The sequence below is a fragment of the Mustelus asterias genome, chromosome 27 (assembly GCF_964213995.1).
Source record: "Mustelus asterias chromosome 27, sMusAst1.hap1.1, whole genome shotgun sequence".
Classification (NCBI taxonomy): domain Eukaryota; kingdom Metazoa; phylum Chordata; class Chondrichthyes; order Carcharhiniformes; family Triakidae; genus Mustelus; species Mustelus asterias.
In genome coordinates this window covers 34797681-34869769 of record NC_135827.1, presented here as the reverse complement: position 1 = coordinate 34869769, position 72089 = coordinate 34797681, and the positions used below count along the sequence as shown (strand labels likewise).

Here is a 72089-nt window from a genome sequence, read left to right as displayed (position 1 = left end):
CGGGTAAATATGTAGGGATATGGGGGTAGGGCCTGGATGGGATTGTGGTCGGTGCAGACTCGATGGGCCGAATGGCCTCCTTCTGCACTGTAGGGTTTCTATGATTAGTCTATGATAGGTGCATTGGCCATGCTAAATTGCCCCTTAGTGCCCCAGGATGCGTAGGTTAGAGGGATTAGTGAGATAAATATGTGAGGTTACGGGGATAGGGCCAAGGTGGGATTGTTGTCAGTGCAGACTTGATGGGCTGAATAGCTTCCTGCTGCACTGTAGGCATTCTATGAAGGTGCCACATGGGAGGTTAATGGAGATTAAGAAGTATAAAAGGGGCACAGATTTAAAACAGTTGCAGGATGAGAGGGGAGCTGATCATCCAGAGTGTGTGAGGGTCCAGGAGTCACTGCCTGGAAGAGTGGCGGAAGCAGAAAACCTCATCATGTTTAAAAAACTGGATTTTCCCTTGAGACGTCATAAAGTTAAAGTTTATTTATTCGTCACAAGTGGGCTTATGTTAACACTGCAATGAATTTACTGTAAAAATCCCCTAGTTGTCACACTCTGGTGTCTGTTTGGGTACACTGAGGGAGAATTTAACTTGGCCAATGCACCTAACCAGCACTTCTTTCAGACTCTGGGAGAAAACCAGAGCACCTGGAGGAAACCCACACAGACAGTCACCCAAGCCGGGAATCGAACCCGGGTCCCTGGCGCTGTGAGGCAGCAGTGCTAGCCGCAGTGCCACGCCTGCTGTTCTAAGCTAAAGGACTAAGAGCTAGGAGGTGCCATTAGCGTGGAATGCAGGGTTATGCAGAAAGGGCGGGAAAGAGGACATGAGGAATGTCATATCAGCCATAATCCTACTGAATGGCGGAGCAGGCTCGAGGGGCTGAACTGCCTACTCCTGTTCTGTTTCTTCTAGTCATATGGCTCTTCCCCAGCTGGCGTGGATATGACTGAATGAATAGCTTCCTACTGTCCCATATATCTTCCTGTTTCTAAGCTTATGGGGAATGTAGTAAATGCTGGTTAGAAAGGGGGAAACTGTCGCTGGGAGTAAAGGGCAATTTCTTTTAGGATGCCTAGAAGTGGGTGGTGGTGGTTCCTTGAAGGGTTATATTTTAGGGCCACTTCTGTTTATTCTTCCTTCTTTAGGTACCAAGCCCATAGAGAGCATTGACGACCATAGACATCCATTGGATTGCTACACAATTATGCTTGGCAAGGTGTTGCGATAGTTTGGCCTTGCGATCTGCAGCATGGCTGACCAGGAAACTCCCCCGCTCTTACTGCCTACCCGTTAGGCTTATTGGAAGGATTTTGGACAAGATGTCAATGCACTTTCCAGGAGCATCAGATCCTGAATCATAGGTATCCTACAGTGCAGATGGAGGCCGTTCAGCCCATCGAGCCTGCACCGACAACAATCTCACCCAGGCCCTATCCCACAGCCCCAAGTATTTACCTTGCTAATCCCCCTGACACTAAGGAGCAACTTACCATGGCCAATCTACCTAACCCGCACACCTTTCGACTGTGGGAGGAAATTGGAGCACCCGGAGGAAACCCACGCAGACACGGGGAGAATGTGCAAACTCCGCACAGACAGTGACCTGAGGCCGGAATTGAACCTAGGTCCCTGGAGCTGTGAAGCAGCAGTTCTATCCATTGTGCCGTCCAAAGTGGGACTCGAACCTGGAGCTTCTGGCCCAGAGGTGGGACACTACACACTGCGCCACACGACCTCCCATCGGTTCACCATGTGCCTCAAATGATTTGGATATTCAGATAGCGGAAGTGGCACGGACACAAGAATTGGAGCAGGAGGAGGCGCTTTGGCATTTTGATAAGATCATGGCTGATCGCATTGTGGCCTCAGCTTCGCTCTCCTGTCCATCCCACCCCTGCTGCTCAAATATCTATCACGGGAAATAGAAATAGAGTAACAGCCCCCTGAGAGACAAAAATTAATCCAAATTTTGAAGATACTAAAATAGAATGAAATAGACTTTACAAGACAAGAAGATACCATTCAGCCCAGGGGCAGCGCGGTGGCACAGTAGTTAGTACTGCTGCTTCACAGCTCCAAGGACCCGGGTTTGATTTGATTCCCAGCTTGGGTGACTGTCTGTGCAGAGTCTGCACATTCTCCCCGTGTCTGTGTGGGTTTCCTCCGGGCGCTCCGGTTTCCTCCCACAGCCTGAAAGATGTGCTGGTTAGGTGCATTGGCCATGCTAAATTCTCCCTCAGTGTACCCGAACAGGTGCTGGACTGTGGCGATGAAGGGATTTTAACAGTAACTTCATTGCAGTGCTAATGTAAGCCTACTTGTGACACTAATAAATAAACTTTAAACTCTCTGCCAGAAGGACGTGGAGGCGTTCGAGAGAGTGCAGAGAAGGTTTACCAGGATGTTGCCTGGTATGGAGGGTCTTAGCTATGAGGAGAGATTGGGTAGACTGGGGTTGTTCTCCTTGGAAAGACGGAGAATGAGGGGAGATCTAATAGAGGTGTACAAGATTATGAAGGGTATAGATAGGGTGAACAGTGGGAAGCTTTTTCCCAGGTCGGAGGTGACGATCACGAGGGGTCACGGGCTCAAGCTGAGAGGGGCGAAGTATAACTCAGACATCAGAGGGACGTTTTTTACACAGAGGGTGGTGGGGGCCTGGAATGCGCTGCCAAGTAGGGTGGTGGAGGCAGGCACACTGACATTGTTTAAGACTTACCTGGATAGTCACATGAGCAGCCTGGGAATGGAGGGATACAAACGATTGGTCTAGTTGGACCAAGGAGCGGCCAGGCTTGGAGGGCCGAAGGGCCTGTTTCCTGTGCTGTACTGTTCTTTGTTCTTTGTTCTTTGATGTCCCTCTGTTTTCTTAAAACTAGAGATTTCAGAAGGAAACAGTGTAGAAAGAGTTGGTTTCACTCACTGCCGTCATTAAGGATGTGAAGACAAGGCTGTAGACCTGCTGAAATAAATTCAGAAAGACATCTTGATTAATGATTGGACAAAGAACAAAGTCAGATGTCATAAAATCTCTGTCGTTACCGAGTGTCTCTGTGATGGAAAGTCAATAATTGATGACAGGACAGAAGAGGAAGAACTCCTTTCCCCTGAGTGTAACAAGTACGACAGGGCCTTTCAATGTGAAAGATGATGGCTCAAAGAGAGAATCAGTCAGTTCAACTTTACAACGAAAACAGAAAATGCTGGGAAATCTCAGCAGGTCGGACAGCATCTGTGGAGGGAGAATAGAGCTAATGTTGCGAGTCTGAACAACTCTTCGTCAGAGCAGAGCTGAGCCTTTGGGCAGGATTATCCAGCCGCGCTCGCCTCAAAACCGGAAAATCCCACCCGAGGTCAACGGACCTTTGCATGGTCCGTCCACCCCATCCCCCTCCCCGCCCCCCCCCCCCCCCCCCCCCCCCCCCACCCCACCATGCTCGCCCGCTACGATTCACATGGTGGACAGGATGGGAAAATTCCCCCCTTTGTCTGACAAAGAGTCGTCCAGACTCGAAACACTGGCCAGAATTCTCGAACTGCCCCCTTAGCTGGGATTCTCCAGCTCCGCTGCAGTGAACGGAGATTTGGCTGAGTGCCAAATTCTCCATTCTCGCTGGCAACGGTAGTGGGGTATGTGAGACTGGAGAATTCCAGCCGTTGACTCTGTTCTCTCTCCACAGATGCTGTCAGACCTGCTGAGATCTTCCAGCATTTTTTGTTTTTGTTTCAGATTCCAGCGTCCGCAGCGATTTGGTTTTACCATGTGCAACCTTGCACCTCATTATAAAGCAGCTAGTAATTGACTGGTACAACATTTAATTAATTTAGATTAGATTGATTTGATTGTGCTGTGTGATTCAAATATTCTTCCCTTGGTGTCCCTCCATCTGATTATGATTTGTTTCATTCCTGTTTGTGTTTTTCTGCTGCTGATTATGAAGTATTGAAGGAAGCATAATAATGAAGAGCTCCTATTGTCATTGGGCCACCCATACACAAAGGGTAATTGCTCATAAAACTGCCAGAAAAATCATTTTCTTGGGAGTGCAAGCCACTATCACCATGTAGCAATACAGCCAAAAACTTACAGGCTAAAGAGAATATTTGTTCATTCCGATAACCTGAAACCCCCAACGAGACTTGGAGAAGAAGGCAAAAGAGCCCAGGGTCAAACACAGATTATTAAATCTTTTGCAGGAAGCCAGGCTGAGATCGCTGATGTAATGTGCATCCACTCCAGGACCCAAGTTTCAGAAGGAACAGAAAGTAAGGTCGTGCAATTTGGATTTTCAAGTGGCTACTGCAAATATCTAAATATTTTGGACTACAGAATAAAAGATCTTTTGCATGGCTGGAGCCCTTGCCAGTCCTTCCGCCCAGGAGGCACCGGACATCCCGAGACCTTCCGATTCCCCCCTCCCCCCCCCCCCCCCCCCGCCTCACACCGGGGCATCTCAGAGCCAGCTGGATGAACAGGGTGGCACAAAAACATCAGTCTCATCCACAAGTCGGCCGGAGCCCTCCAGGTCTCCGCCCCCCAGGGGACGTCTGCCAAGGGCATCACAGGCAACGGGGCGCGGATCACAGCTGGACCCCTCCACCTCCAATGTGCATCCTGGGGGGAGCACCTAGACAAAGCTGTAGGCCTCACAAGATTCGGAAGCTGTGGACACCCCACTCAATCCCTCACTGGAACCAGTACTCCCACTTGTGGATACTGGCAAAACTACACAATCTGTGGTGCCATGCATCACCTGATTAGGTTGCGTGCCATTGACATCATTAACATGGCAGGCAGGGAGAGCATGCAGGTTGGTGTATGGGCGTGGCCATTGCACACTCTTAAGCCATTACCATGAGTGCCACTGCAGCATTCCTCTCTAAGCACATGTTGCAGGACAGGGACACGGAGCAGGGACAGGGTCCTTTCCATCACAGGATGGGTTCCCATTCGCTGCAGAGTACATGCGGTGTGAGTGTCTATGTTAACCTGAGCACCCCTGCTCGGAGCACCGGCTGCCGGAACTGATGAGCCCTCGAGCAGCATATGGTGCACTCCCCGCCCCCGCCCCCCCCGCTCCCCCTCCCCCCACACCAAACCCCAGCACTCAGTACACCCCCTCACCACACCCCACAGCCAGAACAATGCAAGAGTCCAGTGGCTGCAGACAGCAGCATCACCAGCACTCAGTAAAGGGCCCCACGCCACCATACAGAGACTACACGGATATCCCTGGGGCTGGGGACAGCACTTCCAGCTCTCCAAGGACCTCCCCACAGCAAGCAGAAATTTTCCAGGCCCTGTCTCGCCAATCTCCCTTGCACTCCGGGGGCTGCAACTCCATAGCACTTACCTCCATACTCCTGTTCAACGCTGCCACGCCAGGTCCCGACTTTTATACAACAGTTGTAATCCCCGCCAGTGTGACGTCACGCCAGAGAGGGGGAGAAGTGCTAGCCGGGGTGGAGATTCTAATTGCGGATCTGCTAATTAGATGTTAAGTTGTGTAAATACGTGCTAATATCCATTACGCTGATTTTCAGCGTGGATCCGTCGATGCAAAAAAATTTAGGCTGGGAGACACGCGAAGGCCCAGACGTCCAGCTTCGAATCCTGCGAATCAACCGCCACTCGATTCTCCCGACCCGCTGCACAGCGGGATGGGAAAATCACCCCCAATATATTGCTAAAATATATAAAATCTCTATCTAGGGGCAAAGTAAGAGCTTAATTAAAAACCTCTTCAATGTGCTGTCTGTAGACTATGTAAACATTCGTGAGTCACATTTCTTTTGATTGTAGATTTTTCCCCTTTGTTTCCTTGAATTTTAATGATGTTTGAAGTGAAGCTTTTGGGTTTTTTGAAGCAAAATTTCTCAATAACTTACCTAAGACTTTTGGGTCTAATTTTTTGTATCTTATTTGTCCAAAGATGTGCAGGTTAGGTTGATTGGCCAGGTTAAAAATTGCCCCTTAGAGTCCTGAGATGCGTAGGTTAGAGGGATTAGCAGGTAAATATGTGGGGGTAGGGCCTGGGTGGGATTGTGGTCGGTGCAGACTCGATGGGCCGAATGGCCTCCTTCTGCACTGTAGGGATTCTATGATTATTTATTTATTAGCATCACAAGTAGGCTTACATTAACACTGCAATGAAGTCACTGTGAAAATCCCCTAGTCGCCACACTCTGACCGATGCCTGAGGGAGAATTTAACATGGTCAATGCAACTAAAAATCAAGAACTGATCTTACAAGTTTATAGCTACGTAGGCACATCAGAAGGGAGTGCCTGAACAGAATGGGAAAAAAAATCTATTTTGTAACATTAATTTCTCAGTCATTCAGAGGACAATTGTTTAAGTGTTGACATGTTTTGAGTGTTTTATTAAATGCGTACAGTTCACAATTTTAATGACTGATTACAGGTGTTTAATGTCACATCAACCTTTGTGCTTTTCTCCTGAACCCCTACTTAGGACTCAGTTCCCGTCATCAAACGCGTAGTAACTAGACAAGACTAGCTGAGGCCTTGAATGGGCATTTAATAATATATTCATTGGGTGCAGAGGTAAGAGCACTTTGCAAAGTGACCCTTAATGGAATCTCTTCAAGGTTCATTTTTCTGAAGCCCTTCCAAAACACATCTTAAAAATATTCTGATATACGTCAAAAACTGCAGCAGAAAATCTCGCTCTCGGAACCATAGAAAAGTTACAACACAGAAGGAGGCCATTCTTCCTATGTTGTTCATGTCAGCCCGAGGACCCCCAGATGCCCTTTCTAATCCCACCTTCCTGCACCCGGCCCATAGCCCTGCAGCTGACAGCACTTAAGGTGCAGGTCCAGGTACTTTTTAAAAGAGTTTAGGGTCTCTGCCTCCACCAACTCGGACAGCGAATTCCAGACACACACTACCCTCTGTGTAAAAATGTTCTTCCTCATGTCCCCTCTACACCTACTGCCACTTATCTTGGGCACAGTGAGGGCGGCACAGTGGCACAGTCGTTAGCACGCTGCCTCACAGCGCCAGAGACCCGGGTTCGATTCCCGGCTCGGGTCACTGTCTGTGTGGAATTTGCACGTTCTCCCCTGTGTCTGCGTGGGTTTCCTCCGGGTGCTCCAGTTTCCTCCCACAATCTGAAAGGCGTGCTGGTTAGGTGCCTTGACCCGAGCAGGTGCCAGAGTGTGGCGACTAGGGGAATTTCACAGTAACTTCATTGCTGTGTTCATGTACGCCTTACTTGTGACTAATAAATAATTTTTTTTAAACTTTGAATCTCTGTCCCCTGGTTCTCGAATTCTTCACCAAGGGAAACAATTTTATCCTGTCCATTCTATCTTTTCCCCTCATAATTTTGTACACCTCAAACAAGTCACCCCTCAGCCTTCCTTGTTCCTTACTTCAGACGTTTAAGTTGCAGTTGTTTACTTATAGATTTCAGTCACCCCATAATTGTTCCACATTACAATAGCCTAGGTGATGACTCAATTGTAAGTCATTTTACTTCTGGTTTAAGTACTCCTCGACATACTTTTACCTCTTGGGTAAGGACGTGAGAAGAAATACTGTCGGTGGAAAGCAATTGTCCTTGTAACTTCTCTGGTCTCCAGAAAGTTCCTGAGAATGTTATAGAAAGCCTCTGCGGGAAAATAGATCCAATCATTTAATTTATTTTCCATATCCGTGCCTTGGCAGGAAGAAGAAAGGAAGATACAACAAGAGTACCATTATATAAGTTTAAAATAAAACTATGTAACTTTTTCAATGTAACTAGTAAAATTGTCACTTTGGAGTTAGTTTGTAATTAATTACCAAGGAAACATATGGCTCTTTGAAACTTTAAGGATTCTATGTCAGTTAAGAAATTTTCCAAATAGCTTTATTTTGGGTTGTTAACCTTAAGCCAATTAATTGTGTTGATATCCAAACATGTCAAGAATAATTAGTTTGTCATTAAAAATGCAATTTTCTATGTTAAATTCAAATTTTCTAGTAATTCCCCTTTTTAAAGAAAAACAAATCATATCACCAGTCAGGAATGGTTTTTTGACTTTTATGAAGACTTACCAAGTTGTCAGAAAGTCTTAGAACGTTCCATGGTGAATTAATTTTATAGAGTCAGAGGTTTACAGCATGAAACAGGCCCTTCGGCCCAACTCATCCATGCCGCCCAGTTTTTACCATTAAGCTAATCCCAGTTGTCTGCGTTACATATTCCTCTATACCAATTTTACCCATATAACTGCTTTTTAAAAGACAGAATGACAGAAAGACAGAACGTTGTCCACACGACAATGCAGAGTCGCTGAGCAGAGACTGATAGCCAAGTTCCGCACACATGAAGACGGTCTAAACTGGGATCTTGGGTTCATGTCACACTATCTGTAACCTCCACGACTTGCCTGGGCTTGCAAAATCTCACTAACTGTCCTGCCTGGAGACAATACACATCTCTTTAACCTGTGCTTAACGCTCTCTCCACTCACGTTGTCTGTACCTTTAAGACTTGATTACCTGCAAAGACTTGCATTCCAATCATTCTTTTGTAAATTGAGTTTGTGTCTTTACATGCCCTGTTTGTGAACAGAACTCCCACTAACCTGACGAAGGGGCAGCGCTCTGAAAGCTAGTGGCTTTTGCTACCAAATAAACCTGTTGGACTTTAACCTGGTGTTGTGAGACTTCTTACTGTGTTATCCCCAGTGCCAGTTGTATTTTAGGGGAGCTTAATATTAGCTGCAGCAAACTTGCAATTTGCAAGCTGAACTGTGCTGGCAATCTATTGGCGAACGCTATAGTAGAGGTGAAGAAATCAGAAAGACAAGCAAGAGCAATAATTAGAACAAAACCCCAGTTAACCAGTTCAAATACTTCCCTACAGGGCCCAGGAGAGACTTTTCAATAAAGGTAGGCATTCACTGTTCAACATCTTCCAGCTGTAATGTCAGCAGTTTTCACTCACTGACTGCCAAGAACAAGGTTTGAAGTCATCAGGACTCATTAAATGCTTAGCTCTACTGGATGAGAGGTATTCCTCAAGGAATTATTCCATCACACATAAAAATCAGGCAAACAGATACAAAAACCACTCATTTCCTCAACCCTATTCCTCTCTCTAAAGTATTAGATCAGTCATAGAGTCATAGAGGTTTACAGCATGGAAACAGGCCCTTCGGTCCAACTTGTCCATGCCGCCCTTTTCCTTAAACCCCAAAGCTAGTCCCAATTGCCCGCATTTGGCCCATATCCCTCTATACCCATCTTACCCGTGTAACTGTCTAAATGCTTTTTAAAAGACAAAATTGTACCCGCCTCTACTACTCCCTCTGGCAGTTCGTTCCAGACACTCACCACCCTCTGTGTGAAAAAATTGCCCCTCTGGACACTTTTGTGTCTCTCCCCTCTCACCTTTAACCTATGCCCTCTAGTCATTCCTACAAGATCTTGCTCCATCTTTATTTCGACATGACTTCCAGATTCTTGAATACAAAATATTTGTCGGAGGCACGGTAGCACAGTGGTTAGCACTGCTGCTTCAAAGCGCCAGGGACCCACATTCAATTCCCGGCTTGGGTCACTGTCTGTGTGAAGTCTGCACGTTCTCCCCGTATCTGCATGCATTTCCTCCGGGTGCTCTGGTTTCCTCGCACAGACCGATAGATGTGCTGGTTAGGGTGCATTGGCCATGCTAAATTCTCCCTCAGTGTACCCGAACAGGCGCCGGAGTGTGGCGACTGGGGGATTTTCACCGTAACCTCATTGCAGCGTTAATGTAAGCCTACTTGTGACAATAATAAATAAACGTTCTTTTACTTTGGGAGTCATCAACTTAATCTGAGGCTGGACTGAGTCTCCTGTGTCCTTGTGCAAATGTAGCCTAAGGTTCCCTGCATTTCTACTGCCACACTGGAAACTACCACGCATTTTGTTTCTTAAGCCAGGTAGACAAAAATACACCTCAAACAGCCACCTCTTCAATCTTCACTTCACAAACAGCAGCATAGATTCCCAGCACTGGGTCAATGCTGGTCCTTAGATCAGGTCAATCTCTCACTTGCCCAAGTCAGCCACAGGTCACGCGTGGAATCAAAATTACTAACTTAATTGTGAATCACCTAACAGCAGTTGCTATCCTGTCTCTTGCTTTACTTTGAAGTTGATATCCTAAGGCATAAAATTCATCATTTATTTTTCTTTATTCTTTCGTGGGATGTGGGCATCGTTGGCAAGGCCAGCATTTCTTGCCTATCCCTAATTGCCCTTGAACTGAATGGTTTGTGAGGCCATTTCAACCATATTGCTGTTGGTCCAGAGTCACGTGTAGGCCAGGCTACGTAAGGACAGCAGATTTCCTTCCCTAAGGGACAGTAGTGAACCAGATGGGATTTTACAAAGACCAACAATGGTTTTGTGGTCGCCATGGGCAGCACAGTAGCTAGCACTGCTGCCTCACAGCGCCTGGGTTCAATTCTGGCCTCGGGTCACCGACTGTGTGCACATTCTCCCCATGTCTGCATAGGTTTCCTCCGGGTGCTCTGGTTTCCTCCCAGTCCAAAGATGTGCAGGTTAGGTTGATTGGCCGTGCTAAATTACCCCTTAGTGTCAGGGGGATTAGCGGGGTAAATATGTGGGGTTAGAGGGCCTGAGTGGGATTGTGGTTGGTGCAGACTTGATGGGTCCAATGGCCTCCTTCTAAACCGCAGGGATTCTATGATAACTGAGACTTGCTTTCAATTCCAGATTATTGCTTAAATTTAAATTCCACCAGCTGTCATGGTTGGCTTTGAACTCTTGTCCCCAGAACCTATGCCAGGGATTCTTGATTACTAGCCCAGTGACATTGCCATTTCACCACCCTCTCCCCCGTGCGGAGACTGGGATTGGGACAACCCATTTGCCAGTGCTAAAGAGATCATGCTTTCAGGTTTACTGCCTCCTAACCTTCCTCCAGTCATGGGGCAATAGGCTAAACTAAAAGCAAGATATCTCGTTCATAGATGCCCTTTGTTCTTAGATTATTGCCACCACTTCACAAGCTTCAGGATATAACTAGCATTAAAACCTCAGTCTGGATTGATGAAACTCAAATATCCTTATTACATTTTGTCATTTGGGTTTCAAAGGCTTCCATGCTCATTAAGTGTGCTCGTCAAACATATGTCTGATTAAAACATTGCTGCTATTTGAATAGTCTTCCGGTATTTACATTCTGCTGTGGCATGAAGGCGATGAACAAAGACAGTTCTGGCATTTATCATGGTTAACTCCTGGGAAAAAAAGTCCTGTATCTAACAGGATATCCAATGCAGAAATTCACCATATCACCCAAGGCCAGAATTGAACCCAGTCCCCGGCGCTGAGGTAGCTGTCCTAACCACTGTGCCAGTGTGCTACCCTAAGTTGGGTGTAACAGTCAAATAGTAAGATCCACCAAAGCCCATGTTTAGATTGCTGGTTATTCTAAAGCAGTAAGTTTAGCCAAGCAAAAAAACATCAAGCTCAGTTGTCTTTTCGATGGAGATCATCCAGTAACAGACTCACAAATCCGAAATATAGAAACTAGCACTCGGGGTTCAGGCCTGTAAGCAGCGGATTTACAATTGCCATAACTGATCCGGATCACTGGTAAAACCAGAAAATGTTGGAAACACCGAGTAGGTCAGGAAGCAGTGGCTCGCCTGAGACTTTTCATCTCAGTACATTGACCTGATACACCGCGGGCTGCACAGTGGCACAGTGGTTAGCACTGCTGCCTCTCAGCACCAGGGACCCGGGTTCAAATCCCGGCTTGGGTCACTGTCTGGGTGGAGTTTGCACATTCTCTCCGTGTCTGAGTGGGTTTCCTCCCACACTCCAAAGATGTGCGGGTTAGGTGGATTAGCCGTGCTTAATTGCCCCTGAGTGTCAGGGGGAGTAGCTAGGGTAAATGCATGGGGTTATAGGGATAGGGCCCCGAGTGAGATTGTGGTTGGTGCAGACTTGATGGGCCCAATGGCCTACTTTTGCACTGTAGGATTCTATAAACTGTTTCTCTGAGCGTTTCAGCAGTTGTGTGTGGTTTCCAGTCTCTTAACATGTTGCCTTTGTAACAGGAATGTGACCTGCTTCAGTGGAAATAATTACCTTCTCCCTAAGACAACATAGTTTCTCCAGAGGCCACAGGTGCAGTTTCCAGGAAGGTCGTGATTTCGATTACAATTAAATCCCTTAAAAACCAATATGCAGTTAGCCCTAATCAAGCGAATAGATGAAAGACATTTCCTAATAAGCAAATTGATTCTCTCTTCAAAGACCATTATTGTTCAATATCCTACAATTTACTGTTTAGTCACATTTTTTTGTCACAAGTCACTGTATTTTTTTTACAGCCAGCACTGAGTTCGCTGAGGGAAAATGACACAAGTAAAACCAATTCCAAGGTCTTCACTTGAATAATCTATATTCAGTGGCATTGTCCCATTTTGGCTTTAGATGCCAGTCACAAGTTGTTCAGCATTCACATAGTTACTTAATAAGAAGTCTCACAACACAACAGGTTAAAGTTCAACAGGTTTACTTGTTATCACGAGCTTTCGAAGCGCTGCTCCTTCATCAGGTAAGACTCACCTGATGAAGGAGGAGCGCTCCGAAAGTTCGCGATAACAAATAAACCTGTTGAACTTTAACCCGGTGTTGTGAAACTTCTTACCACCCCAGTCCAACGCCAGCATCTGCACATCATAGTTACTTAGTGCTGTGTAAATACTGACCTTGAACAGTTATAAAAGACAGCCATAGAAATACGTAAATCAACATTTCATTATCATAACTCGGCTCACTAAACCGTACAAGCCTTTTGTGTGAATCTTCACTCAGGGATGAGTGTTGGTGGTCTTGAGGAACAAGAACATTTGGACAAAGCGGTGACAGCAGCAAGTACCCCAGCCAGGAACTCTTACCCTGCTCAAACACACCTCAGTCCCAACTCGCCGAAACCAATCCCTACTCTAAACATTTCCCACACCAGCTATCCCATATCTCAAAGTGAACACCATTTAGGGGCTGTGTTACATAGAAACCCTACAGTACAGAAAGAGGCCATTCGGCCCATCGAGTCTGCACCGACCACAAACCCACCCAGGCCCTACCCCCATATCCCTACATATTTACCCACTAATCCCTCTAACCTATGCATCTCAGGACACTAAGGGGCAATTTTAGCATGGCCAATCAACCTAACCCGCACATCTTTGGACTGTGGGAGGAAACCGGAGCACCCGGAGGAAACCCACGCAGACACGAGGAGAATGTGCAAACTCCACACAGACAGCGTCCCAAGCCGGGAATCGAACCCAGGTCCCTGGATCTGTGAAGCAGCAGTGCTAACCACTGTGCTGTGTTGTGCTAACACTGTGTTGTGCTGTGCTAACCACTGTGCTGTGTTGTGCTAACACTGTGTTGTGCTAACACTGTGTTGTGCTGTGCTAACCACTGTGCTGTGTTGTGCTAACACTGTGTTGTGCTGTGCTAACCCTGTGTTGTGTTGTGCTATCATAAAAATGAGACCAACACTGCCAAAGGCATTCTCGACACCCAGAAAATAGGAATGGTTTTCAGCCAAGGCCAGAATCAACAGTGTGAAAGGCCAGTGTCTCGTGCTTAGTGGTATCAGTGACATCCAGGTCGACTTGTTGTAAATTGCCTAAAGTGATGTCCATAATTACACAGTGCAACTTTTTATACAATTATAAAATTTATACATCTATAAAAAAAGTCAGAGGGGATTTGAAAGTTCTGAAAGAGTCATTTTCAAACAGGTCAAGCCCTGAACCAAGGTGGAGGGTTCCAGATGGAAGGCTTTTCATTTTGACATTGTGCCATAAACTCCCACAATTACCATAATTTTTCTAAGTCGTCCCGGTGGCAGTCAAAATGCTCAGTTTGGATTAGAATGGTACAGTAGCAGATCCCTTACTATAATACTTTATTTATTTCACTAGTGTTAGAAGTAGGCTTACAATAACACTGCAAATGAAGTTACTGTGAAAATCCCCTAGTCGTCACACTCCGGCGCCTGTTCGGGTGCACTGAGAGAATTTAGCATGGCCAATCCACCGAACCAGCAGCTCTTACGGATTGTGGGAGGAAACCCACGTAGACACGGGGAGAACGTGCAGACTCCGCACAGACAGTGACCCAAACCGGGTATCGAACCCGGGTCCGTGGCGCTGTGAGGTAGCAGTGCTAACCACGGTGCTATTGACCCCAATATCTGTTGTTATTTCCACATGAAGTAGAATTTGAAAAGCAACTAAAGAGCAAGTATACACATTTTTTTATTCCAGGCAACAGTCGATGGAACATGCTGGTTTCTTGAACATATTGCTACATTATTCTTACAGTTGTATATATGGCTTTTAAGGAACATTAAGAACAAGATAAAAAAGATAGTGTTTACAAGGTAAATATACATTTATTAACATTTCGTTCATTGAATACATAGAAAACCAGAACTATATTTATTTTATTTTAGACAGTGCTGCTGCTCTTCGCTCTGTGTTCTGGAACAAAGCTCGGATTAGGCTTTTTGCCTCAATTGGGGAAAACTCTGCTGCGAAAGGACCCTTTCCATCAGTCCATCTAAACAAGAGAAAGTCAAATCAAAAATAGGTCCAAAGTGCTAAACATCCTAGTAATTTATTTTATTTATTAGTGTCACAAGTAGGCTTACATTAACATTGAATGAAGTTACTGTGGAAATCCCCCAGTCACCACACTCCGGTGCCTGTTCGGGTAACACTGAGGGAGAATTTAGCATGGCCAATGCACCCTAACCAGCACGTCTTTCGGACTGTGGGAGGAAACCGGAACGTCAGGAGGAAACCCACGCAGGCACAGGGAGAACATGCAGACTACGCACAGACAACGACCCAAGCCGGGAATTGAACCTGGGTGCCTGGTGCTGTGAGGCAACTGTGCTAACCACTGTGCCGTCCAGATTTAATTTAAGAATGAGGAAATTAAAAATGCGCTCATCAATTTGTTTTTAGAGAAAGATTCAAATCAATATTTTATGCACTTGGTAGTGGAGGTCAGACGTCAGATGGGGGGACTGTTGTTGCAGTGAGTAGGGCACAGGGTTGGTTGGCTTGCAACACAGTCATCAGCCAAAGTAAGAACCTAGTATTTCATCCTTGAGCACAATAGCACAGTGGTTAGCACTGCTGCCTCACAGAAGCAGGGACCTGGGTTTTATTTCGGCCTTGGGTGACTGTTTGTGTGGACTCTGCAGATTCTTCCCGTGTGTGTGTGGGTTTCCTCCCAAAGTCCAAAGATGTGCAGATTAGGTGGATTGGCCAAGTTAAATTGCCCCTTTGTGCCCAAAGGTGTGTAGGTTAGGTGGATTAGCCATGGTAATGCGGGGTTACGGGTATAGAATCACAGAATTCCTACAGTGCAGAAAGAGGACATTTGGACCATCAAGTTTGCACCAACAATCCCACCAAGGCCTTATCTCCATAACCCCATGCTTTTACCCGAACTAGTCCCCTGACACTAAGGGGCAATTTAGCATGGCCAATCAACCTAACCTGCACATCTTTGGACTGTGGGAGAAAACCGGAGCACCCGGAAGAAACCCACGCAGACACAGCGTGTGCAAACTCCACACAGACAGTCACCCAAGGCCGGAATTGAACCCGGTCCCTGGCCATGTGAGGCAGCAGTGCTAAGCACTGAGCCACCGTGCCGGATAGAGCAGGGGGCTGGGCCCAGGTAAGATGCTCTTTGGGGAGTCAGTGCAGACTCAATGGGTTGCATGACCTCCTTCTGCACTGTGGGCATTCGATGGAACATGATGCTAAACCAGGATCCCATCTAAATTTTCAGGTGTTCACTGACACAATTTCCCTGGCTTCACAGGAACCATTTCCTATGACCAAAGATTGATTAGTCCTTTATCTCAGTGCTTGTGGGACACTGCTGTTTCAGAATGGCCGTTGTGTTTTGCACAACAATCATCACATGTTATGAGGTGCTTTGAGAAGTTTTGAGGACTTGATAAAGACAGTAAAATAAATGCTAGTATTGCCCATTATTCTCTCATTCAGCATCCGTAAATATACTTTTGAAGCTGGAAGAACTTTGTTTTACACAGAACACAATAATTATCCACTTTATCTACTGATTCTTGGCACACGAGCCAACACTGGCATCCAAGACATAGTTGATCCAAAGACATATTTGCCCATGGCACTTCAGCTGGCAGATGATGAGATCGAATGTTCAAAACTGAGATCTCCATGGGGAATGAAGAACTTGCCCAACAGATTTTTAATGAAGTTCAATTCATATCCTTTCCCCAGCCTAGTCTTCTCCATTCCAAAAAACTCCCAAACAGAAGTTGGCTCCTGTTTCCATATATCAGTTCCAGATCGCCTCAGTGGACTGAATAATTAAAACTACACAGCATGACAAGGGCGCGTACAAAGGGAGCATCAACGCCTACTCAATGCCAGAGCAAGGGAAGGCCAGTTCCTTTTCCCATTTAATTCAGTTTACCATTAGAGCTCCACCAAGCAGACAAGGAGGTCTGCAGAGGCTGCCATATTCCAGGGCCAGGGATCTGTGAAAGGGCGAAGCAGGGGCAAAGGGGAAGACAGGGAGTCAGATAGCCAGACAAAGAGCACACTGGTACAGCCTTGCAAACTGATGGGCCCAATCTCCACACCAGAAATTTGACCTTTAAAAAGAGTAATAACGTAGCAAAACCAACAAATAAATGCTTATGCACAAACTACTGCTATGGTGGACAATTCAAGAGGCTATTAGTTTGAAGAAAATCCTGACACAATCATTTAAGAACAGTATTATTGTAGAAGACAGAAATCATCTACTTATTTATGAGCCATTTATAATCCAGGAACATACCTGTCCACCAGTTCCTGCAGACTAGCTTGAAGCACGATCATTAGCTCCTTGAATTTCAGCCATTTTGGCACATACACTGGAATTTCTTCCTGATACTTTTTATTCCTGCTTTCTTCAGGCAGTGGTTGGAAGATCTGCGGTCCTTCCTCGAGTACTGTTTTACATAATGAATAGAGGCAGTCTGCACTTTCCGAGGAGATATCCTGCAACGTGCAAAAAGTTGAAATATTCTTAAAACTAATACAGTTCAACACAAAAATAGCACAGAATCTATAATCAGAGCCTACAATATGACATAGACCACTCTACTGTGCAGGCTAGTTAATAGTCTCACTAGCATAGAAGAAAGGGAATCACTGGGCTCGAGTCTGCAATGAACAAAACTGTAACAAGCCACAATTATTTATCTGACGCTCCCCCTTCCCACTTCCTAGCCTCTGGGCAGCAAGGTGGCACAGTGGTTAGCACTGCTGCCCCACTGCACCAGGGACCCAGGTTCAATTCCCGGCTCCAGTCACTGTCTGTGCAGTGTCTGCGCGTTCTCCCCGTATCTGCGTGGGTTTCCTCCAGGTGCTCCGGTTTCCTCCCACAGTCCGAATGTCATGCTGGTTAGGTGCATTGGCCATGCTGAATTCTCCCTCAGTGTACCGAACAGGCGCCGAAGTGTGGCGACTAGGGGATTTTCACAGTAACTTCATTGCAGTGTTAATGTAAGAGTACTTGTGACACTAATAAAATAAACTTTAAACTGTTGAATATAGCCTTGGGTGACTGTGTGGAGTTTGCAAGTTCTCTTCGTGTCTGTGTGGGTTTCCTCCGGGTGCTCCAGTTTCCTCCCAAAGATGTGCAGGTGAGGTGGATTAGCCTTGTTAAATTGTTCCTTAATGTCCAAAGGTGTGTAGGTTAGGGGGGGATTAGCTGAGTAAATAAGAGGGGTTAAAGGGATACTCTGTCGGAGAATCTGTGCCGAAAGGCCTCCTTCTGCACTCTCGGAATTTTATATTTCTATTTCTATATACAACGATTGAAGGAGTTTATATCAAAGGTGCACACCACGCTTCATTAAAGCTTATTTTTCCTATGCTCCGGTACAGAGAGTAATTTGATTGAAAGTTTGTGGATTTTGGTTCCACTCTAGCACTTGGGCACATACGATGACATTTCAGTACAAGAGTTTACCAAGCTTCTAGCTAAAACTCTTGCGCTGCTTAATGTGGAAGATTCCATTGTACTATTTGAAATCAAACAGGAAGGTGCCGTGGCCAACTTTCAATCAGTGCTAACATTTAAAATCTACATAGAATTAACAGCATAGCAACAGGCCGTTTGGTTTAACTGGTCGATGCCAGCCCTCTCCCACACTTCCATCTCAACAATCAGCACATTCCTTTCTCCCTCATTTGATTATCTAGCTTTTCCTTCAATGCAGCAACACTCTTTGCCTCAACTATTCCATATGGCAGCAAATTTCACATACGAACCACTTCTTGAGTAAAGAAGTTTCTCTTGAATTTTTTCTGGTATTTATTACTGACTATTAAAATTAACTTCACCCAATTCTGGACCTTGCAAGCAGAATTTTGTTCAGCTTCTCTACTCGATCACACCTGCAATGGCTCAGGAAGCTCAACAGGAAAGGAGCAAAGTTCATGACGGAATGCAAAGTAAAACCACTGCCGTGGTGTACCCACACTAGTCCCTGACATTCTTTCTGGCAAAAGAAATTATATATTAAACAAACTGAGGGACAAAGCAAGAAGGGCAGCCCCTTAAAGGGGGACCAACCAAAACAAAAATGAAGCACAAACGAAACTTAAAGCATTAACCCCCCGCCCTGCAGCAGGTGCCCATTAATCAGGAGCATGGGGCTGAAGTGCAAACAAAACATTAATAAAAGATTTTTTAGTAACTAAAAAGGGAGTGCAGCCTAAGACACCTAACATAGATATGGTCTGAAGACTCCACAAGACCGCAAAAAGGACAGGATCCTTGGGAGCCCGTGAACCGGTGCAATCGACGATTATGTGGTACTGCTGTGTGCTCAGCTAATAGGTTCTATCTGGGCAGGCCACTGCCTGTTACCAGGGGAACTCAATGAGCCCCACAGGGATTCCTCATTGGGGTTCTTACAAAACCCTTTTTGTAATTGTAAAGATCTCTATTAAGTTACCCCTCGGCTTTTTAAAGGAGAGGGTTCCAGCCCGTCCCAGTCTGTCTCAATAGTTAGAAGCTCTATGCTGGTATCGCATTTGTCAATTTATTTTTGCACCTTCTCCAGTGCAGCAGCAACTTGAGACCAGAACGATGCATAATCTTCCAACTCTCATGTCGCATGCACAAGTTAAAAATGGCAGCAGAGCAAGGATCTTAATTTCAATACGGGAGAAAAGAAGAAAGGCAAATACAGGATATCAGCTAATGAAAATAAAATGACAAATGCAGGTGTCACACTAAGCAAAATCAGGATGGTGTACACAAGCCTCATTTAAAAAGATTTCTGCACCGGTAAAATAAAACTAAATACTTCTTTTGCTGTCCAATTCATAACTCCAGAAAGGCCACACTACTCACTGAAAGGACATTCAATTTCCTCATTTGGCGCCCTCTGTATAAAACATACTTGGTCTGTTATACAAAACTTAATTGAAGATAACCCATAATGAAAATTTAAAAAATTATTTCTATCCCCACCTCCGGCATCTTCATGCCGAGTACAGAGATTCAAACACAACCGAGCTGGACAAAAACCTTTCGTCGTCCTGTGATGAAGCAACAGAACTCCACTTGGGGGAATGTAATAGCCTTTGTTAAAGTTTTACTCCGTTCTGTTCCAAATTACCTCTAGCACTGTGACTTTGTTCACAATCTCTGTGATCGCAGTGTTAAGCAAGGTACCCATGGCTTTGCAATATATGTGAACTGGAAGCACGTCTTGCCAAACTTTGCCCAGCCTCTTTAACTGATGAATCACCTGAAGAAAACAGAAACAAAGGAACCTTTTAGATAACAGTGTTGATGGCTGGAAACAAGTTTATTTATCAGTCACAAGTAAGGCTTACATTCATACTGCAGTGAAGTTACTGTGAAATTTCCCTAGTAGCCACACTCCGGCACCTGTTCGGGTACACAGAGGGAGAATTTAGCATGGCCAATTCGTCTAACCTGCACATATTTTGGAGTGTGGGAGGAAACCGGAGCACCCGGAGGAAACCCACGCAGACACGGGGAAAATGTGCAAACTTCACACAGACAGTGACCCAAGCCGGGAATTGAACCCGGGTCCCTGGCGCTGTGAGGCAGCAGTGGTAACCACTGTGCCACCGCAGTGGGACAATAGGATGACAATGTTAATACATCACTGGGTGAGATCACAGAAACATAGAAAATAGAAGCAGGAGTAGGCCATTCGGCCCTTCGCGCCTGCTCCACTATTCACTTTGAGCATGGCTGATCATCAAATTCAATATCCTGATCCCACATTCCCCCCATATCCCATGATCCATTTAGCCCCAAGAGCTATATCTAATTTCTTCTTGAAATCACACAACATTCTGGCCTCAACTAGTTTCTGTGGGAGTGAATTCCACACATTCACCGCTCTCTGGGTGAAGAAATTTCTCCTCACCCGAGTTCTAAAAGCCCCCTAGTTCTGGACTCCCTCCACCATCGGGGAGAATCTGCGCAATGCTGCGTCAGGATCGTCCATTAAACTTGCATGAAAGATTAAAGAACCAAGAGTGGAAAACAATCAGGAAACTGGGCAACTTGAATTCCACAACTCGTTCCCTCAATTATTGGACAATACCATGGCTGTTTTATCAGTGGGATCCATTTTTCAGTAAAATTTGTAACTACTGGAATGGGAGTGAGTGAGGCTACAACAGCAAAGGGCTTGCATGAAACTGAAGATAAAAGTCGTGATGAAACTGAGACAAAGACCGAAAATACCGGAAAATCTCAGCAGGTCTAACAACATCTGTGGAGAGAGAATAGAGCCAACGTTTTGGGTCAGGATGATCCTTCATCTGAGCCGAAGACAAGGAAAATAGGACGAGATTTATACTGCAAGAGGGGAGGCGGGGGGGGGGGGGGGGGGGGGGGGGTGTAATTGACACAAAGACAAAGGGAATGTAAATGGTGGTAGTGAAGGCTGAGATTGGTGCTAATAGCAGCCCATTAAGAGATTGGAATGTGTGAATGGCAGAACAAAGGTGCAAAGGACAACCTGTGGCAGATAGTCCTAGTGGGGTTGGGGGGGTGGCAAACAAGCTGGAAAGCGAGATTTTGTAAAAGTTAGTACTAATAAACTATCAAGTTGCTGAATATTAAAATACATGTATAGTACAGTTGAGGTATAAGAGCCTGGCCTTGGAAGCTCTCAATCCTTTCTACTTCATCCCTGTTGATGTAGACAAGGGCATGTTCTCCTTTTCGCTTCCTGAAGTCGATGACAATCTCCTTAGTTTTGTTGACATTGAGGGAGAGATTATTGTTGCCGCACCAGTTCACCAGATTCTCTGTTTCATTCCTGTACTCTGTCTCGTCATTGTTTGAGATCTGATCCACTGGACAACTGCCGGGTAAACCCTTATGTGGGAACTTCCAAGAGGAATTCCCCAGCGCATCATGGGAGACCCCCCCCAAATCCTACGCTTGGCAAACAGGAAGTTATGGCCCAATAGAAATTCGGTAGCAGGACAAGGACTGTGCATAAAAATTAGCAAAGTCTTCTCAAGACAGAAAAAAATTAAGCTGCTTTCAAGCACTCCATTCAGTTAAATTCTAACATTCTACGACCCGAATTATTTGAATCAATAATCACAAAATGATTTCAAGGGATATATATGAATATCCAAATAAATTGCTGCCCAATATCATACAAAGCACTGAGGTGCAATCTGAATCTCTTGTCTGGAAACATAGAGAAGGTATGAGGTGGAGATGCCAGCAGTAAGAAGCCTCACAAACACCAGGTTAAAGTCCAACAGGTTTATTTGGAATCACGAGCTTTGAGTCCTGCTTCTTGATCAGGTAAGTGCCCTGATGAAGGAGCAGCACTCCCAAAGCTCGTAATTCCAAATTAACCTGTTGGACTTTAACCTGGTGTTTGTGAGGCTTCTTACTATAGTTAAGGCAGTAACAATACAAACTGGAAAAGCTGAAACCACACAGATCAGTCTGAAAAGGCAGGCCACGTGTTCAAGTTCAGTTTAACTTTTTATTTAGATTCTGATTAATCTGCCACACGTTTCTAGCATTTCAGCATTATTTTCCCTAACTCGTGCGAATGGCTACAGACGGTCAGACGGCCTGGTTCAGTAGTACAATTCAATCAAATCCTCAAAAAAATGAGATAGAACCAATGGTAGATCGTCTATTATACATGCAGGTCAATGCGCTAAAACGCATGGTGGCACAGTGGTTAGCACTGCTGCCTCACAGTGCTAGGGATTTGGGTTCGATTCCCGACTTGGGTCATCGTCTGTGTGGAGTCTGCATGTTCTCCCCGTGTCTGCATGGGTTTCCTCTGGGTGCTCTGGTTTCCTCCCATAGTCCGAAAGGCGTGCTGGTTAGATGCATTGGTTGAGCTAAATTCTTCCTCAGTGTACCTGAACAGGCGCTGGAGTGTGGTGACTCAGGGATTTTCACAGTAACTTCATTGCAGTGCTAAAGCCTACTTGTGACACTAATAAATAAACTTTAAGTTTGAAAACAGCTAGCTTGTCTCTTCTTTCAGACACTGGCAGATCTCCAGCACGTGTAGGTAGCAATTATAGCACAGGCTATCCAGCCTGGCCCACACTATTACTCATGCTTCATTCATGTCACCTCCCATTCATTCATTCTTCATCAAACCCAATTAGTACATGCTCATAATAATTCTCCTGAAATGCACTCATGTCAACTACTTCTTGTAGCACTGAGTCCCTTATTGAATACTTTTTATAAATAAGTTTTTCCTGGATTCCCTATTGGCTTTATTGGTGACGATCATATTTATGTTGTCTAGTTTTGGTCAACCCACAACCTTCTCTCTGCCAGAAAGAAAAACTTAATCCTGTTCAGCCGCTCCTGATTATCATTAACCTCTCAAATCTGATATCATAGAATCCCAACAATGAAAGAGGTGATTCGGCCCATCGAGTCTGTACCGACTCTCTGACAGAGCATCTTACCCAGGCCCACCTCCTGTCCTATTCCTGTATCCCCACACATTTATCTCGCTAATCCCCCTCATCTACACTTCTTTGGACACTAAGGAGCAATTTAGCATGGCCAATCCACCTAACCTACACATCTTTGGACACTAAGGGGCAATTTAGCATAACCAATCAACCTAGCCTGCACATCTTTGGACTGTGGGAGGAAACCAGAGCACCCAGAGGAAAACCATGCTGACACGGGGAGAACATGCAAACTCCACACAGTGACCCAAGGCCGGAATCAAACCTGGGTTCCTGGCGTTGTTTACAACAGAGGCATGCCGCTCTCGTGTAAATCTTTATTTATACATTCAAAGTACATCCTTATTGTATTCTGGAGATCAGAACTATGCATGCTACTGTGCAAAATATTTCATTTTTATTTCAGATCTTAGGCATTCACCTTAGTAAATTCTCCCAATGTCTGCATAATTTTGAAAGAATGTCTAATTACACCAACCTGCCGGACAGCTTTGCTTGCAGCAGAGTAATTATCCACATCATCCAGGCTTGAAAGATTTCTTGCAGTCGACAACCTTTCCAGCAACTCATCCCTTTGGGCACGCAGCTGTGCCAGGAAACACTCCGTCCCTGGCAATGAGAAATGTAATGCCATTTAAAAACAGGGTTCTGTAAAAAAAAATGCCACTCTTTTGTTGGGAAAGGCAATTTGTTGCAATGAATGATTTCAAACACTAAGACATCCAATCCATCAACCCCTCCCCCAACAACAAATTGATTTGACTTCAACCGCTAAATTTACTATTTAAGGTAACACTCACTTTTAAAGAAAGAGTAAATTAAAATCTATTCATCCAGTACACAATTTGTTTTGCAATTTTTAAAAAGCAACGTTCACGTTGGATCCTTAGACAAGAATAATGAAAGTACAATACACGTCAGAAGTGATGAAATACAGCGACCTACAAGAAATAGTATTTAAAGTACAATCATTTAAAAGGACAATATTCTTTCGCTATTGATTTCTCTCCCCTTTCCTCAGGCTTCCGTTCCACCGTCACATACACAGAATGACTAACTTGTTCAAAGCCTTCAATGAAAAATGAAACTTATCCTGATTTCTGGGCTCAATGCACCTGATGGCTGATTTCTGGCTGCAGCACAGGTCAATTAAATAGAATCATAGAATCCCTACAGTGCAGAAGGAGGCCATTCGGCCCATTGAGTCTGCACCAACCACAATCCCACCCAGGCCCTATTCCCACAACAACTCAGATTTACCTTGCTAATCCCCCTGACACTAGGGTTAATTTAGAATGGCCAATCAACCTGACCCCGCACATCTCTGGATTGTAGGAGGAAACCGGAGCACCCGGAGGAAACCCACGCAGACACGGGGAGAACGTGCAAACTCCACACAGACAGTAACCCGAGGCAGGAATTGAACCTGCGCCCTGGCACTGTGAGGCAGCAGTGCTAACCACTGTGCCGCCTGTTTTTTTAAACATGTCACACCTCAATTTCCTATATTCAAGAGACTGCAAGCCCTCTTAATGCAACCAGCTCTCACTCTCTATGTGAAGAATACCTTGATGTTAATTGAATAGAATCATTGAATCCCCACAGCACAGAAGAAATATTTATCAATTGAATGTAATTTCAACAGCTGTGTTGGTGGGATTTGAACTCACGTCCCAGGGCATTAACCTGGGCCTCAGGATTACCAGCCCAATGACATTACCACCGTGCCACCATCTCCCCCACGTCAATGCTAGCTCACTTTCCAGAGACGGATTCAGATGTTCAACAACGAGAGCTGCTTTAATCCACCTGTTATTTTTTTTAATTCATTCATGGGATGTGGGTATCACTGGCCAGGCCATCATTTATTGCCCTTCAACTGAATGGCTTGCTAGGCCATTTCAGAGGGCATTTGGAGTGATCCACATTGCTGTGGGTCTGGAGTCACATGGAGGCCAGACCAGGAGAGGACAACACAATTCCTTCCCTAAAAGACATTAGTTTAAAGTTTATTAGTGCCACAAGTAGGCTTACATTAACACCACAATGAAGTTAAAGTAAAAATCCCCTAGTCGCCACACTCCGGCGCTTGTTCGGGTACACGGAGGGAGAATTTAGCACGGCCAATGCATCTAACCAGCACGTCTTTCGGACTGTGGGAGGAAACCGGAGCACCCGGAGGAAAACCCATGCAGACATGGGGAGAACATGCAGACTCCACACAGACAGTGACCCAAGGCGGGAATCGAACCCGGGTCCCTGGCACTGTGAGGCAGAAATGCTAACAACTGTGCAGCAAACCAGATGGGTTTTTAACAACAATTGGCAATGGCTTCATGGTCATCATTAGACTTTTTAATTCCAGATTTTTTTATGGACTTCAAATTTACCCATCTGCTGTGGTGGGATTCAAACCCGGGTCCCCAGAGTATTACCCGGGGTCACTGGATTACTAGTTAGTCTTCGGCATGAAAAGTGATGAAACCCTGCGAGCTTATTACAGGTTCTAAATTAAGGACTTGCATTTTTATAGCACTTTCAACACACTCAATGATGGATTCCACAAACATCGCAACTAACTTCTGCGCTAGAAAGTTCCTTAGTGGCTCTGAACATAGAAACCCTACAGTGCAGGAGGCCACCATTCGGGATCCTACAAGCTAAAATGATCAATTCCTTTGGTTTGGTGGTTTAAAGGTAGAAATGTTGGCCAGAACTCAAACAATAAGAATACTGCGAATTCCTACTCCTGACACTACTAGGTCAAGCTGACTGTCAAATGCAGATGTGGAACTTTGCAGTTTCAGGTGGTGGGTAGGAGGGGAAGGGGCGAATGAAGGAAGAACAACAGATCATCCACAACTTAAATCAGCAATGTCTGAACTTAAACGTCCTAAGGTGATGATGATTCAAGTCACACTTAACCTTGCAAATTTGTACAACAGGCAATTAAATGGTTTCACGAGTTCGCAAAAGACACATATAACTGGGAAACTGTCAAAATGTTGCTGAAAAGGCCTTCACCTCGTGTTTACTGACATACTTACAGGACTGCCAGCAATTTTCCATTCATAGCTGAACAGATTTAGCAACATCCCGTGATCACAGTAATTAAGCAGGTTAGAAAGGTTAGATTGGCGCCACAGAGTCACCCACTGCTAAGATCCAGTCAGTTCTCAGACTTCTTTGGTTTGAAATTCTTACCAATCTTTCAAAGCAGCTTGGCTAAGAACAGATCAAGCCCAAGATAGGGTGCAATGCCCAATAGGGTGCCTCATCTAGTCAGCTTAGGATTTGTCTGTCTCTCTTGTGGGGACAATGAATTGGATTCAATTGGAATCTGAATTTGGTTTTTGGAGCAAGCAAGGAATGGATTCGAGTCCACCCTGTCCACGCTGAGCATTGGCTTTGTAACTTTAAGAATGGAGAAAATTTTTTTTTAAAGAAAACTTGCCACAGAGTGGCGGAATGCACAGTGGGGTTAGCACTGTTACCTCACAGGGACCAGCGTTTGAGTCCATCCTTGGGTGACTGCGTGGAGTTTGCACATTCTCCGTGTTGGCGCGGGTTTCCTCCGGGTTCTGCAGTTTCCTTCCACAGTCCAAAGGTGGGCAGGATAGGTGGATTGGGTAAATGATCAGGGTTATGGGGATGGTGGGGGGTGTGCCTGGAAGATGTTTCTTCAGAGAAATGGCCCGACTCAATGTGCCGAATGGCCTCCTGCTGCACTGTAGGGGTTGTAAGTTCACAGCCACTAAGGAACTTTCTAAGAATTAGCGTCAGTTTTCAATTTGGAATATTCCCAGAGGCAAAGCAAGAAATTTCACTGTCAATGTCACAAAAACAGCCCACAATATTAAGTTCAGTAAAGTTCCTATTCTTTAGAGGAACAAGACAGCTCTATTTAATTTAATCAAAACATATCACAGCAACAAATCTGATTCACCAGTGTTGCAATTGAAGACTAGATGCCTGCAATCACCCCCAACTCCACATCTGACGTAATGAATAATGGATCATAACTGTTGTGTTAGAAAATACTTTGGAAATCACAGGCCATTATGGGGGCTCAATGATTAGTGAAGCAAAACTCAGTTACACACCTAAACGTCTAAAACTTGGCACAAAGTCCACAAAGGTGGCAGCTCCATTACACAAAGGACTTGGGAGACTGCATTGGAACTGGTGTCCCAGCGTGATCAGATAGTGGGCAATGTACATGCAATTGTTGTGGTGAATGGCAGCCAGCTGAGGGAACTTCTGGAGGGTATCTCTGGATGAGGAAAAGAGAACAGATTTAGAATGACCATATCAACGCATCTACCAAAAATAACTAAATGGCAACCGGAACAGTCTTCACATGCGAAAGCCAAAGTGACCATAAAGCCATCTTCATGAAGAAACAGCCCAATGGGTAAAAGCAGCTCGGGTTCGGTTAGTGTTTGTATTGACACTTCCAACTGTGCAATAAGCAGAATCTTTCCATAATAACATTAAGCAATGCTGAAATTAAACAGAATCTCTGGAGGACAATGACTTAGAAAATGGCTAATTGTCCTGGGAAAGGATTTTTACTGCTACAGTACTCAAATCTGGTCTGTTTGTTTACTCTTTCATGGAACATGAACATTTCTGGCTGGGCCAGCATTTACATTGCCCATCCTTCATAGAATCCCTACTGCGCAGAAGGAGGCCATTCGGCCCATCGAGTCTGTACTAACCACAATCCCACCCTATTCCTGTAACCCCACGCATTTACCCTGCTAATCCCCGACAGTAGGGTCAATTTACCATGGCCAATCAACCTAACGCACGCATCTTTGGACTGTGGGAGGAAACAGGAGCACCCGGAGGAAACCCACACAAACATGGGTAGAACCTGCAAACGCACACAGTGACCCGAGGCTGGAATCGAACGCGAGTCCCTGGTGCTGTGGGGCAACAGTGCTAAGCACTGTGCCACCAAGCCGCCCGTAATCCTTAACTGCCCCTGTGAAGGTAGTGATGAAGAAAATTTGCAAGGACCACTTTCCCACTTCCTCTTGGACTTAACATTTCTCATTTTGAGGCAAACAGCACAGTTCCACATCTAGGGACAAAGGAATAGAAAAATACGCTGATAAATTAATTGGATATGGGTCGAGAGGATTCTCGTGTGAAGCATAACATCAGCACGGACCTGTTAGGCTAAATGCATTGCCTCTGTGCTGCAAATTCTTCACAATATCTAACAATAGCTATTTCTATTTATACAGTATCTTTAGCAACGAACAGTCCTAAGGTGGTTCGGGTTTGCATTATAAAATAAACTATGACGCTGAGTCACATAAGGAATATTAGATCAGATGATCAAAAGCTTGGTGGAAAAAAAAGGTAGGTTTTAAGAGGTGTCTTTAAGGATGGAAGTGAGGTAGTGAGATGTAGAGAGGGAATTCCAGATCTTGGGTCCTAGAAAACTGAAGGCATAACCCCAACATGGAGCAATTATAATTGGGAATAGTAAGAGCGATCTTGGGGTTTATATCCACAGGTCTCTGAAGGTTGCCACTCAAGTGGATAGAGCCGTGAAGAAGGCCTATAGTGCGTTCGCATTTATTAACAGGGGGTTTGAGTTTAAGAGCCGTGGGGTTATGCTGCAACTGTACAGGACCTTGGTGAGACCACATTTGGAATATTGTGTGCAGTTCTGGTCACCTCACTATAAGGAGGATGTGGAAACACTGGAAAGAGTGCAAAGGAGATTTACCAGGATGCTGCCTGGTTTGGAGGGTAGGTCTTATGAGGAAAGGTTGAGGGAGCTAGGGCTTTTCTCTTTAGAGCGGAGGAGGTTGAGAGGCGACTTAATAGAGGTTTATAAGATGATGTGGGGGATAGACAGAGTGGACGTTCAGAGACTATTTCCTCGCGTGGATGTAGCTGTTACTAGGGGGCATAACTATAAGGTCCGTGGTGGAAGATATAGGAGGGATGTATGAGGTAGGTTCTTTACTCAGAGAGTGGTTGGGGTGTGGAATAGACTGCCTGCAGTGATAGTGGAGTCGGACACTTTAGGAACTTTCAAGCGATTATTGGATAGGCACATGGAGCACACTAAAATGATAGGGAGTGGGATAGCTTGATCTTGGTTTTGGAAAAGGTTCGGCACAACATCGTGGGCCGAAGGGCCTGTACTGTGCTGTACTGTTCTATGTTCTATGTAAGTCTCACAACACCAGGTTAAAGCCCAACAGGCTTATTTGGAATCACGAGCTTTCGGAGCGCTGCTCCTTCATCAGGCGAGTCCCTCACCTGCCTAGAAAGCTCGTGATTCCAAATAAACCTGTTGGACTTTAACCTGGGGTGTTGCGAGACTTCTTACTGTGCCCACCCTAGTCCAATGCCGGCATCTCCACATCGTAATTGGGAATGCACAAGAGATCAGAATTGGAGGAGTGCAGATATCGCAGTGGGTTGTGGGGTTGGAGGAGATTACAAAATTAGTGGGGGGCATGGACATGGAGGGATTTGAAAACAAGGCGGAGAATTTTAAACTCAAGACGTTGCTTGACGGGGAGCCAATTGGGTCACGTAATCACTTCCATCGTAACAGAATGGGCTGCTCATCCTTCTATCTACAGACTCAAAAATCACAAGATGATCTCAGCTATACCTCAAGTCCAACTCATAGCCAGAATTTCTAACATGCTTTGATCTGAATCCCACAACTGAAAATCTAAACTACAAAAGTCGAATTGTAACATTTTATTTATGCAGCGTACGCAATGGAATATAAAACCCCAATCTGCACTGCACTGAGAACCATGAGGCAAAACAACTAGTCCTGCGCAATCAAGTCAGGTAGTTAACTCGCTTGGGCAGAGACACTTGGGAAAATCTCTGGCAAATCTTTCAATTCAGAAAGTACTTTGTTTGATATAATAAATGCGAACATTTAAGTTTGTGTGAAATTAATGTGCAGTTTTTAAAAAAGCCAACAGGTCATTTAAAATAAAATTGTTCAAAGCTTCATCTATAAAAATGGACAAAGTGATTCATATAAATGCAGTAAGCTTTCAAATATCAGACACGGAGTTGAGTATTCTATCACTGTGCCAGACTTTTAATTCCCCTCAGGTTAAAAGTTAAATCTAAATCCCTTCAAATTATACTATTCTGTAAAGTCAACAAACACATTTCTTCACAAAGCTTTTCTATTAATTTATAATTACATACATCTCAAGTACAAAGGTGTGCATGGCGAGGAATGAAATTGCAAACACATAATTGGGCTGTTAAAATGTAATAATGTGGAACAGAGAAATCTCATTTAAGCACATGTCAATATATGCCTGTATTAGGGACTGTGCAGCTCACTTTCCTCAAGAGGCTGAATGCACCATTAATCAAAAATGTGGTCAAGTTGTTACTGTACCAGCAAATATAGTAACTTAGCTATAAACTCAATATTGCAAAGGAATTTCAAAACTAACTTTAGAAAAAAAACTACAAAATACTTACCGGTGATAAGTGGGTACCACGTCATAGAACAAGTGGAACATGTTTCTAACTGTGTAGAAAAGCTGAACAGCGCTGAAAAATAAAACAATCACCATTAAGTACAAACCAGAGATTGTGGAGAGAGAAACAGAGTCAACCGCTGGATCAATGCCCTTTCGTGGGATCGAACTGGGAAAGATTAGAGATGAAGTGAAGGACAGGCAAGTGGGGAACAGGGTGGGACAACAAGAACATCCAGGAAGGAGAGATTACCTGACAAAAGCATCCACAGTACAAGGTCAAAGGGAGATGTAACTGGGACAAGTAAAATAACAAAAGTGGCAGAATCATGCACCCGGAGCAAGAAAGAGAAAGAGAGAAAAACCTAGGCCAGGAGAAACAAAAGGAAAAAAAATGGGGCAGAGGTTACAATCTAAAATTGCTGAACTCAGTGTCCAGTCGAGAAAGTCGTAAAGTGCCCAGTCAAAAGGTGAGGTTTCAAGTTTGCATGAGCTTCACTGGAACACAGCAGATCATCAAGTTCAGACAGTGAGAGCAAGATGAATAATTAAAATGACATGACTGGGGTCACGCTTGCAGCTTGAATAGAGGTGTTTGCTCACAGCAGTTACCTCATCTGAATCCATCTCCCCCACAGAGATGGCATCATGAACAGCAAACACAGTATACTAAATTGAAAAAATGTACACTTTCTATTTCACCTGAAAGGAGTGTTTGGAGCTTTGAGCGTGAGAATGAAAGAGTTAAAAAGGACAGGTGTTGCATCGCCAGTACTTGCATGGGAAGGTGCCACAGGTATTGCGGATGACCGAGGGGTGAATTGGGTGTTGCAGGAGGAACAGTCCGTTTGGAATGCTGGAAGGGGATGAGGGAAGATACGTTCAGTGGTAACGTAACACAGGAGGTGGTGGATATAGAAATCATAGAAACCCTACAGTGCAGAAGGAGGCCATTCAGCCCATCGAGTCTGCACCGACCACAATCCCACCCAGGCCCTACCCTTTTTTCCCTACATATTTACCCAGCTAGTCCCTCTAACCTACGCATCTCAGGACACTAAGGGGCAATTTTTAGCATGGCCAATCAACCTAACCCGCACATCTTTGGACTGTGGGAGGAAACCGGAGCACCCGGAGGAAACCCACGCAGACACGAGGAGAATGTGCAAACTCCACACAGACAGTGACCCAAGCCGGGAATCGAACCCAGGTCCCTGGAGCTGTGAAGCAGCAGTGCTAACCACTGTGCTACCGTGCTGGAAGGTTGCTCAATGAACAGGTCAGCTTTAACAGTAAAGCTGCTGAATGTAAATCCAAACAAAACTGTTCCCTTTTGGAGAAATTTACAACTTTAAGAGAGGTGATCTTTCACTGTAAAAAATTGTACCCAAAGAACTGAAGCTTAGCACCACCTCATGGCCAGAATAGTCTGCACCAAGGGCATCAGCTTTCAAATCCCCTCAAATAAACCTCAATAGGTTTCTCTTAACCTATGCTTCAAAATTCTAAAAATATTCCTCCTTTGAAAAAAAAGGTGCCGTCAACAATATCATTGTTTATGATCACTTAATGTATTCCATACAGCAGGATCTGTTTATGATTTGAAACTGACATTAAACAGAATTGTATTGTCACCACTAAGACAAAAATAATTCAATATTCAAGCACAAGCAGACAGTCACCAACAGAAATCTCCAGGGAAAACCCCTCAATAAACAAATCTAGATTCATTTATGATGCATAAATATTTACAGGCTTCTTCACATTTTTAAGAGGTGCCATTCTTATTTTAAAGTCTGATAAGCATTCTAGAATGTAAAGATCACTCATCCGACCCAAGCATACAGATCCAGATTATAAAGCAAGATTACCGTGTATTTACATGATTTCTAACAGCCGCTCTTTATTAAATACTGCTCAGAAGCAGACTGCTTGAAAAGTTTTTTTTCCCTCCATAACACTTCTGCCTCATTACTTTATATCTGCCCCCTCTCGCTCTCAATCCTGGCACAAGTGAGAACAGTTTCTCCCCCATCTAATTTGTCCAGACAGATTTTGAAAATCCCTATCAAATCTCTACTTTTTTCCCCCCATGGAAAACAGTCTGAGCTTCTCCGATCTATCTTTGTAATTGAAATTCCTCATCCTCGGCACCATTCTTGTGAATCTTTTCTGCACTCTCGCAGATGCCTTCACATCGATCCAAAAGTGCAGACGCCCAGCTCTGGATGCAACACTCCAGCTGAGGTCAAACTAGTGTCTTACACACAAGTTCAACATAACCTTCTTGTTCTTATTCTCTATGCTCCTATTAATAAAGCTGAAGATACTGTGTTTCATGAACCGCGGTCTCAACCTGTTATGCCACCTTCAGTGACTCATGCACATACACACATCATGTCCTTCAACCCCTGAGCCCCCTTTCGGGTTGTACACTTTGTTTTATATTATTTCTCCGCGTCCTTGCTACAAACACTCTTGTCATTTGAGGCACCCAGCATTATCAAGTCAAATTTAGCAGCGAGACGCACAGTGAATCTCCTTCCGCTGTGTCCCAACAATGCACCGTACCCAAAACCACGTAAATCACCAGTGCAATATTCTTCTACTGGCCACAAGTCATTGGGTGCTGGGTTGCAAAACTGGCGATGCCGGCTGCCACGTTTCTGACCTTACAACAGCGACTCCGCTTGGAAAGTACTCCATTGGCTCTAACGTGCTTTAGGACACCTGGAGTTCATATAAGGTTTTATAAAATGCAAATTACTTCTTTCTATTAAAACACACAAGAATTAGGTAGAAACTGTTACCGCCTCGAATCTCATTAAAAAAAACACTACCACCTCCAACGCACTGAACATGAACATAGCCGAGATCCAGTCACATGCACTGTTATGTTTCTTATGCCATGAACTCAAGGTCAAAGAGATGAATGACTTGTAGTCTTTTACAGCATGCAAACTCATGTTTACGCAAACACTATTGCCCCCCCCCCCCCCCCCCCCCACCCCCCACCTTTACCTTTATATAGCAGGTAGCTATATAATGAAGGATTTGAAACGATGTCCAAAATAAAAATCCCATGCTGAATGTTTATCCCATAGAATCATATAATCCTTCAGTGCAGAAGGAGGTCATTTGGCCCATCGAGTCTGCACCGACCACGATCCCACCCAGGCTCTATCCCCATAACCTCATGCATTTATCCTAGCTAGTCCCCCCTGACACTGAGGGACCTTTTAGCATGGCTAATCCACCCAACCCGCACATCTTTGGACTTTGGACAGGAAACCTGGAGGAAACCCACGCAGACACGGGGAGAACATGCAAACTCCACACAGTGACCCAAGCCGGGAATCGAACCCGGGTCCCTGGCACTGTGCGGCAGCAGTGCCAACCACTGTGCCACCCAGACAGAGACACAGTTTTTCTTTTAAATTGTAGATTTTACTTTCTTGAGAACAAAACAGTTTTTTGCATGGAAGCAAGCAGATGCCCACTTCCAGTCATCATTCTCAGACATGCATCTACCATTCAGATGATTCATAATGGGGCATTACAGATGAGATGGAAGCATGCCATCCTAGCCAGGGGTGAGCATAGATCAGGGAGGGAGGGCCAACTGGATAGCTCTTTCAAAGGCCAAGCACAGGTACGACGGGCCAACTGGCATCCTTCTATGTCGTATGAGTCCTTGAATTATTTAGCGATTCCTATAAATGGTCCGCGAAGAGAGTTCCTCTGACAATTTTGTTTCCCGCAGTTAATATTCGCTAACGACTATAAAGGCAGCTTTTTACATTGCTCCACGTGGAACATTAGACATGAACAACTAGCTTTCAGATTAACGTTAAAGCTCAATACTGGGGTGGAGAAAATCAACTATATTCTACATTAAACACTGCTCAAGATAAAGATCCAAGGCTGTGCAAACAAAGAGCTCGTCTAATATTCCAGATGCTGATGAGAGCCAGTTGTGCAGTTCCAGCATTTTCTGTTTTATTTTGGATTTACCGAACTTACATTTTTATCCACACTGGTCCAGGGAATGCACAATACAGTCAGAGTATGGGAAGCAGAGAACTCTATTCATCCCGAAGAACTAACACCTCTTACTGTTAGTAACTGAATGCACAGAATTACTTGCCATTCGGGGGTGGCACTCGTGGCCTCGGAGAGTGTCTGGTAGGCTAGTTCCACCAGTTTCTGGACGGATTCGCTGATACGGCAGGTGGGTACACAGAGAGTCCGATGGCTGAGCTGCTTCCCATTCCCCAGGCTCACCATGTCACTCAGAGCAATGGTGGACATCTTTGGCGTTTTTGCTCTGCTGACCAACCCCAGACTAGGTAGCTTTGGTACGGTGACCTTCGAGTCGGGTGTAATCTCGAAAAAAAAACAGCAAGTAGACTTTTGAACTGGTGCTCACAACTCATGCTCAAGCCTTTTGCACTGAATTTAAACTAATGCTTACAAATAAAATTAAAATGCTAGCAATCAAAAATGAGATTTTTTAAACAGCATTATTCCTGCCTCCATTTCAATGCAGCTCTGCTATTTTCTTCAGGAAAAGTTTCGAATGTTAGGTTAGAGCACCCTCTAGAGTGTACCAAGGAGTTCTCTGCACAAGTGAAAATCCAAAAATCAGAGACTGCATAGCGAATTCAGACTCAGCATTGCTACCAAGGTTAGCATGTTAAATTCAGCACTGACATTTAACACTGGCCATTTAAAATAATATTTTATTATATTTTAAATAATAATTGATATTTCAGTGAAGTGTTCCACAATGTTCACTCAAATTGTCCAAAAATGGCAAACGGTGCCGATATAAAATGTGCAAAAAAAAGTATGCGAAATACTGCGGATGCTGGAATCTGAAACAAGGACAAAGGATGGCCAGAAAAACTCAGCACATCTGGCAGCATCCATAAGGAGAGAAAGCAGAGTTAACATTTCGAGTCCTTTTGGCTCTTCATCGGAATTGGAGACAGGGCTAAATATTGAAGTGTAGGTGGAAAGATTGCAACGAAGAACAAAAGGCAGAAGATCTGGTGTGAGGTGGGGGGGGGAGGAAGGAATGGGGGTTGCACTGGCGGATATACATACATGGGATGTAGGGATTTAAGACAGAGAAGAAAGGTCAGAATCTAAAGCTTCCCAGCTCAACATTGAGCTTCCAAGCGCTGCAACATGCCCAAATTGTAGAATCTCGACAGTGCAGAAGGAGGCCATTCGGCCCATCGAGCCTACGCCGATCACAATCCCACCCAGGCATCATTCCCATAATCCTACATATTTACCCTGCTAATCCCCCCTCGCACTAGGGTCAATTTAGCATGGCCAATCAACCTAACATGCACATCTTTGAACTGTGGGAGGAAACCAGAGCACCCGGAGGAAACCCACGCAGACACGGGGAGGATGTGCAAATTCCAGAGAGACAGTCACCCAAGGCCGGAATCGAACCCGGGTCCCTGGCGCTGTGAGGCAGCAGTGCTAACCACTGTGTCACCGTGCCGCCCCGTGTATTATTCAGACTTAGGCTGTGGAGAAAAGTACTTTGAATTATGAGACATTAGGCAAAGTACAGTTGTGGGAAGAATGAAATGTACTGAGTGTGTTTCACAAGTTTGACATAGAACATAGAAAGCCACAGCACAAACAGGCCCTTCGGCCCACAAGTTGCGCCGATCACATCCCCACCTCTAGGCCTATCTATAGCCCTCAATCCCATTAAATCCCATGTACTCATCCAGAAGTCTCTTAAAAGACCCCAACGAGTTTGCCTCCACCACCACCGACGTCAGCCGATTCCACTCACCCACCACCCTCTGAGTGAAAAACTTACCCCTGACATCCCCCCTGTACCTACCCCCCAGCACCTTAAACCTGTGTCCTCTCGTAGCAACCATTTCAGCCCTTGGAAATAGCCTCTGAGAGTCCACCCTATCCAGACATGTAATGGTGCTTTCTCTCCAATAGCAAACTGTTATCAAAATTAAATAAACTTAGTGACCATGTGGAAGAAAACATGTTGCTTGCTTAACAGATCTAAGCAATGTTATAAGTCATAGGCCAATATTTCTTGCGATCAAGATATTAGTTGCATCCCGTTGACAATATTCCAACACTATTATAATTACATTAAAAACAAAATTGCAGAGGACTCAAGATATGGTCAGCCCTGCCCCCAATTAACCTCCCTTCCAAATCAGTATGACTGCTTAGGGCTTAATTCACCTTGACAGTATTGTGGATCTCGGATGTCATCAGGTTTCTGGCAGTGACTATCACATCTTGACACTTCTTACTGGCAAAGTGAACATTTACATTCCTTGCATATTTTAACAAGTCTGTGGATTGGTCCCGCAAAAACTGCATCTCTTTAAGCTTCTTCTCGAACTTATCTGTTTCTTTTATCACCTGGAAGGGGAAAGGGGGCAGAAAAACGCACACATACAAATCAATGCCAGAAAAAGCAATAAACCATGATGTGTGAACTCAATAACAATATTCTGCTCTCATTTATGTCCCTCAAAACTCAATTACAGAGCCCTCTCGGGTATCTACAACTAGTGAAGCTGCAACATGTTCATACAACAAAAAACAAAGAAAAGGATGTACAGCAAAGCCCATAGGATCAGATGTTTGTACAAACTAATCCACCATGCATCAGCCCGGCTGGTTCCACAGTTAAGTTTGTCTGGAAATGAAAGCATTAGATTTGGCTTTTCCCCAAAAGCACATCTTAGCTTCCTTTAGTAGCTTTATGCAGTCACAGGAACGGGGGGGGGGGGGGGGGGGGGGGCTCCTGCTCATTGGAAAATCAACTCAATTCATTTGGGAAAGAATCAGCGCGCTCAACAGTACAGGATGTGGAGTTGCCGGCGTTGGACTGGGGTAGCCACAATAAGTAGTCTCATAACACCAGGTTAAAATCCAACAGGTTTATTTGGTAGCACGAGCTTTTGGAGCACTGCTCCTTCATCAGGTGAGTGCCTGAGGCACTCACCTGATGAAGGAGCAGCGCTCCGAAAGCTCGTGCTACCAAATAAACTTGTTGGACTTTAACCTGGTGTTGTGAGACTACTCAACAGTACAGGGCAGAGATGGAAGTCTTCTCCTGTGAGGAAAGAGGGTGAATATAAGATCACCATGCCCACTTTCCTGCCAAATCTTTTATCTACAATGTTGGGAGAGACGTATTGATTCCATCCAGAGACACAGGGAAGCACCTTTATCAATAATTCGCTTTGGTCTGACGCTTTTTAAAAATCCATTCATGGGACATGGACGCCGCTGTCTGGCCAGCATTTATTGCCCGTCCCTAGTTGCCCTTGAGAAGGTGGTGGTGAGCTGCCTTCTTGAATCGCTGCAGACCATGTTCTGTGGGTTGACCCACAATGCCGTTAGGGAGGGAATTCCAGGATTTTGACCCAGCGACTGCGAAGGGATGGCGATATATTTCCAAGTCAGGATGGTGAGTGGCTTGGAGGGAAACTTGCAGGTGATGGTGTTCTCATGTATCTGCTGCCCTTGTCTTTCTAGATGGAAGTGGTCATGGGTTTGGAAGGTTTTGTCCAAGGATCTTTGGTGAATTGCTGCAATGTATCTTGTAGACTGTCCTTCTAGATGGAAATGATTGTAGGTTTAGTGCATCTTGGAGATACTACACACTGCTGCCACTGAGTGTCAGTGGTGGAGCGAGTGGATGTTTGTGGATGTGGTGCCAATCAAGCGGGCTGCTTTGTACAGGATGGTGTCGAGCTTCTTGAGTGTTGTTGGAGCTGCACCCATCCAGGCAGTGGAGAGTATTCCATCACACCCTTGACTTGTGCCTTGTAGATGGTGGATAGGCTTTGGGGAGTCAGGAGGTGAGTTACTCGCCGCAGTATTCCTCGCCTCTGACCTGCTCTTGTAGCCACTATATTTCTGTGGCGAGTCCAGTGAGTTTCTGGTCAATGGTAACCCCAAAGATGTTGACAGTGGTGGGGATTCAGTGATGGTGATGCCATTGAATGTCAAGGTGTGGTGGTCAAATTGTCTCTTATTACATCATGAATTGTAAGAAGCATTTGCACGTTTGGTATTGGCTCAGAGCATTAGTATATGCTGGATTGATTATTTCCACTTTTAATGATTTTTATAGTTAGCAACTCAATCCATGAGCACGTATCTTAGTAAATAGCCCACTGTCAGTTTGTAAGCAAACTTTCTTCCAAATATACAAGATGATGACAAGGAAGACACAGGTGCTTGCTCTAGTAATTCACTTAGGGACCAGAGTCTGCAATTACAGTGCGAGGTTAACAAAGCAAAATCGATTGGAAATTCTTGTGTTGACATTTTTCAATAATAGCTGAGCAGTGGGCCAAACCTCGAAACAGGAGGCAGCAGCGCTGACCACTGTGCCACCCCGAGTGAACATCTTATGAAACACTATAGATAATACACGCACAAAAATATATATTTTTCAAGGGACACATTAGCTCTCCCAAAATCCATCAACTTATTATAAATCAGAAATCCTTATAACACAAGGGCTGCAAAATAGTTAAGCAACAAGTTCCACAAAGCAGGACCAAGAGTGGCTGCTGGTCAATTTCTCCCCAGCCATTGGTAAAGTTCATTTTGGGTTTTTCTTACCTCTTCGTACTGATCCAACTGGCTGCTGTTTGCTGGTATAGAATATACTAAACAGTCCTTGATAATAATTTCTGATAAATCCTCCCAGATCATATCTCCCACCATCTCCGCTAAGATTACATCCTGCTTCACATTACAAATCTCGGAATCCCATTGAGACACGTCTAATACAAATATGGAAGGAAAGACACAGTCAATATTTTACACATCCAATTGCAAGTGTTATATTTGAAATGATGCTATTGGACTAATTTCACAGGAAAACAGCTTCGGCATTGCAGTGCTGGAGGAAGAGGATGCCCCAGAGAGTTCAAGGACAGAATCTATTTGATTTAGAGCTATGGGACAAAAGGGGTGAAATTACAGGATGGAGGGGAACAAATCCATAGAATCCCTGCAGGGCAGAAGGAGGCCATTTGGCCCATCGAGTCTGCACCAACCCTCCGAAAGAGCACTCTACCTAGGCCCATAACCCTGCCCTATCGACTCTTCTACAGAACCGATGGGTAGAAATGTGGTCAATTATATAGTCCAGTGGTTCCCAAATGTTTTTCACTGGGCCGCACTTTTGGAATAAAAATTTGCTTGCGCCACACCAAATTTTTTACTTGATAAGAAATACATTCAAAAACAAAAAAAACAAATCCTAGCAGTGCTTGATTCATAACATAGAACACAACTACTTTATAATATCATGGGACATCCAGAAAGTATAAAACAATGCTTGTTTAAACCATGTTTAAATGTTTCTTTGATTGTCCTTGAATCTTCCCGCCACACTTGCCATCCTCTCTCGCCGCACCAATGTGGCACGGCGCACCCTTTGGGAACCACTGATATAGTCGAAGAGGGGGTGGAGGAAGTGGTCCTGAAAGTGTGGGACAGAGCTAAGGAGAGGTTGACAAAGATGTTGTATATATAACAAATTGGTTGTTAATGGTCGCATTAAGGACTGAAGTGTTAATAGTGACATCAAAGTCAGATAGCAGAATGTGTTAATAAGACAACAAAGCTCAGTGAAAGCAAAACTGAGAAACAGGTGACAGATGGCCCTGTGGGGGCGGGATGGGATTGTATTGGGGCAAACCAAGGAAACCGAAAAACAAAAAAGAGAGTAATTTCAAGCCCTCTTTAGTTCTGAGGAAGAGTCATACGGACTCGAGGCATTAGCTCTGTTTCTCTCCCCACAGATGCCGTCGGACCTGCTGAAATTTTCCAGCATTTTCCGTTTTTGTTTCAGATTCCAGCATCTGTAGTATTTTCCTTTTATTAGATTCAGAATAAAGCTCCATTTACCCTGCCTCACCCAAACACTCCAGGGCAGACGTGTTGCAAAGAAGGAAAGGCTTATGTTTGTGCAGCACTTTTCATAGCCTAAGGACATCCCATTGCTATGATGTTGGTGGAGACCAGTAATGGTGTTTATTTTGGAAATTGGATAACACAGGTTTTTACTAAAAGAATGAAGGAAGCTGTAAGGCACATGATCAAAATCAAAGAACATGAATAATAATAACCTCGCTCTAAAATGAATATTTCCATTAAAGGTATCTAAAGTTCAATGAACATGGTTATTTATACTCCAAACCAAACTCCTTAGCAACTTCCTTTCTACACCCACTTGACCTCCCCCCAAGAACACAGGTTAAATAATTATCAAGAACTTGGAAGATTAACCACTTGGTCTGTGCATTGTTTTGAAGATTTTCATAAGGGCTGAGATTTGTTGCACCTTCTGCTTACTCCTAGAAAGGTTGTCTCTTTAAATTTCCATCCAATGTTCCACAGTTAGAATCATAGAATCCCTACAGTGCAGAAGGAGCCCATCGAGTCTGCACTGACCACAATCCCATCCAGGCCCTATTCCTGTGACCCCACATATTTACCCTAGCTAATCCCCCGACACTAGGGTCAATTTAACATGGCCAATCCATCTAACCTGCGCATCTTTGGACAATGGGAGAAAACCAGAGCACCCAGAGGAAATTCACGCAGATACGGGGAGAATGTGCAAACTCCGCACAGTGACCCGAGGCCAAAATTGAACCTGGGTCCCTGGCGCTGTGAGGCAGCAGTGCTAACCACTGTGCCATCCGTTGTAGGCTTACAGTTCAGCACAGGTCTTGCTAGAATTTTAAACGTAGCCACCTCTGGCCAGAACGCTGCTGGTTCTAATGTCCTTCAACTGTGGAGTCTTACATCTAAGAACTGGGGCGGCACGGTAGCACAGTGGTTAGCACTGCTGCTTCACAGCTCCAGGGTCCCAGGTTCGATTCCCTGCTCGGGTCACTGTCTGTGTGGAGTTTTCACATTCTCCTCGTGTCTGCGTGGGTTTCCTCCGGGTGCTCCGGTTTCCTCCCACAGTCCAAAGATGTGCGGGTTAGGTTGATTGGCCAGGTTAAAAAATGCCCCTTAGAGTCCTGGGATGCGTAGATTAGAGGGATTAGCGGGTAAATATGTGGGGGTAGGGCCTGGGTGGGATTGTGGTCAGTGCAGACTCGATGGGCCGAATGGCCTCCTTCTGCACTGTAGGGTTTCTATGATTTCTATGAACTCTCTCTCTCCTTCTCTTCTCAGCTTGGCTATCTCAGAAGTTCAATTCACGGGCAGTTGAGTCCTGCAGTTATCAAGACTTTTAAACTCATTTGGACATCACACAAAATTTCAACTGGATTCTGCATGAAAGATATGGTTCCTGCAGTCAGTGTGTTCTTTGTTCTATCCCCGTAACCCTGCACATTTACCATGGCTAATCCCCCAACCTACACATCTTTGGACATTAAGGACAACTTACCATGGCCAATTCACCTAACCTGCACATCTTTGGGCAGTCACCCAAGATAAGAGGGTACAAATTTAAAGTGGTTGGCAAAAGAAACAAATACAATGAGAGAACAAAACATTTTAACACAGCGAGTGGCTTGGGTGTGGAACGCACGGCCTGGAAATTTGGCAGACTCAGGTTCCATTGAAGCACTCAAGGGAATTAGATGATTATTTGTGCAGGGGTACAGGGAAAAGGCAGGAGAATGATACAAGTCTTAACGCTTATTTGGAGAGTCAGTGCAGATATGATGGGCCGAATTGCTTCCTTCTGCACTGTAACAATTCTGTGATCTCCTTAATAAGGCAACAAACAAAAATTCCTTATGTTATGTAAACAAAATTCCCATTGCAGAGCGGACAAAGTAAAGAATGTATACATACAAAGAAGATGTTGGTGTAGGAACTCCAATACAGTGATCACCTTCTGGTAAACCTCTGTTGGCGAGGCATGATCAGATTGCCTTTCAGTTGCACTGAACCGTAATACTGCATCTTGCGTCTGAAGTTCAATCTCAACATCAAGGGAAGGATCAACAACCAGAGGTTTCAAAATGTATTTCATCAGGATCTGACCTACACAATTCAAAGACATGAATTCACACTAAGTTATGAAAGATCCAGGGCAAAACCATGAATGATTTTCTACCGCCATGCAACCGTAAAGTGCATCATTTGTCCCAAACGTGCACTCAAAGACATGACCTCAACCACTGCCCACAATGGAACAACTCTCTCCCTTCCCCACTGCAGGAAATGAAATTTGCCAGTTAACTGGCTGATTTTCAAAATAAATAAAAGTAATAATTAATAATAAACGTTTTTATGGACATGTTAAAACTGCATGAATTTCTCCACTTCAATCTGAAACCACGATAGAGTGAAACTTTGCAAGTGAAAAAAAACACTACCAAAGCAGTTTAGCATCACTGTCAGCTATCATGCTTTAAGGCATTGGGAGTAAGATTTTGGAAAACATTTGCTCAGGTTTGTTGGACTGTGGGATGCAATTTGCTTACACGGGAGCCACACTTTTATCAGCAGAGGTCAAATTTATTTTTAAAAAGGCAGACCTTGAAGGTCCAGAAAGCCAGATCTGTATCAGTCAGTGTCCAGAGGAACTGATAAGTGCAACTAATAACTTGCCAACAAACACACACTCAGGCTTCACATCTGGAAAGCTGCCAACTTAGTCGACCTGAAGTGAGTTCAGCCAAAGGACATCAGGGTGGTAAGGACCCACCCCCAACAGAGCACATACTCATGGAACTAAAGACAGCAGCTTTAGAATTTCAGTACTGCAAACAATGGAGATGGTGAGAGAGAACCTAGTCAATCACTGAAGTCTACAATCAATGTGGAACTGCCCATTTGTGGATTAGCTGTAGATATAAACTCCTTCTAACTCCACATTGGTGTGCATTCCATCATTTGACCAACAGTGCATTGAATGCATTGTATTGGAAAACAGTAAAAAAATTTTAATGATTAACTGAAGCTCGAGTGTTCATTATTTTTTGTAATTCTCCAGTCAGACATCTCAAACCTGCTAGCACTAAGGAAGTCCTACAGTTTTGATTCAGAAACTATGGATATAAAAGCTTCGATCTGCAGAGAGAAATTATTTTGTGATTGGGCAAGCTAATATTTGAGGTACATTTCACTGCTCTTGTAGATCTACTGTTGGAAGACTGGTTCTCAGACTTTGATGCTACGTAGAAAAGGACTGGTATAGGCTTGCCATATGGAACGTAGACAAGTTTTACTGTTAGAACTATAAAAATTTAACGGTTTTTTCCCCCCAAAACTCAAAAGGCAAATACAGAATAGAATCACAGACTCCCAAGGTGTAGAGGAGGCCATTCACCCATCGAGTCTGCACCGACTTGATGGGTGAATGGCCTCCTCTACACCTTGGGTGGCATGGTAGCACAGTGGTTAGCACTGCTGCATCACAGCTCCAGGGACCTGGATTCGAATCCCGGCTCAGGTCACTGTCTGCGTGGAGTTTGCACATTCTCCCTGTGTCTGCGTGGGTTTCCTCCGAGTGCTCCAGTTTCCTCCCATAGTCCAAAGATGTGCGGGCTAGGTTGATTGGCCATTCTAAAAATTGCCCCTTAGTGTCCCAGGATGCATAGGTTAGAGGAATTAGTGGGTAAATATGTAGGGATATGGGGATAGGGCCTGGATGGGATTGTAGTTGGTGCAGACTCGATGGGCCGAATGGCCTCTTTTTGCACTGTAGGATTCTATGACTCTCTCTGACAGTCCCAGGCCCTTTCCTACCCATCCCTGTAACCCCACACATTTACCATAGCTAATCCATCTAACCTATACATCTTAGGACACTAAGGGGCAATTTAGCATGGCCAATTCGCCGAACCTGCACATCTTTGGAGTGTGGGAGGAAACTGGAGCACCCGGAGGAAACCCACGCAGACACAGGGAGAACGTGCAAACTCCACACAGACAGTCACCCAAGGCTGGAATTGAATCCAGGTTCTTTCTGTAAGGTGCTAATCACTGTGCCACCATGCATCAAACATCAAACGCTGTTTCCTAGCAATCCATGCCACCGTATAGCCATATACCAGTAATGTGCTTTATCTTCTAGGACTTCATCCAACTCAAGGTAATGATTGCTCAACTATATTTGTGATCTACTGTGCCCAAAATTTACAACACTCAACATGTCCTGGCCACAACGGAAAATATTAACCTGGAATATTCTATTAGTTAAAATTGCTTACTGAAGAATTTCAGCTTCCTGTTCAATTCACCAAGAATAGCAAAGCCTTGAAGTATCGACATAAGCAGAAGCTCAAGATCACTCTTCTTCTTTGACGTCATGTTGCACAAGCGCAGTTCAGTCTTCAACGTCCACCCCAATAAATCTTCAGCTGGGGAGAAAACAGCAACAAGTGGTCAGCTCCACCCTTACGTCAACAGTTTTAATCATCGCATCAAAAACTTGTCTGTGCAGGAGTAGAAAAATACTGAACAATGGTGCACAAGTTTCTTTTGCATCAGGATGCTGGAGAAAAGTTAGTTAGGATCTAAAACTAACCCATAATGATGTAAGAGTTACCTATGCATGGAAAGAAAATAAAAGACAAGGTTAAAAATAAAGTTATTCAAATTCTGATAAAAACACAACAGAAAATGTTGATGTTGTCTACATGGACTTTAGCAAGGCCTTTGGCAAGGTACCGCATGGTAGGTTGCTGCATAAAGTTAAATCTCACGGGATTCAGGGTGGGGTATCTAAATGGATACAAAATTGGCTTCTTGACAGAAGCCAGAGGGTGGTTGTAGAGGGTTGTCTTTCAAACTGGAGGCCTGTGACCAGCGGTGTGCCTCAGGGATCAGTGCTGGGTCCACTGTTATTTGTCATTTATATTAATGATTTGGATGAAAATATAGGGTGCATGGTTCGTAAGTTTGCAGATGACACCAAGATTGGTGGCATAGTGGACAGTGAAGGAAGTTATCTCCAATTGCAACGGGATCTTGATCAATTGGGCCAGTGGGCTGACAAATGGCAGATGGAGTTTAATTTAGACAAATGCGAGGTAATGCATTTTGGTAGATTGAACCAGGGCAGGACTTACTCAGTTAATGGTAGGGTGTTGGGGAGAGTTACAGAACAAAGAGATCTAGGAGTACATGTTCATAGCTCCTTCAAAGTGGAGTCACAGGTGGACAGAGTGGTGAAGAAGGCATTCGGCATGCTTTGGTTTCATCGGTCAGAACATTGAATACAGGAGTTGGGACGTCTTGTTGAAGTTGTACAAGACATTGGTGAGGCCACACTTGGCATACTGTGTGCAATTCTGGTGACCCTATTATAGAAAGGATATTATTAAACTAGAAAGAGTGCAGCAAAGATTTACTAGGATGCTACCGGGACTTGATGGATTAAGTTATAAGGAGAGGCTGAATAGACTGGGACTTTTTTCTCTGGAGTGTAGTAGGCTGAGGGGTGACCTTAGAGAGGTCTATAAAATAATGAGGGGCATAGACAAGGTAGATAGTCAATATCTTTTCCCAAAGGTAGGGGAGTTAAAGCTAGAGGGCATAGGTTTACGGTGAGAGGGGAGAGATACAAAAGTGTCCAGAGGGGCAATTGTTTCACACAGAGGGTGGTGAATGTCTGGAACAAGCTGCCAGAGGTAGTAGTAGAGGCGGGTACAATTTTATCTTTTAAAAAGCATTTAGATAGTTACATGGGTACAACGGGTATGGAGGGATATAGGCCAAATGCGGGCAATTGGGATTAGCTTAGGGGTTTAAAAAAAAAAGGTGGCGTGGACAAGTTGGGCCGAAGGGCCTGTTTCCATGCTGTAAACCTCTATGACTCTAAAAGCCAGGATTAAGTGGCCGGGGGTGGGGGAATAAATAAAAAACATAATACCCGATATACTGTTTTAATTATAGGTATTTGCATTTATATTGCATCTCTCAAGGTGTTGCTCATTAGCTGATTATGCTGTTTTACAATAGACTTGCCAATAAAGTGAGAGAGGATATATTATCAAATTGGGATTAGCATATTTTACATTGTATTGAGAGATTGACTCACATACAAAGCAAATGAGGAATTACGGCCAATTTATCGGACCAAGGTGCACATGTGTAATGCAGTCCCTCTTTCAAGTTTATTTATTAGTCACAAGTAGGCTTACATTAACACTGCAATGAAGTTACTGTGAAAAACCCCTAGTCGCCACATTCCGGCGCCTGTTCGGGTTACACTGAGGGAGAATTTAGCATGGCCAATTCACCTAACCTGCACATCTTTGGACTGTGGATGGAAACCGGAGCACCCGGAGAAAACACACGCAGACACGGGGAGAAGGTGCAAACTCCACACAGACAGTGACCCAAGACAGGAACCGAACCCCAGGTCCCTGGCGCTGTGAGGCAGCAGTGCTAACCACTGTGCCATCCCAGTCCTTATTGTTACATTCCTATCATAAACTCTTACTTCATTTATTATACGCTATGTAAACTGTCATATTAGTTACACCTCATCCCAAATGCTGGTACTACAGCAATTCCACTGGTGAGCAACTGTAACTCCATAGGCAGTTTTCACTGTCAATAAGGACACAGGAATTGTCAATCGTAAACATCAACAGAAAAGGTGTTTTAACAGAATATTTGTAAGACTGACGTAACTAGATTTCTCCAAATATATCCAGTTATTCACAGCTAATATCTTAGCCCCTCACCCTCCTTCAAATACCATTCCCTACGAGGGCATTGGCAACAAGACTTCCATGGATTGGTCCATGATTATGCTTGGCAAAGTACTGTAGTGGTGTGTTATTGCTTTCTATAGTATGACAGAGCACGAAACTCTCCTGTTTTCACTTCCTACCATGAGGTACATTTGAAAAGATGTACAGGCTGATAATTAACTTGTTTGGCCACATTACAAAAGCACCTTCCGTGGCCATCAAGTCCTCGAGTGGGACTAGAACCCAGCGCTTCTGGCTCAGAGGTAAGGGCACGACCACTACACCACGAGACCTCCTTCCCACCTAAGTTATATTATTTAATTCCTCCAAAAAAACAGTTGATTCACCTTTTGTAGGTGCTGGTGAAGGAGGCAAGTTCCAAACTGTCAACTGCTTCCACTCCTCACCCAGATGATACAGCAACTTCTCTTTCTGTACAATGAGCTCCGTGTGAAGCGCTTGCAACATCTTCAGCTCAACTCCCTTCCTTGATTTTAGCAGGGTCAGGTTGGACTGTGCCTGATGCAAATAAGCAGAAACAAGGGATTGGTGAACTCAGTTGCAGCCATAACGGAATTCAGACACTTGAAAAAAAACTAAACGGTGCATCTTTTCATCTGGCCACTAATATATCACAGAATCCTTGCAGTGCAGAAGGAAGCCGTTTGGCCCATCGAGCCTACACTAACAACTATCCCATCCAGGCCCTATCCCTGTAACCCCACATATTTACCCTGTTAATCCCCCTGACGCTACAGGACAATTTAGTTTGGCCAATCCGCCTAACCAGCATGTCTTTCAGACTGTGGGAGGAAACCGGAGCACTCGGAGGAAACCCACGCAGGCACAGGGGAGAGGGTGCAAGGTCCACAAAGGCAGTCACCCGAGGCCAGAACTGAACCCGGGTCCTTGGCGCTTTGAGGCAGCAGTGCTAACCACTCTGCCACCGTGCCGCGGCATTTTAGGGATATAAACCAAAACATCTGCTCATGGGCAAATATAAATGTTAAACTGAGCGAGACCTGTCTGTCCAGTTGATGGATGTTAAAATTCACATGCCTACATTGGAAGAGCAGAGAATTTCCATGGTGCCCTGATCAACATTGTCCCTCAACCAACGCCAACACCCCAAAGAAACGAATAGTTTAATCTGAGATCTTGCTGTGCACAATCATTCCCATATTTGCCGACATGCTATTTGTTGCACAAGTGAATTCACAGTATGCAAATCATCTCAGTGTGCGTGACAACTATGACAGGATTGTATATAAATGCAAATTCTCTTTTGATTCAGTAAAACTGAATCTCCGGCTTCCATTAAGGAGTTTAAAGCTATAATGACAGCAACGTGCCCAGAACACCAGAGTTTACAATTAAACTTCAGAGGCATTGAGTGGGAAATAATGAAAAATCTACTTGCATGGAGCAGTTACAGCAAATTTCAGACTTGGGCCAGATAGCAAGGCTCAGAGAATTTAAATTATAATCAACTCATCCGTACAATGGCAGTGAGACTGCAGTGGCAGCAATTTATTTTTATATCCTGTTTTAATGAACCTGTAACTCAGCGTCACAAGAACTAACTTAGAGTCTCATTTACAGTACGTATAATCTGGTTCCAGGAACAGGTTTGTGTGGGATGGATGCACTTACCTTCTTAAGATAAGTAGCAGATTTGATGTAGTTCTTTTCTAACAGAGCTTGGTGGTGTGTTTCAAGGGCAGTGTCAAACTGGAAAAGATAACAACAGAAAATAATATTCATTCCACTACCTTTCCCAGACAACAGGGAGTCAAAAAAAAACAGACCTCCCTCCCTCATCCGTTCATGACTTTTCAGATACAAACCAATTTGTGTTTTGATTTATTCCACTTATTTTCATCCTCCCTGAGATACACTCTGCAATTCTTCTCCAGTCTCCTCTTCTCTCCCGGTTTTCAAAAGAAAACATATTTGCACATTTGACCCAATAGCTCTTTTTTAAAAAATTATATTCAATTCTATTACAAGTACACCATTTTCCACTTCTCATGAGATTCACCCCCCCTCCCCCTCGGGGAGGCAGTGGCACAGTGGTCACTACACTATTAATCCAGAGACGCAGGGTAGTGCACTGGGGACACAGAGACGCAGGGTAGTGCACTGGGGACACAGAGACGCAGGGTAGTGCACTGGGGACACAGAGACGCAGGGTAGTGCACTGGGGACACAGAGACGCAGGGTAGTGCACTGGGGACACAGAGACGCAGGGTAGTGCACTGGGGACACAGATACGAATCCCACCAAACCAGATAGTGAAATTGGAATTCAATAAAAATCTGGAATTAAAGTGACCATGAAACCATTGCCGATTGTCGGAAAAAACCCAGCTGGTTCACTAAAGTCCTTTAGGGAAGGAAATCTGCCGTCCTTACCTGGTCTGGCCTACTTGACTCCAGATCCACAGCAATGTGGTTGACTCTAAAATAGCATCAGGGATGGGCAATAAATGTTGGCCCAGTTAGCGACGTCCACATCCCATGAACGATTTTTTTTTTCACTTTCAGAAATATTGCCTCATTGGCTTTATGTCTACAGCATTTTCTGCTCTTATACAGGGAAAAGGCCTGCCTTTGAGAACAGGCAAGGTTTTTTTTCATTCATTCATGGGACATGGGCGCCGCTGGCTGGCCAGCATTTATTGCCCATCCTTAGTTGCCAGACGACAGTTAAGAGTCAACCACATTGCTGTGGCTCTGGAGTCACATGTAGGCCAGACCAGGTACAGACGGCAGATTTCCTTCCCTAAAGGACATTAGTGAACCAGATGGGTTTTTCCGACAATCAACAATCATTTCATGGTCATCAGTAGATTCTTAATTCCAGATATTTTTTTTAAAATCGAATTCAAATTCCATCATTGCCATGGCGGGATTCGAACCTGAGTCCCCAGAACATTAGCTGAGTTTCTGGATTAATAGTCTAGCGGTAATACCATTAGGCCAAAGTATTTGCATAAAGCTTCAAGATTGATTATTGCCAATATTGCTTAAAATACAAACATAGTATTCAGAGCACAGAACAGGAACAAATGTCAAAGTTGCCAACTAAGTGGGTAATAATGAAAGTCAGATCATTTCATGAAAACTATTCAACAAAATCCTTTTATTATTTCAATTTTTAAAATTTGATCAGTAATGCTACAGTGTGAGATTCATGCACAAGGTTTCTGCCACCCTCTTCATTCAGAGCGAATGTCACTGATACAAAATGTCCCCCTTCCACAGATCATTACTTTCCTCTTCTTTGCAGCAAATAGTAACAACGGCTGCAAGAATCTTATAGCTGAAAGCATTCACGAATTGAATGGAGATAACTGGACAGTTTTCACTCACCCAACTCAGAAATCTGTCAAAGTCACTGACAAGAAACCTGACGGAAGGGAACCAAACCCCAGAACGCAAAGCAGCTACTCACCTCGTGTAACTGCATCAACACACTCAGTAAAACTGTACTTTTCTCCAGTTGTTGTTTCAGCTCACTGAACTCAGTCACAGCAACGCGGAGATCTCTCTGAACCTGTTAAAACACACAAGACGCCATCAAACTGAGAACTTAGTTCACTAGATTGATTCCAGAGATATGGGGTTTGTCATATGAAGAGAGGTTGAACAGTTTAGGCCAATATTCTCTGGAATTTAGAAGAGCGAGGGGAGATTGAATTGAGGTATTCAAGATGATAGAAGGTATGGATAAAGTAGACGTGGAGCGGATGCTTCCTCCTGTGGGTTCTCGGACGAGAGGACATAGTCTTAGGATAAGGGGTAGCAAATTTAAAACAGAGTTGAGGAGAAATAACTTCTCCCAAAGGGTTGTGAATCTGTGGAATTCATTACCCCAAAGTGCAGTGGATGCTGGGACAGTGAGTAAATTTGAGTTAGACAGATTTTTAATTGGTAATGGGTTGAAAGGTTATGGGGAGAAGGCAGGAAAATGGAGATAAGGAGCATATCAGCCACGATCGAATGGCGGAGCAGACTCGATGGGCTGAATGGCCTAATTCTGCTCCTATATCTTCTGAACTTAGTTTCATGGATTACTAAATTCAATACAAGTCACAACTTTATTATGCAACATTACACCTAACTGAAGAAATCCAGACAATTTATCCCTTTGGGTACACAGGAAAAAATAAATTCACAAACGTGCTTTGAGGCTAGATAAAATTTAAGGTAAGCAGTTCGCTAGCTTTCTGGAAGCGAGACATAAAAGCTGACAACTTTTCATTGTTGATTATGTGCGGCACGATTGTGCAGCAAATCTGAAGTATCCTGTGAAATGTATAATCTTAAAACACATCTTTTTCTTCTCTATAGAATGGATTGTCTGCATTCGTATGATGAAAGTTCAATTTTAAAACTTGAAAAAAGCGCCAATGAAATTTTGGTAACCAAATCTACTGCAGTCCTACGTTGCTGCCGTAGAACTGATGTAAAGCAGTCTGCACAACCCATCAAACACTAAAGCAGCAGCAATACTCAGGATTCAAGGTAGTATTAGTTTTAAAAGGGTATTGAGTAGTTCACTGGGGCTTGTGGATATTTTAAAACTCGTGTTGGCAATGTTGATAATGACTCTGCTGTAGTCGTTAACAGCTCTGTCTTCTGTTTCCTGACTTGTCTCGTGATGACTCCCTTTTGGTTTACACCATCATCCTAATACCAACCAAAATCACCCCCGTCTTTCACACCATCACAGACTTTCCTTTTTGTTCTTTCTTCCACTCCCCCTATTTCTTGCTTCTGTACTCACTTAAAACTCATTACACTTTCCAGTTCCGTCTACAGGTCACAGACATGGGATGCTGACTCTTTTTCTCCCTCCACAGATGCTGCCTGGTCTGCTGAGCATCACCAATATTTTTTCTGATTATAATTGCAGCAGCCAGAGCATTTTACCTTTTGTACTAACACAACATTGCTATTGATTTATGAGAATGGAGTATGCTGACATGGACTGACTCGGTCGAATGGCTGTTTCTGTGGTGAACATCCTGTGGAATTTTATGAATACTCTGCTCACATCCCAACACCGAAAATTGGCAATCGGGTGCAGAGCTCTGTACGTGCATTCAAGACCAATTTTGCTGACCTTCTTTGAGAGAGCTCCATCAGCCCTGCAGCAAGATACAGCTGCCCACGTAACCCTGCTCAATGTTCACTGTATAATGAGCACTAGCCTGAGAACGAAATACACTTCATGCAATGCTTTAGCTTAGGCCTTTCTGTTTTCTGTCATTTATTCCTGTGGGATTCTTGCTTGCTTGAGTTACCTCGTTTTCAATCTGTGACTTTAGAATGTCGATCTCCATTGATATCCCGTCCACCTGATTTACCAAATTCTCTCCATTTTTCAAACTTGGGATGAACTCCTCATACTTCTTGTTGATCATGTCGCATACTTCACCCTGAAAGAAAGTACCTTTAAGCCACAAGTTTCACAAAGTTCTTATTCCCCTCAGCAGCACTATCGTATCACCTTGACACTCAAGTACTCAGCATGAAACCATGCTGAAATAACAAGTTTATTTTATTTATTAGTGTCACAAGTAGGCTTACATTAACATTGCAATGAACTTACTGTGAAAATCCCCGAATCGCCACACTCTGGTGCCTGTTTGGGTACACAGAGGGAGAATTTACCATGGTCAATGCACCTAACCAGCATGTCTTTTGGACTGTGGGAGGAAACCGGAGCACCCGGATGAAACCCACGTGTGGAGAACGTGCAAACTCCACACAGACAGTGACCCAAGCCGGGAATTGAACCCGGGTCCCAGGCGCTGTGAGGCATCAGTGCTAACCACTGTGCCGCCCACGTCATCTCTGAATAAAACTTAAATCAGCTTAAAGCATCTCTGAATAAAACTGGTGAAATAATGAAAAATGTATTTTCATATTTTAAAAACCGTCATCTATAAGAAAACCAGTGTTAGTGTGTAACTTTTATACATATTCATTCATTATCAATCCTCTGCCTGAAGACAGGTCCTTGGCCCATTGTCTGCGAATGCTTCATCCTGAGCTGTTTCCTTGGGAGCTTTTGTTAACAATGGTTTGCCATTGCCAACAGGTTGCAGTGAAATATAATAGCAGCTATAATGAAATATTCACGTAGATCTGCATTTGTGGCTGTTTTTTCTTCTATCCAAAAGGATTTTGGCAAATAGAGCCATGGTTATGTGAAAGGCTTGAACTTTGCTTAAACCATGAGAAAACAACTGACGGCACAATTAAAGATTTTGGCTTTCTGAACCTGAGCTGTTTAAGGAAATCACATTTATATCTGCATGATGTCAAAGTTGGGGTTAGGTCCACCAGTGCTGGAGCAACTTAACATAAGGGATTAAAGGTACATTGGTTTGAGTATGCACGGTGGCACAGTGGTTAGCACTGCTGCCTCACAGCAGCCAGGGTCCTGGGACCAAGCACTTAGGAGCCTTCGAGTGGCAACAACAGACTTGCTAAATTTAAAACAACAACAAAACTGCGTAACTTCCATACTTTATTTCTAGGCTGCATCTAATCTATCCAGATATTTGGAAGCAACATAACATTTTTCATTTACATTGCACCTGTGATGTAGGAAGATATCCCAAAGCCCTTCACAAAAGTGTGATCAGATAAATATTGACCAGGATCAGAAATAGATATTGACATGGCTGAGTAACAGCTTGGTTAAAGAGATACGTTTTTAAGATGGACCTAAAGAGAGGTGAAACATCCGAGCTTTAGGTAGGCAACTGCAGAGCTTACGGGAAAGACAGTTGAAAGCGAAACCACCAGGGATGGGACAAAGAGGGTAAGGGGTGCATGAGGGGGCAGAATTGGAAGAACATAGTGCGCTTGTTGGGCTGGAGGAAGTCAGAGAGGTGGAGACCCTGGGAAGCCGGGAGACAGATGCTTTTATGTACTTGGACTTCATGCTGTTGCCAATAGTCTGATTTTCTATAAGACTATCCAGAAATTTCTTTAACTGAAATCAGGCACCAAATAGCCAAATTATCACAAACACAGCCTACTAGAATCAGCTGACCAAATTAAATGATATGATAATTCAGGATAAATTTTCTTGAGCCAGTTATTCGCTTTTTAAAAAATGTAATTATTGGCTAATTCAAGAATTTTTATGATACAGCTTTAAATAAGTAATTATACACCCATTTTCTCTGTATCTCAATATTATTATATGTTTACTCATTAAAGTATTAGAACTTAAAATACCCATCGCAGGTCGTGCCCTATACATCCAGTTTCTCTGTATCTCAATTTTATTACAATTTACTAATTAATTTCAAGCATTACAACTTAAAACATCCATCACAGGTCGTGTCCAGGATTAAGACCAGGAAAAGAAAGAATGTTGTCAACATTGCCAGATAGTCACAAGGCATCAAGATTTATGAATACAATCAACGTTAATGATTAAAGTGACACATTTTAGCCTTTTCTTCCAATTGGCTCATTATTTATTTTACTTTTTTCCAGGCTTGTTAATCTGACAGACAATATGGTCATAAGAACATAAGAACATAAGAAATAGGAGCAGGAGTAGGCCATCTAGCCCCTCGAGCCTGCCCCGCCATTCAATAAGATCATGGCTGATCTGACGTGGATCAGTACCACTTACCCGCCTGATCCCCATAACCCTTAATTCCCTTACCGATCAGGAATCCATCCATCCGCGCTTTAAACATATTCAGCGAGGTAGCCTCCACCACCTCAGTGGGCAGAGAATTCCAGAGATTCACCACCCTCTGGGAGAAGAAGTTCCTCCTCAACTCTGTCTTAAACCGACCCCCCTTTATTTTGAGGCTGTGTCCTCTAGTTTTAACTTCCTTACTAAGTGGAAAGAATCATGAGTTGCACTCAAGATAGTATATAAACAAACTCCAGGTTCAGCTGTAGTAACATTCTGTATCGTTCACAGTCAAATTACAACTCCAGTTGATACAGTACATTCCTCCAACTGAACCCAGCATTAAATATTTTATACTTTCTTAAACAAAAACACACCTTAGTTTGGTGTTAGTCTTATTTTGCCAGACAAGGCATATTTCAACAGCAGTTAAACTATTTCTAAAAAGGTTGAACATTTAGGAATATTTCTCATAACAAATTACAAGCCTAAAATATCAATAGTAGGACTGGCTCCAAATCCCACTGAACTATATAGAAGCTGCCAGCCAACAATAAACAAGAGCTGACACTGGAAGGATGTCAAGTCAGATGGATAGACAGGGCAGCTGAAGCAGGGAGACTAGCAGACAGGGGAGCAGTCAGACAGACAGACAGGGCAGGCAGACAGACAGGGCAGGGCAGGCAGACAGACAGGGCAGGGCAGGCAGACATGGCAAGGCAAGGCAGGCAGACAGGGCAGGAAGACAGGCAGACAGGGCAGGAAGACAGGCAGACAGGGCAGGAAGACAGGACAGGGCAGAGCCTTCCTTTACCTTCACCTCCTCCACCCTGCGGGCCAGCTTGCTGATCTTGGTGCCGATGTCCTCCTTCTCCAGCCGCCCGGACGAAGCCAGAACCTCCGCCACGAAAGACGCCATTTTCGCCTTGGCGCCAACTCGCTGCCCCGCGCATGCGCGGCCGCCGCTCCACCGCAAAGCAGGACGGGAGCTCCCGTCAGCCCCCGCGCGCTGCCCAGCCTGGGGGTCACTCTGCCAACTAGCGGGCAGGCCCGGCACTGCAGCTCATAGCAGCAACATTGAAAAATTGCAACTTTTTCCTAAAACAAGTCCCAACCATGGGTCAGCTGTCAGCACTCCTGTCTCTAAATCAGTTATAGATTCTCATCCCAATCCAGAATCTGGAGCACTAATTGTAGACTGACATTACCTGCCTCACAACACCAGGTGAAAGTCCAACAGGTTTATTTGGAATCACGAGTTTTCGATGTGCTGCTCCTTCATCACTCACCTGATGTAGGAGCAGCGCTCCGAAAGCTCGTGATACCAAATAAACCTGTTGGACTTTCGCCTGGTGTTGTGAGACTTCTTACTGTGCCCACCCCCAGTCCAACCTCGGCATCTCCACATTATGACATTAGCTGCAGAACTGAGGGAGTACACTTCCATGTGAAACTTTAAACAAGTGCTTCTGTCTCTTGTCCCAGTTTGGCATAAAATACACCTCTGTTTCCAACGAGAGAAAGGGAGTCCCGCCCCGGTGTCCTGGTCAATGTCCTCAGCAGCTATTAAAAAATTTTTGGCCACTGTCACAATGCTGTTTGCAGAAGCTAGCTGTGTACAATTTGTCTAATGTTTCCCTGCATTGCAACAGTGATTGCTCTAAAAGTACTTCATTAGCTGTTTTGGATGCCTGTAATTGTTAAAGACTGAGGGTGGGATTTTCCGGCCGCGCTGGACCCATGGCCGGAAATTCCCACCCGAGGTCAACGGACCTTTGGATGTTCCGCCGCCCCCCCCCCCCCCCCCCCCCCCCCACTACAATTGCCGTGGCGGGCGGGACATGAAAGTTCCGCCCTAAGTCTTTTGACAATTTAAATTTCTTCAGTTTTTCCTCTTTTTAAGTAGAAATTTACTTTGATTAGATGCACTGTAGTTAGCAACTCGCCAAAAGTTTATTAATTAGTCACAAGTTAAAGTATATTTATTAGTCACAAGTAAGATTTACATCAACGCTGCAATGACATTACTGTGAAATTTCCCTAGTCGCCACACTCCGGTGCCTGTTCGGGTCAATGTACCTAACCAGCACGTCTTTCAAACTCTGGGAGGAAACCCATGCAGTCACGGGAGGAGAATGTGCAAAATCCACACAGACAGTGACCCAAGCTGGTGAATCAAACCCAGGTCCTTGGTGCTGTGAGGCAGCAGTGCTAACCACTGTGGCGCTGTGCCACCTAGCTAAGTAGGCTTACGTTAATACTGCAATGAAGTTACTGTGAAAATCCCCTAGTCGCCGCACTCCGGCACCTGTTCGGGTACACTGAGGGTGAATTTAGCACGGCCAATACACCTAATGCACCAAGGTCCATTTTGAAGTACACAAGACCAGTATTCTTATTTTCCCCATTTTGCTGTTGTTCCCTTCTGGGTTCTTCGACAGCACCTTTCAAACCCGTGACCTCAACCACTTAGAAGGACAAGAGCAGCAGATGCCTGGGAGCACCACCACCTGCAAGGTCCTCTCCAAGCCACACACCATACTAATTTGGAACTATATTGCCATTCTGTGGTGATTGTCCCTTTAAGGGCAACTCGTTCCTCCCCCTTTAACTCATTTATACAATCTTCAGTCACTAATTTATTTACTCCTAAATACTGACTAAACATTATGTACACAAATTGAAAATCATTGGTCTAATCTTTTGATGGTAACATGTGATGTAGGTGACTTTACCTCAAAAGTGTCCATCCAATTAGAGTGTGCATCTATCACGAGCAAAAACATTGTGCCCAGGAATGGACCAAAATAATCAACATGGATTTGTACCCAAGACCTGCCAGGCCATTCCCAAGAGTGCAGTGGGGCTGTAGCAGGCAACCTTTGTCGCAGTTGGCACTGTTGGCAGTGTTTGACTAGCTTTTCGATATCAACATCAACACCAGGTCACCACACATGACTCCTGGCAAACATCTTCCGCTTCGAAACAGAAACAGAAAATGCTGGAAAATCTCAGCAGGTCTGACAGCATCTGTGGCGAGAGAACAGAGCTAACGTTTCGAGTCTATGACGGCCAGGATGAGTGCTGTGTAATTCAGTTCGGAGCAAGTCCACTGAAGCAGTCCACATTCAAATGTACCAAGACCTGGCCAATATCCAGGCTTGGGCCGACAAGTGGCAAGTAACATTCGCCGCACACAAATGCCAGGCAATGACCATCACCAACAAGAGACACTCTAACCACCATCTCATGACTTTCAATGGTGTTACCATCACTGAATCTCCCACTGTCAACATCCTTGGGGTTACCATTGATCAGAAACTCAACTGGACTCACCACATAAACATAGTGACTACAAGAGGCTAGGAATACTGTGGCAAGTAACTCACCTCCTGACTCCCCAAAACCCTGACTCTACAAGGCACAAGTCAGGAGTGTGATGGAACCACTTGCCTGGAAGGGGTGCAGCTCCTACAACATTCAAGAAGCTTGACACCATCCAGGACAAAGCAGCCCGCTTGATTGGCACCACATCTACAAACATCCACTCCCTTCACCACCAACACTCAGAGTGTGCAGAGTGTGAACTATCTACAAGATGCATCGCAGCAATTCACCAAAGACCCTTAGACAAACCCACGACCACATCCATCTCGAAGGACAAAGGCAGCAGATACATGGGAACACCACCACCTGCAAGTTCCCCTCCAAGCCATTCACCATACTGACTTGGAAATATATCGGCATTCCTTCACAGTCACTGGATCAAAATCCTGGAATTCCATCCCGAACAGCATTGTGGGTCAGCTCACAGCACATGCACTGCAGCGACTCAAGATGGCAGCTCACCACCACCTTCTCAAGGGCAACTAGGGATGGGCAATATTGTCTGGAGACAATACACATCTTTTTAGCCTGTCTTGATGCTCTCTCCACTCCCATTGTTTTGTTTCTTAAAGACTGGATTAGTTGTAAGTATTCGCATTCCAACCATTATTCATGTAAATTGAGTCTGTGTCTTTATAAGTTCTGTTTGTGAACAGAATTCCCACTCACCTGAAGAAGGGGCTCAGAGCCTCGAAAGCTTGTGTGGCTTTTGCTACCAAATAAACCTGTTGGACTTTAACCTGGTGTTGTCAAACTTCTTACTGTGTTTACCCCAGTCCAACGCCGGCATCTCCACATCATAAATGCTGGCCAGCCAGTGGTGCCCACATCTCATAAATGAATATGTGTATTAAAAAAAGATTCTTTTGCGGTTGGTGATACTTCTTCTGGGTTAACAAAACAAGCATACTGACACCAAGATCAACCCAGGAGAATGTGGTCCCCTCTACACTGGAAAAACAAACACAGATTTGGTGATCATTTTGTTGAATACCTATTCAGTCTTGAGCTTCCTGTTGCTCCTCGGTACATGAGTTATGGAAGCTCTACGGATAATGGTCTTTTCTGATTCCATCCAATTTTAGTTTTCTTAAAAATAAAGGCAACTTTACAATTTCATTGGATGTTGCAGTACAGTAAGTCCTAATGAGTCTTTTTTTAGGTGGTTCATGGGACATGGACATTGCCTACTTGGCCAACAATTATTGCCCATCCCTAATTGCCCTTGAGAAGGTGGTGATGAGCTGCCTCTTGTACCGCCACAGCCTGTGTGATGTAGGTGCATCCACGGTGTTGTTAGGGAGGCTCTTCCAAGAATTTGAACCAGCAACAGTGAAGGAATAGTGATTTAGTTCCAGGTCAGGGTGCTGTGTGAGTGTGGAAATTGCAGGGGCCATAATCTTTCAGTCTTCAGTCGAGGACAGGATGGTGGCACAGTGGTTAGCACCGCTGCCTCACAGTGCCAGCCACCCGGGTTCAATTCCAGCCTTGGGTCACTGTCTGTGTGGAGTTTGCATGTTCTCCCCGTGTCTGTGTGGGTTCCCTCCGGGTGCTCCCAGATCCAAAGATCTGTGGTTAGGTTGATTGGCCATGCTAAATTGACCCTGGTGTCAGGGGGATTAGCAGGGTAAATGTGAGGGGTTACGGGAATAGGGCCTGGGTGGGATTGTGGTCGGTGCAGACTCGATGGACTGAATGGCCTCTTTCTGTACTATTGATTCTATGATTCCCAAGACTCAGGGGAGATACTAGAGAATTGCAGATATTACGCCCCAGTTCAAAAAAAAGTTCTAATGGTATGTCCACAATTACAGACCAGTCAGTTTAAGTTTGGTGGTGGGAAAGATTCTAGAAACAATTATTTGGGATATAATTAGTAGTCTCATGGAAAAATATGGGTTGATTAGGAAGAGCCAGTGTAGATTTCTAAAGAGAAATCATGTCTGACTAACTTGCTGGAGTTCTTTGGGGATGTAACAGAAAGGGTCGATGAGGGTAATGCTATTGATGTGGTGTACATGGACTTTCAGAAGGCATTCGATACAGTGCCACACAACAGACTAGTGAAAAACGTTATAGATTAAAAGAGACAATAACAATGTGGATCCAAAATCAGCTGAGTAATAGGAAACAGAGAGTAATGGTTAATGGGTATTTAACACGCAGGAGGAAGATTTGTAGTGGAGTTCCCCAGAGGTAGGCACGATGGCTTGGTGGTTAGCACTGCTGCATCACAGCAGCAGGGACCCGGGTTCAATTCCCGCTTTCGGTCACTGTCCGTGTGGAGTTTGCACATTCTCCTCGTGTCTGCATGGGTTTCCTCCGGGTGCTCCGGTTTCCTCCCACATTTCAAAGATGTGCAGTTTAGGTGGATTGGCCATGCTAAATTGCCCCTTAGTGTCAGGGGGACTAGCTGAGGTAAATGCATGGAGTTATGGGGATAGGGTCTGGGTGGAATTGTGGTCAGTGCAGACTCGATGGGCCGAACGGCCTCCTTCTGCACTGTAGGATTCTAGTCAGTGTTGCTTTTCTTGATAAATATTAATGATCTAGATCTTGGTGTGCCGCGGAGATGCCTTGAAACCCAGAAGTATTGTAAACTATAAGGAGGACAGTATGGAACTTCAAAAGGGCATTGACAAGTTGGTGGCGTGGGCAGATGAAGTTCAACACAGAGAAGCGTGAGGTGATGTATTTTGGTTGGAAGAACATGGAAAGGCAATATAAAAAAAGGATAAAATTGCGAAAGGATGTGCAGGAGCAGAGGGACCTGGGTGCAAATGTGCAAAGATCATTGAATGTAGCAGGATAAGTGGAGAGCAGTTAACAAATCATAGGCCAGAAATTTACACTGCTCAGGAGCAAGCAAGCTTGGCAGCGTACAATTGCACGATAGGATGTTGAGCACATGTCCCGATGTCATTGCGAGCTGGCACTATATTTTGGATGCTGGGGATCCCTGAGATTCAGAAGCATCACCTGCCAATAATCTATTTTTTTAAGGATTGCAGCGGATTAATGAAATGACATTTACTCAATGACGATTATAAAAATACCAATTTGTAGGTATTTGCTCGCGATCTGTTTTTAAAGTTTATTTGTTTAGTGTCACAAGTAGGCTTACATTAACACTGCAATGAAGTTACTGTGAAAACCCCCCTAGTCGCCACACTCCAGCACATGTTCAGATACACTGAGGGAGAATTTAGCATGGCCAATGCACCTAACCAGTGTGCCTTTTGGACTGTGGGAGGAAACTGGAGCACACCCACACAGATATGGGGAGAACGTGCAGACTCCGCATAGTCACCCAAGCTGGGAATCGAACCCAGGTCTCTGGCGCTATGAGGCAGCAGTGCTAACCACTGTGCCACCGTGCCTATATGGCTTGGTTTTAGGATTATAGTTCAATTAGTTGAATCAAAAATGAATATGTTTTGTTTTGCTCACGTTTCTCGGATTAGTGCAATAATGCTATCAGATATTTTAATTTGCAATGTGTTTCTATCAGTGTTTATTTTACATTTTATCCTTTTCTTTATCTTTTTGCACATATTTTGAGAGCTTAACTACCTTTTGACAGCTTCAGGATGCAAGAGTGTGGGCTGCTCAACAATTGTAACCCCACTCTATTCTGTCAACATGACAATTTGAAATTAATTAATAGTGTCTAGCAATTTAGGACATTGTTGAGAGTGGCCTTAACCTGCTGAATAAGTGCTTTTAAACTCAGAACAACTCTGCAATTAATATAAAAAAGCCACATACAGATAGACTTTCCCCTGAATCTCTCTTTATGGGATAGTCCCAAGTCAAAAACCTGCTGAAGATGCATAGTTAGCTTCCTGAAGACACTGTGGGAGTAATTTTGACTTCATGCACAAGTGTAAAATGGAGATAGCATTTTGGCAGCCAAGTCACATCTCTCCTTGTAATTATTTCCACAAAAGGTGCAACAGAAAAAAGGTTTACAAGGATGGCACCAGGACAGAGAGGCGATAGATATCAGCGAAGACTGAAGCTGGAAGTTTTTTCTCAAGAAAAGAGGAGGCTGAGTGGTGATCTCATGGAGGTCTTTTAAGATGAATGAAGGATTTGGTAAGATAGACATAGAGAAGGCATTTCCATTTCTGGTGGAGACCAAAACTAGAGATTCGTAAATATAAGATAGTCACTAATAAATCCAAAAGCAAGTTCAGGAGGAACCTCCTTAGCTGGTGAGCTTTTAGAATGTGAAACGCTTGTGTGGACCAGTTGGACTGAATGTCTTATTTCAAAGAACAAAGAACAATACAGCACAGGAACAGGCCTTTCGGCCCACCAAGCCTGCACCGATATGCGGTTTCTATCCCTCTGTTCGCCTCTGTTCATGTGTCTAATAAGATATGCCTTGAACGTTGTTGACGTGCCTTTCACTGCCTCCACTGGCAGTGCGTTCCAGGCACCCACCACCCACTGTGTGAAAAGCTTTCCCCGCACGTCTCTCGTAAACTTACCGCTTCTCACCTTAAACCTGTGCTGTGAATTCTCTCTAAGGGAAAACGGATTGAAATGGTCCCATTGCTGAGAGTAAAAACCTCAACTCTATCATACTACAGGAATCACCAGATGGCACCACTCTTACAGCTGCACAGAGGAGTTTGGGAAAAGTGCTGACACTTGATTCGATTTGATTTATTATTGTCACATGTATTGGTATACAGTGAAAAGTATTGTTTCTTGCATGCCATGCAAAGCATACCGTACATAGAGAAGGCAAGGAGAGAGTGCAGATTGTAATGTTACAGTCTCATAGCTAGGGTGTAGAGAAAGATCAACCTAATGCGAGGTAGGTCCATTCCAAAGTCTGATGGCAGCAGGGAAGAAGCTGTGTTTGCATTGGTTGCTACATGTCCTCAGACATTTGTATCTTTTCCCCAATGGAAGAAGGTGAAAGAGAGTATGTCCAGTGTGCGTGGGATCCTTGATTATACTGGCTGTTCTTCCGAGGCAACGGGAAGTGTAGACAGAGTCAATGGTTGGGAGGCTAGTTTGAGTGATGGACTGGGCTACATTCATGACCCTTTGTAGTTCCTTGCGGTCTTGGGCAGAGCAGGAGCCATACCAACCAGAAAGAATGCTTTTTATGGTGCAACTATAGAGGTTGGTGAGAGTTGTAGCTGACATGCCAGATTTCCTTACTCTCCTGAGAAAGTGGAGGCATTGATGGGCTTTCTTAAATATAGCATCAGCGTGGAGGCTTTTGCAGCAAACAGTCCAGAATTGTGCTTCCTGTACAGCAGCGACTTGTGAAAGACCCGAATACCCTCAGCAAGAATTTTCCCTGAAAGTGTCGTGCATCCAAGAATTAAAAACTCGTCATTCATTTTTTAAGAAAGTTTCATTTCTGGTTGACAAGTTTTTGTTGTGTTAAAAGTTTAATTTAGATTTGTGATTTACTGTTGTAAATGAAAACCATGGTTTCACTGCCTACGTTCCAGAAACTGCTGTAAATTATTGGAATTGAAAGCTACGAATTCATGTTCAAAAACTGAATTAAATTACACACCTTGCGATCGCTAACTCAACATTAACCAGGGAGTTCAGGTAGCTTGATGCTTGCTTTGCCTCATTTTGCTCAATAACACTTCTGCGTCTTAATGCAACTAATGAATCCCGGTGCATTTCATAGAAAGTTCTGGAGAGTTGTCTGCAAAGGCTTTGATTGTGGATGTCACTTCCTTTGTTTAAATCTCTGCTAAATACGAGTTGTGCGCTATTATTTTTAGCAGCGCTTCAGCGAGGAAAGCTAGATCTGATTTTAATTGTCCTTTGCAGTGACAGATCGGGGAGTGCTCAGTGCTAATTCTCATTAACGGACTGCTGAGGATAGCTGAGCTCTTTAATGTTTCCAAGCTCGGTTCGCTGCCTCATGTTATCGACAACGCAGTCACTTAAAAGGATTTGTAAATGACCTTTAGTACTGACACAGTCCCCGCCATTTACATCGCCGGCACTTACTACAGAGCAGCCAACCATGTTGGGCAACCATTTTACCTCACCAGGGCTACCAAAACCACAGCATCGACTTCCTGAGAGTTGGCATTGGCCAAAAACGTAACCAGACCAGCCACGTTTACCAATGTTTAGACAGTGTTCAGCATCAGTCACTCTTCAGACACTGAAGCGGGCTGTACCTGTTGGTAGCAAGGCCTGTTTGACATTCAGGCTTAAGCTGATAAGTGTCAAGTAACATCCATGCCAGGCAATGGCCATCTCCAACTATGTCCGCTTGACATGCACTGGCATTACCATCGCTGATCCTCAATCTCAATGCCATATTCCCGCTTTCCTCTTTCATGCCTCAAAATTTTAAAATAACCTATCTCTTTCTTAACTATACTCATGATGTGGAGATGCCAGCGTTGGGACTGGGGTGGGCACAGTAAGAAGTCTCACAACACCAGGTTAAAGTCCAACAGGTTTATTTGGAATCAGGAGCTTTCGGAGCGCTGCTCCTTCATCAGGTGAGTGGAGAGGTAGGTTTCAGAAACACGGCATATATAGGCAAAGACTCAATTGTAAGATAATGCTTGGAATGAGTCTTTTCAGGTAATCAAGTCTTTACAGGTACAGACAGTGTGAGTGGAGGGAGGGACAATCACAGGTTAAAGAGGTGTGAATTATCTCAAGCCAGGACAGTCAGTAGGATTTTGTAAATCCAGGCCAAATGGTGGGAATTACATGTAATGGTGGGGGTTACACTACATGTAAACCCCACCATTTGGCCCGGGCTTGCAAAATCCTACGATTTGGAGAGCCAATGGATGTTATCTATCTTTCCAAAAGGCCTTTGACAAGGTGCCTCACGGGAGACTGCTGAGTAAAATAAGGGCCCATGGTATTCGAGGCAAGGTACTAACATGGATTGACGATTGGCTGTCAGACAGAAGGCAGAGAGTTGGGATAAAAGGTTCTTTCTCAGAATGGCAACCGGTGACAAGTGGTGTCCCGCAGGGTTCAGTGTTGGGGCCACAGCTGTTCTCTTTATATATTAACGATCTAGATGACGGGACTGGGGGCATTCTGGCCAAGTTTGCCGATGATACAAAGATAGGTGGAGGGGCAGGTAGTATTGAGGAGGTGGGGAGGCTGCAGAAAGATTTAGACAGTTTAGGAGAGTGGTCCAAGAAGTGGCTGATGAAATTCAACGTGGGCAAGTGCGAGGTCGTGCACTTTGGAAAAAAGAATAGAGGCATGGACTATTTTCTAAACGGTGACAAAATTCATAATGCTAAAGTGCAAAGGGACTTGGGAGTCCTAGTCCAGGATTCTCTAAAGGTAAACTTGCAGGTTGAGTCCGTAATTAAGAAAGCAAATGTAATGTCATTTATCTCAAGAGGCTTGGAATACAAAAGCAGGGATGTACTTCTGAGGCTTTATAAAGCACTGGTTAGGCCCCATTTGGAGTACTGTGAGCAATTTTGGGCCCCACACCTCAGGAAGGACATACTGGCACTGGAGCGGGTCCAGCGGAGATTCACACGGATGATCCCAGGAATGGTAGGCCTGACATACGATGAACGTCTGAGGATCGTGGGATTATATTCATTGGAGTTTAGGAGGTTGAGGGGAGATCTGATAGAAACTTACAAGATAATGAACGGCTTAGATAGGATGGACGTAGGGAAGTTGTTTCCATTAACAGGGGAGACTAGGACGCGGGGGCACAGCCTTAGAATAAAAGGGAGTCACTTTAGAACAGAGATGAGGAGAAATTTCTTCAGCCAGAGAGTGGTGGGTCTGTGGAATTCATTGCCACAGAGGGCTGTGGAGGCCGAGACGTTGAGCGTCTTCAAGACAGAAATTGATAAATTCTTGATTTCTCGAGGAATTAAGGGCTATGGGGAGAGAGCGGGTAAATGGAGTTGAAATCAACCATGATTGAATGGTGGAGTGGACTCGATGGGCCGAATGGCCTTACTTCCGCTCCTATGTCTTATGGTCTTATGGAACTGTCCTGGCTTGATGAAACTTACAAGATAATGAACGGGCCTGATGAAATGTATCCTAGGATTCTTTGGGAGGCAAGGGATGAGATTGCAGAGCCTTTGGCGTTGATCTTTGGGTCCTCGCTGTCCACGGGGATGGTGCCAGAGGACTGGAGAATGGCGAATGTTGTTCCTCTGTTTAAGAAAGGGAATAGAAATGACCCTGGTAATTATAGACCGGTTAGTCTTACTTCGGTGGTTGGTAAATTGATGGAAAGGGTCCTTAGGGATGGGATTTACGACCATTTAGAAAGATGCGGATTAATCCGAGATAGTCAGCACGGATTCGTGAAGGGCAAGTCGTGCCTCACAAATTTGATAGAATTTTTTGAGGAGGTAACTAAGTGTGTTGATGAAGGTAGGGCAGTTGATGTCATATACATGGATTTTAGTAAGGCGTTTGATAAGGTCCCCCATGGTCGGCTTATGATGAAAGTGAGGAGGTGTGGGATAGAGGGAAAGTTGGCCGATTGGATAGGTAACTGGCTGTCTGACCGAAGACAGAGGGTGGTGGTCGATGGAAAATTTTCGGATTGGAGGCAGGTTGCTAGCGGTGTGCCGCAGGGATCAGTGCTTGGTCCTCTGCTCTTTGTGATTTTTATTAATGACTTAGAGGAGGGGGCTGAAGGGTGGATCAGTAAATTTGCTGATGACACCAAGATTGGTGGAGTAGTGGATGAGGTGGAGGGCTGTTGTAGGCTGCAAAGAGACATAGATAGGATGCAAAGCTGGGCTGAAAAATGGCAAATGGAGTTTAACCCTGATAAATGTGAGGTGATTCATTTTGGTAGGACAAATTTAAATGTGGATTACAGGGTCAAAGGTAGGGTTCTGAAGACTGTGGAGGAACAGAGAGATCTTGGGGTCCATATCCACAGATCTCTAAAGGTTGCCAGTCAAGTGGATAGAGCTGTGAAGAAGGCCTATAGTGTGTTAGCTTTTATTAACAGGGGGTTGGAGTTTAAGAGCCGTGGGGTTATGCTGCAACTGTACAGGACCTTGGTGAGACCACATTTGGAATATTGTGTGCAGTTCTGGTCACCTCACTATAGGAAGGATGTGGAAGCGCTGGAAGGAGTGCAGAGGAGATTTACCAGGATGCTGCCTGGTTTGGAGGGTAGGTCATATGAGGAAAGGTTGAGGGAGCTAGGGCTGTTCTCTCTGGAGCGGAGGAGGCTGAGGGGAGACTTAATAGAGGTGTATAAAATGATGAAGGGGATAGATAGAGTGAACGTTCAAAGACTATTTCCTCGGGTGGATGGAGCTATTACAAGGGGGCATAACTATAGGGTTCGTGGTGGGAGATACAGGACGGATATCAGAGGTAGGTTCTTTACGCAGAGAGTGGTTGGGGTGTGGAATGGACTGCCTGCAGTGATAGTGGAGTCAGACACTTTAGAAACATTTAAGCGGTTATTGGATAGGCACATGGAGCACACCAGGATGATAGGGAGTGGGATAGCTTGATCTTGGTTTCAGATAAAGCTCGGCACAACATCGTGGGCCGAAGGGCCTGTTCTGTGCTGTACTGTTCTATGTTCTATGTTCTATGTTCTATGGCTTGAGATAATTCACACCTCTTTAACCTGTGATTATCCCTTTCTCCACTCGCACTGTCTGTACCTGTAAATACTTGATAACCTGAAAAGACTCGCATTCCAACCATTACCTTGCAATTGTGCCTATCTATGCCGTGTTTCTGAAACCTACCTCTCCACTCACCTGATGAAGGAGCAGCGCTCCGAAAGCTCGTGTTTCCAAATAAACCTGTTGGACTTTAGTCTGGTGGCATGAGACGTTTAACTATACTCAGTGACTTGGCCTCCACTTCATTCTGTGGTAAAGAATTCCACAGGTTCACCACTCTTTGAGTCAATAAATGTTTCCTCACCTCAGTCCTAAATGGTCTACCCCATATCCTGAGATGGCGTCCCCGGTTCTAGATTCCCCACCCAGGGTAAACATCCTCCATGCATCGAGTCTGTCCAGCCCTGATAGAGTTTTATATGTTTCAAACAGATCTCCTCCCATCCTTCTAAATCCTAGTGAATACAGGCCCAGTTGAACCACTCTCTCCTCATAGGACAGTCCCACCAACCCTGTTATCAGCCTAGTGAACCTCCACTGAACTCCCTCTGTGGCAAGTATATTGTTTCTTAGGTAGGGAGACTATAATTGCATGCAATACTCCCAGTGTGGTCTCACCAAGCTGCTGAATGCTGAGGATTTCTGGAAAACTGGACTGAGGTGTGGAGATCTTTCAATGTACAAAGGGTAGAGTTGGTCCGGTGACAGAGGGAGGGGTGTATTTAAGCTTTCTCAACTTATGCAATCAATCCTCCCAATGCCCCATCATAATTTCCAATGGCACGGATATTTCAGAAGAAATTTTAAATAGATTTAGATTAATCCACAGATGTCTACTTCCTACATCATTGAATACAATGGCTTTGTTTGACCAATACACACTTAATACTGATGCAATCCTAGGATACAGTTAATAAAATTTCACAATCTCATTCAGAATAAATAACATACAAACATTCCAAACTGAAGATTCAACAGAAGAGAATTTTCAGGCAAATATATAGACATTGTTACAGCCATAGTGAAGGGTACAGTTAGAATAGAATAGAATCCCTACAGTGCAGAAGGAGGCCATTCAACCCATCGAGTCTGCACCGACTCTCTGACAGAACATCTTACTCACTTCCTATCCCTGTAACCCCACGCATTTACCTCGCTAAACCCATACACATCTTGGGACACTAAGGGACAATTTAGCATGGCCAATCCACCTCACCTGCACATCCTTGGCGTGTGGGAGGAAACTGGAGCACCCGGAGGAAACCCACGCAGACACGGAGAGAATGTGCAAACTCCACACAGACTGTCACCGAGGCTGGAATTGAACCTGGGTCTCTGGCGCTGTGAGGCAGCAGTGCTGACCACTGTGCCACCATGCCACCCAGCTGTGTCGCAATAAGTAAATGTACAACGTTACACGAATAGGGCAGAGGGAAGGGTCTGGGTGGGATGCTCTTTCAGCGTCGGTGAACACTTGAGGGGCCATATGGCCTCATTCTGCACTGTAAGGATTATATGGTTCTAAAAACAATGTCGTAAGAGGAGTACAATGACACAGAAATTCCTGGGTGTTTCCTCTGCTGGCATCAGTGCAGGAGAGCATAACTCTCCCACTCACCCATGTCACATTAGCCTCAAACCCCATCCCACAATTGCAGGAACAGGATTATTCACTTCCCCAAGTTGAGAGAGTGGCAAAGGCAGCTCATCAGAACTCATTGCTGAACCGTCAGTTGAAATGTGGGAGTTGGACTCTACCCCATTAATGACAGAGAGGGGGCATACCAGACCAAGCAAAAGGATCTTCTTCTCCAATTGTCAAGGTGCAGAAGGAGACCATTTGGCCCATCGTGTTTGCAATGGCTCTCCAAACGAACATCATGACTTAGTGCCATTTCCCTGCCCTATCCCTGGACACCTGTGCATTTTTTCCATTCAAGTAACCATCTAATGCCCCCTTGAATGCCTCGATTGAACCTGCCTCCACCACACTTCCAGACAGTGCACTCCAGACCCCAACCACTCATTGTCTGAAAATTTCCTGTCTCGCCCGCCACTGGAATCATAGCGGACGAGACAGAGAATTCGGCGGACCATTTAAAGGTCTGTTGAGCTCGGACAGGAATTTCCAGGCTTGGGGCGCGTATGGCCGGAGAATCCCACTCGTTATGTGAAAAGGTTTTTCCCACATCACATTTGCTTCTTTTGCAAATTACTTTAAATCTGCGCCCTCTCGCTCTTGATCCTTCACGAGCAGGAACAATTTCTCTCTATCTACTCTGTCCGGCCCCTCGTGATTTTGAACATCTCTATCAAATCTCTTCTTAGCCTTCTCCTCTCCAGGGAGAACAGTCCCCACCTCTCCAATCTAGCCTTATCACTGAAGTTTCTCATCCCTGGAACCACTCTTGTAAACCTCTTCTGCACTCTCTCCAATGCGTTCACATCCTTCCTATAGTGTGGCACCTCTTCTAAAGTTAAAAGTTTATTTAGTAGTCACAAGTAGGCTTACATTAACACTGCAATGAAATTACTGTGAAATTCCCCTAGTCACCACACTCCAGCACATGTTCGGTACACTGAGAGAGAATTTAGCTTGGCCAATTCACCTAACCTGCACATCTTTGGAGTGTGGGAGGAAACCGGAGCACGTGGAGGAAACCCATGCAGACACGGGGAGAATGTGCAAGCTCCACACAGACAGTGACCCAAGCCAGGAATTGAACTCGGGTCCCTGGTGCTGTGAGGTACCACTGTGCCACTGTGCCTGCCTGATCTGTACACCATATTCCAGCTGAGGTCTAACTAATGCCTTGTATAAGTTCTTGCTCTTGTACTCTTGCCTGCATTAGTAAAGCCCAGAAAGCCACATGCTTTATTAACGGCTCTCTCCACCTATCCTGCCATCTTCAATGATTTTTGCACGTAAACACCCAAGTCTCTCTGCTCCTGCAACCCAAAGCCATTGTCGGTTATGCATTACATTGCTCTCGTGCGTATTTAAACCAGAATAACTTGGAGAAGAGCTAGGCTTTGTTACTTAAATCAGGTTAGCCTTGTACAACTTAAAGAAACAATAATATCACACCCCAATATGGAGGAACAATAAAGAAGCTTCATTCCGGGAAGAGAGACTTAAATATTAGAAAACTCAGGATGAGGAAAGGCCATTCAGCTCAACAATAGAATATCTACCCAACCAACCATGCACCCCCGCCTGCACCCCCGCCCCCCCCCCCACCCCCCGTCAGCCCCCCTCCAACATATTGACCTTTGAATCTTTGCATTCCAATGGATGCCAGTTTTTCAATCTTTACAATGACTGTGTTTTCATTTCCCAGCAAGCTCTTGCTGAAAATCAAGGTCAGATCAACTATTTTTGTTCTGATCCTCAGCAGATTTTAAGTGAGTTTGTTCTTTATTATCCTGCTGATTTCAGAATGCATCCTCTTTCACTGCAAGAAAATGTCTGCCTTCAATTATTCTCAATGTCTTCTATGTTACTCTCTTCTGTAATATTGCAATTCCCAGTCAAACTATAGCCCCGCTGTTTGGCACAGGAGTGATTCAGATTATCCCAGTACAGACTCTGTGAGGACAAATAATCTTCCTCCATTTCTTTTGACTTTTGCATGTCCTTTGCACTGCCAGTTGACATCTGCACCTCAAACGTCTTCTCAAATTTGGTATAATCGACTCGGAACGCACCTTTCTCCAAGGAGATGCAGGTCTCAAATCGGTGGCCCCAGAGAATCTCATCTTCTTTATAGGAGGTCCGAGCCTGGCAGGTCATCCCTGTACAGGAGCACAAAATAGAGAGCAAGTGTCTCAAATGTTTTGTTTGTTCAGTTTACAGAGCAGTGTAGCATTATTAGGTATATAGCTTGAAGGTCACAAGGGCCTACCTAAGAAACAGGAGCAGGAAGTAAGCCATCTTGACCCCCTAAGCCTGTCCTGTCATACAATCGGATGATGGATGCTTTTCTACCTCCATATGCCTTCAGGAGTCGGTTAGCTCAGTTGATTGGACGGCTGGTTTGTGAGGCAGAGCCTTCATCAACAGTGTGAGTTCAATTCCAGTGCTGGCTGATGTTGTT

The 72089-nt window shown here is 44.5% G+C and overlaps 1 protein-coding gene across 2 annotated transcripts; it reads right to left on the bottom strand.

The window, feature by feature from the left end:
- Positions 1-14306: 14306 nt before the first annotated feature.
- Positions 14307-55956, bottom strand: zw10 (zw10 kinetochore protein). Of its 2 annotated transcripts, none has more exons than XM_078199018.1 (16): positions 55803-55956; positions 52623-52757; positions 50768-50869; positions 48965-49042; positions 47659-47830; positions 44819-44968; positions 42453-42644; positions 39246-39409; positions 36840-37022; positions 34744-34982; positions 30598-30669; positions 27204-27373; positions 23579-23709; positions 19755-19886; positions 16916-17118; positions 14307-14626 (listed from the first exon to the last, which is right to left on the bottom strand). In XM_078199018.1, the coding sequence occupies exons 1-16, from the start codon at positions 55905-55907 to the stop codon at positions 14506-14508; spliced, it is 2349 nt and encodes a 782-aa protein (XP_078055144.1). In that variant the 5' UTR covers positions 55908-55956; the 3' UTR covers positions 14307-14505. The 2 variants fall into 2 exon arrangements, with proteins under 2 accessions (XP_078055144.1, XP_078055145.1); XM_078199019.1 differs by lacking the exon at positions 55803-55956 and adding an exon at positions 55366-55508.
- Between the last annotated feature and the right edge of the window lie 16133 nt (positions 55957-72089).

Excerpts from the sequence above, each read along its gene's own strand:
- zw10 (XM_078199018.1), bottom strand. The coding sequence starts at position 55,907 with ATGGCGTCTTTCGTGGCGGAGGTTCTGGCTTCGTCCGGGCGGCTGGAG. Across the intron at positions 39,410-42,452 it reads CCTACACCAACATCTTCTTT|ACGTGTCTCAATGGGATTCC; the intron begins GTATGTATACAT and ends TATTTGTATTAG. Across the intron at positions 14,627-16,915 it reads CTGCAGGAACTGGTGGACAG|ATGGACTGATGGAAAGGGTC; the intron begins GTATGTTCCTGG and ends TCTCTTGTTTAG.